This window comes from Pristiophorus japonicus, chromosome 11 (assembly GCF_044704955.1).
Source record: "Pristiophorus japonicus isolate sPriJap1 chromosome 11, sPriJap1.hap1, whole genome shotgun sequence".
NCBI lineage: Eukaryota > Metazoa > Chordata > Chondrichthyes > Pristiophoridae > Pristiophorus > Pristiophorus japonicus.
The window spans coordinates 40,590,258-40,662,346 of NC_091987.1; the positions used below are offsets into that span (position 1 = coordinate 40,590,258).

Here is a 72,089-nt window from a genome sequence, read left to right on the forward strand (position 1 = left end):
GCTCGTTCAAGCGGAATGCAACACTTGTGCCATGTGGGAATTCCTGAATGCTTCCCGCAACGGGGATGACCACATGTGCAGGAAGTGTCTCCAGCTCCTCCAACTCGAGCGCCGAGTCTCGGAGCTTGAGCGAGGACTGGAGGCACTGAGGAGCATCCGGGAGAACGAGAGGTATGTGGATAGCTCGATTCAGGCGTTGGTCACCCCACAGATTAAAAGGGTACAGGAGGATAGGGAATGGGTGACCGTCGCACACAAGAGTAAGGTGAGGCAGGTAGTGCAGGAGCCCCCTGAGGCTATCCCGATCTCTAACCGGTACTCTATTCAAACTACTGGCGAGGGCGGTGATGCCTCTGGGGAGTGCAGCCAGGGCCAAGTTCACAGCACCGTGGGTGGCTCAGCTGCACAGTGGGGGAGGAAGGCGGCGGGAAGGGCTATAGTGATAGGAGATTCAATAGTTAGGGGAGCAGATAGGCGCTTCTGCGGCAGCAAAAGTGACATCAGGATGGTGTGTTGCCTCCCTGGTGCAAGGGTCAATGATGTCACTGAGCGACTGCAGGGAATTCTGGGGAGGGAAGGGGAACAGCCAGTGGTTGTGGTCCATATTAGTACCAATGACATAGGTAGAAAGAGGGGTGAGGTCCTGAAAGCTGAGTTTAGGGAGCTAGGAGTAAGATTGAAAGCCAGGACCTCAAAGGTGGTAATCTCGGGTTTACTGCCAGTGCCACGTACTAGTGAGGGTAGAAATAGGAAGGCTAGTCAGATAAATACGTGGCTGGGGCATTGGTGTCGGAGGGAGGGCTTTTGTTTCCTGAACAATTGGGACCGCTTCTGGGGTAGGTGGGACCTGTACAAGTCGGACAGGTTACACCTCAACAGAGACGGGACCAATGTTCTCGTGGGTGGTTTTGATCGTGCAGTTGGGAGGGCTTTAAACTAGCTTGGCAGGGGGATGGGAATCCAGGAGGGGGCTCTGAGCTAGTTAGAGTGGGTGAGAGCTCAGATGAACAGAACCCCAAGAAAGGATGCAAAAGACAGGAGGCAACAGAGCAGAGTAGCACTGGGGTAAGTGTAAACCACAAGGTGATAGGAAGGGTCATTATGTATGAATATAAAAGGGCTGCAGGAGGGGGTCAAAACTAAAAATCATGGTTTAAAAACTAGTATTAAAAAACTTCACCTAAACGCACGCAGCTTTCGAAACAAAGTAAATGAGTTGACGGCACAAATCATTACAAATGGGTATGATTTGGTGGCCATTACAGAAACATGGTTGCAGGGTGGCCAAGACTGGGAATTAAACATATCTGACAATTCGGAAAGATAGACAAGAAGGGAAAGGAGGTGGGGTAGCTCTGTTAATAAAGGATGGTATCAGGGCAGTTGTGAGAGACGATATTGGCTCTAATGAACAATGTTGAATCATTGTGGGTGGAGATTAGAGATAGTAAGGGGAAAAAGTCACTGATGGGTGTAGTTTATAGGCCCCCAAATAATAACTTCACGGTGGGGCGGACAATAATCAAGGGAATAATGGAGGCATGTGAAAAAGGAACAGCAGTAATCATGGGGGATTTTAAACTACATAGCGATTGGTCAATTCAAATCGCACGGGGTAGCCTTGAGGAGGAATTCATAGAATGCATACGGGATTGTTTCTTAGAACAGGATGTTACAGAACCTACAAGGGAGCTAGCTATCTTAGATCTGGTCCTGTGTAATGAGACAGGAATAATAAACGATCTCCGAGTAAAAGATCCTCTCGGAATGAGTGATCGCAGTATGGTTGAATTTGTAATACAGATTGAGGGTGAGGAAGTAGTGTCTCAAACGAGCGTGCTATGCTTAAACAAAGGGGACTACAGTGGGATGAGGGCAGAGTTGGCTAAAGTAGAGTGGGAACACAGACTAAACGGTGGCACAATTGAAGAACAGTGGAGGACTTTTAAGGAGCTCTTTCATAGTGCTCAACAAAAATATATTCCAGTGAAAAAGAAGGGCGGTAAGAGAAGAGATGACCAGCCATGGATAACCAAGGAAATAAAGGAGAGTATCAAATTAAAAACCAATGCGTATAAGGTGGCCAAGGTTAGTGGGAAAATAGAAGATTGGGAAAATTTTAAACAACAGCAAAGAATGACTAAGAAAGCAATAAAGAAACAAAAGATAGATTACGAAAGTAAACTAGCGCAAAACATATAAACAGATAGTAAAAGCTTTTACAGATATATATATAATGGAAAAGAGTGACTAAAGTAAATGTTGGTCCCTTAGAAGATGAGAAGGGGGATTTAATAATGGGAAATGTGGAAATGGCTGAGACCTTAAACAATTATTTTGCTTCGGTCTTCACAGTGGAAGACACAAAAACCATGCCAAAAATTGCTGGTCACAGGAATGTGGGAAGGGAGGACCTTGAGACAATCACTATCACTAGCGGGGTAGTGCTGGACAGGTTAATGGGACTCAAGGTAGACAAGTCCCCTGGTCCTGATGAAATGCATCCCAGGGTATTAAAAGAGATGGCAGAAGTTATAGCAGATGCATTCGTTATAATGTATCAAAATTCTCTGGACTCTGGGGAGGTACCAGCGGATTGGAAAGAAGCGAATGTAACACCTCTGTTTAAAAAAGGGGGCAGACAAAAGGCAGGTAACTATAGGCCAGTTAGTTTAACATCTGTAGTGGGGAAAATGCTTGAAGCTATCATTAAGGAAGAAATAGTGGGACATCTAGATAGGAATAGTGCAATCAAGCAGACGCAACATGGATTCATGAAGGGGAAATCATGTTTAACTAATTTCCTGGAATTCTTTGAGGATATAACGAGCATGGTGGATAGAGGTGTACCGATGGATGTGGTGTATTTAGAGTTCCAAAAGGCATTCGATAAGGTGCCACACAAAAGGTTACTGCAGAAGATAAAGGTACGCGGAGTCAGAGGAATTGTATTAGCATGGATAGAGAATTGGCTGGCTAACAGAAAGCAGAGAGTCGGGATAAATGGGTCCTTTTCTGGTTGGAAATCGGTGGTTAGTGGTGTGCCACAGGGATCGGTGCTGGGACCACAACTGTTTACAATATACATAGATGACCTGGAAGAGGGGACAGAGTGTAGTGTAACAAAATTTGCAGATGACACAAAGATTAGTGGGAAAGCGGGTTGTGTAGAGGACACAGAGAGGCTGCAAAGAGATTTAGATAGGTTAAGCGAATGGGCTAAGGTTTGGCAGATGGAATACAATGTCGGAAAATGTGAGGTCATCCACCTTGGAAAAAAAAAACAGTAAAAGGGAATATTATTTGAATGGGGAGAAATTACAACATGCTGCGGTGCAGAGGGACCTGGGGGTCCTTGTGCATGAATCCCAAAAAGTTAGTTTGCAGGTGCAGCAGGTTATCAGGAAGGCGAATGAAATGTTGGCCTTCATTGCGAGAGGGATGGAGTACAAAAGCAGGGAGGTCCTACTGCAACTGTACAGGGTATTGGTGAGGCCGCACCTGGAGTACTGTGTACAGTTTTGGTCACCTTAATCAAGGAAGGATATACTAGCTTTGGAGGGGGTACAGAGACGATTCACTAGGCTGATTCCGGAGATGAGGGGGTTACCTTATGATGATAGATTGAGTAGACTGGGTCTTTACTTGTTGGAGTTCAGAAGGATGAGGGGTGATCTTATAGAAACATTTAAAATAATGAAAGGGATGGACAAGATAGAGGCAGAGAGGTTGTTTCCACTGGTCAGGGAGACTCGAACTAGGGGGCACAGCCTCAAAATACGGGGGAGTCAATTTAAAACCGAGTTGAGAAGGAATTTCTTCTCCCAGAGGGTTATGAATCTGTGGAATTCTCTGCCCAGGGAAGCAGTTGAGGCTAGCTCATTGAATGTATTCAAATCACAGATAGATAGATTTTTAACCAATAAGGGAATTAAGGGTTATGGGGAGTGGGCAGATAAGTGGAGCTGAGTCCACGGCCAGATCTTGTTGAGTGGCGGAGCAGGCTCGAGGGGCTAGATGGCCTACTCCTGTTCCTAATTCTCATATTACTTAAGTAAAAGGGTTGAAACAACCCGAGAAAAGATGACAGCTAAAAACAGCCCTAAATATACACCTTTATAACATGTAGAGACACAGGGTTTGCAGTAAAAGTGCGGTGGAGAATGGGCAGGTCATAACTTACGCTGTCGACATTCCCAACATTTGATCAAATACGTTGCAGTGGAAAAATTCTTAAACACTCAAAATCAGTTTGCAGCAATGAGGAATACAGAAATTACTAGAGGAGAATGTGAGGTTTGAAGGTGTGAGATTTATTTTCTCGGGGGAAATCGGAGGGCTTGCCTCCTTGAGAAGGCTTTAACTTATAGCACTTTATTTTGCACATCTTCTGCCATTTTGATGCCTACAATAATTCAAATTTTCAAGCAAAAATGAGCTTCTCCCACAAGGATTAGAGTTAGTTATTATAGGATGTAGATATGTAATCAACAGAATGGACTGTCCACCTGTACCTTAACTGGAACAGAAGATAATAAAACAAGCTCGTCAATTTTTGTGACACAGCTCCTAAGAAACCGGATGGGAATGAAGCAGTGCAACTTAGTGAGGTGGGAATATGGGGAGATTGACTAAACAGTTAGCATGGAGCCCAGAAAACCCAGAATAGAGTAATTTGGACGTATAATAAAGATGGGAGGCGAGAGGATAATGGAAACCATCCAGCAAACCAGCATGAGAAGTAAAAGATTGTGAAGACTGGCTGTAAACTAGATGGCACAAAATAATTCATTGAAAAGCTGGGAATGCAGGCAGAACCATTGAAAAGGCAATAGAGAGAGAAAAAGACCAGAATACACAGAGTGCTGTAAATAATGCTACATGCTACCACCCAGTGGCGAGAAAATAGGTCAAGTCCATCAGCATAAAAATTGCATCCTGGGATTTTGTACCACATTTATTATGCAGATATCTATATTCCCTGCAGTTACTCAGTGATTAATATTTTAGGAAAATGGGATGTAGAGGAAACACTGTCATACAGACATCAATTTTTTTACACTGCATATTCTTTTGCTGTTTTGTCTGAAATCTAAATTTCATTCATTGCTTGGCAGTAAATCATATGTTCAACTATGAACATTGTTGACAATTTGCATTTTCATGAGCTTTGGCTTTATTTTAAATGAACACAAATCTACAGCACAAAACTGTTCCATGTGAATTTACCGGTGCTAGTTCTGAACGGCCCATAGATTGGGACCACTGGATATAAAACTGGTGCTGGAAGAGAGCAGCAGGTATAACGTTCATCATTTGGAGCAGATTTCATCTCACTGCGTTCCCCATAGTCACACCTAATTAATTATTCAGGTGACCTCTCAAGCCATATTGGGCCATCACAATAAGCACTCGCTTGGAGGCATAGCACAAAATTGTGCAGATCAACAGCTTTTAAAGAGCTGGAGTCAAAGATAGTTTCCGTCTTTCTTAAAAGCTGCAAAGTATTGCTCAGCTATATTTGCAATGTAATGTATACTTCAGCCTTTCCAAAGGCTGTACGGAACCAAAAAACATGGCTAGCAAAATCCTAGGGGAGGCAAAATAAATGCAGTGGTCACGAAACAAAGTAAAATGTGGACAACTATTAGCAGGCAACTGACCACCCAGTTTGAAGGATAATGAAGTGGATGCATTGCTACACGAGGCAAGTGTGAGAAGGGTTTCCCTGTTTGGCACTCTCCCCAGAGGGCACCCATGCAGCATGTCAGACAGGAAGTGCTGACCAGGGTCAATACTGTTTAAAGTACCTGCAGGATCTGAGAACAGATATAGATAAAGTGGCACATTCTAAGGAAGCTGCCAAAATATAACTACCGAAGAGTATAATTTACCAGATAAATGGCTCAAATATGCATGCCACCAAGTGTTGCCTGTAAAGCTGCTGAACATTTACTGCTGACTGATGCCAAGCCTTCACATAATCTTACAGCTCTTTCATTAGCCATCATGCATGCCAATTGCATGATGCACATTCAAGTTACAACTGACTCCCTTGGCAGACTCGCATCTTAAAATTATAACATCACCTTGCTATATAATGAATAGTCACTGGTCCACCGCGTGGGATGAACGATGGCCATTTGGCTACCATTAATGAATATTCTGGGATATGTAGCACGGTGATGGGATTGAGGAGTTGTGTCACACTGTTTTATTATTCAGTGGAAAAGCTGGCCACTCTGACCTTTGCATCGGTGACCTGTGCAATGTGTGTGTGGGTGATACAATGGCTCCTACTCCAGGTGATCCCTCTGCTACAAAAGCAAAATACTGCGGATGCTGGGATCTGAAATAAAACAGAAAATGCTGGAAATCTCAGCGGGTCAGGCTGCATCTGTGGAGAGAAACACAATTAACCAGATAAATGGCTCAAAAATGCATGCCACCAAGTAGTGCATGTAACGCTGCTGAACATTTACTGCTGACTGATGCCAAGGTCTGTGACCCTTCATCAGAACTGGAACATTTTGAGATGTAACAGATTCTTAAGGAAGTGCAGGGACACTGAAAGGGGGGAGGGGGGAGGGGGAGGAAAGAACAAAAGGGAAGGTCTGTGATAGGGTGGAAGGCAGGAGTGATTTAAGAGACAAAAGGGATGATGGGCAAAAATTAGGTGGTAATAGCACGTTAGGAAACAGAGGGTCATGAATCTTTGGAATTCTCTATCCCAGAGAGCAGTGGAGGCAGGTTCATTGAATATATTTAAGGTGGAGATAGGCAGATTTTTGAAGGATAACGGAGTCAAGGGTTATGGGGAGCGGGAAGAGAAATGGAGTTGAGGCCAAGATCAGATCTGTCATGATCTTATTGAATCGCGGAGCAGGCTCGAGGGGCAAAATGGCCTACTCCTGTTCCTATTTCTTACGTTCTTATGTAAAAGATGAGTCTCGATGGGGTGTGAATGGCAGAATGATCATCAGCTGCCATGGGAAAAAGAAAAAAAATAGGAGGGGGAGGGGGGGCGGCTGTAAAAAAAACAAGGGAGGAAAGGGAACAAACTGTGGGCCGAGGTTATGGTCTGAAATTGTTGAACTTGATGTTGAGTCCAAAAGGCTGTCAAGTGCCTAAACAAAAGATGAGGTGCTGTTCCTCGAGCTTGCATTGAGCTTTATTGGAACAGTGTAGGAGGCTAAGGATGGAGAGGTCAGAGTGGGAGTAGAATGGAGCAGTAATGTGACAGGCGACCGGAAGCTCAGGGTTATGTTTACGGACTGAACGAAGGTGTTCTGCAAAGCAGTCACCTAATCTGCATTTGGTCTCCGCAATGTAGATGAGAGACCACATCGTGAGCAGCGAACACGGTATACTAAATTGAAAGAAATACAAGTAAATAGCTGTTTCACCTGGAAGGAGTGTTTGGGGCCCTGGATAGTGGGAAGGGAGGAGGTAAAAGGGCAGGTGTTGCATCTCCTGCGCTTGCACAGGAAGATGCCATGGGAAGAGGATGGGGTGCCGGGGGTGACTGTAGAATGGACCAGGGTGTTGGGGAGGGAGAGGTCCCTTCGGAACATTGAGGGGGGAGGGGAGGGGAAGATGTGATTGGTGGTGGGATCATGCTGGAGGTGGCGGAGGATGAGCCGTTGAACGTGGAGGCTGGTGGGATGAAAGATGAGGACAAAGGGAACCTGTCATGGTTCTGAGAGGAGGAGGAAGGGGTGAGAGCAGAAATGTGGGAAATGGAACGGACAGGGTCGAGGGCCATGTCAACCATGATCGAGGGGAATCCCTCTGCTAGCCTGGAAGGAGGGAGTTGAGGAAGAAGGCGACCTTGACTTCCATTGGCAGTACCATCCCTATGGCTGCGGGTGGCTTCGGAGCAGAAGACACAGATCTATAACTATGGTCATTGCCAGGTATGTGTGCCAGAGCCTACAGATAAGATGGGTAAGATAATAGCAGGTGCAGGCAGTTTGAGTTTGGTTGTTGCTGATTTCCCTGGTGTGCCTTCCTTCACTTTATTCTACTTCAACCGTGAAATTTATGAGAGTTCGACGCCAACCCCAATTATTAATTTTAACTTGACTTGCTGATTACCATGGGAATCTTTACTTAGATGCCATTGGTGGGTCCCTGAGCTCCTTTGAAAGCTTTTATTCTAACGGCCTTTTTTTAAATCAGCACTTCCTGTTCGGCTGGAATGTTGGAAACGCTGCAGTTACAGTTAACTTTCAGTAAATTAGCAGACTTTTGGCTATTTAAGGTTCAACATAATCCTTCTGTACAACTAGGAGAAAGAAAAAGTATGCAATATTCTTCTGAACAGTGATTTTATGTTCATAAAAATGCAAACAAAAATCAAAAAACGTGCTATAAAATTGGGAGAGAGAAAAAAAGAGGTTAAAACGAGTCTGCATACTTTTAAGAGATCCATTGCTTATGGACCTAACTGTAGGTCATTCCATACAGCCAAAGAAAGCACTTACGACATGAATGGCCAGTTAAATCCCATCCTAAGCAGTTGGAAATTCATGCATGCTAATATTTAAAAGACACCCACCAGAAAATCCCACTCATCACTAAAATAGTACAAATCCAACAACAGATTTTCTGGTGCCCTGGGACCTATTCTATTCCTGTGTTTCTGACCTTTTTGATAAGAAAATCTTCCCTCATGTTACGTTGTTGAAAATACTTTCACAGTGACTTTATTGGGGGAGCAATTCATTATGTAATTCAGTTCTGTAATTACATTTTTAGTGATTTCTTTATCTGATTACATTTTTATAACAGATGCAGGAAAAAAAACACTTGTTATTTATACAGTGTATCTTGGCAATAACATTTCATACATATTCCTCAACTTCAATGAAGCTATTGCAATGTTTTTCATTTGCTTTATTTGCATAATGTAAAATACATAATGTTGCAGCTGAGTGTAGTGATTTATTGCAAAACCATCAGGAATATAAATCTCATTCGTATCAGGTTTCAGGATTTTTTTGCACCAAAGCACATAATAGGAACATTATATTATATATAATGGGGCAAAAATTCCAGCCTCGCCGGGTCCGTACGGAACACTTATGGACCTGGGTGAGGCCTCACAAAAGCCGGTTTTCGGCGCGCAATGCGCATGCGCCAAAAAACGGTTTTCCAATATGTCAGGTTTTGGCTTGACAGATCGCACACATCCCCGCAGCCAGGACATTCACGCGAGCGAGATTGGGCTATTTGCCCAACTCTTGCCCAGCGAATGTCCTTAAATCTCTTGCGCCTGGTAAAAGCAGGCACATAGCCTACTTTTATCAGCATAAGAGTTTTAAAACACACAAAAATAAAAATTAAAAACATCGTTTTATGTTTAAAAACCCTGTCCACTAAGATAAGATTATTTTAAACCCTATTAAAATCCAAAATATATATTATTTCCTAAAACATTTAATGCATTTTAATTTTAATTATGTGAGGTGTGTTTTTTATTTTTTAATGTTGTGTTTGGTTTTTTCTCATTAGTAGCAAGAAGAACTCGTAGATACGAAGTTCTCATTGCTATTAATGAGAATGCTGTACCTGATTGCACAACCAATCACACGTGACTGCACCTTCTGCGTTCGAACCTCGAGGACGGGAGCTCGCTCCGAAGATCGAAAAGAGAAGAGCTCCCCACCGGAATTGCAGGCACCTCCGGGACAACCAGGTATAAGAACATAAGAACAGAAGAATTAGGAACAGGAGTAGGCCATCTAGCCCCTCGAGCCTGCTCCGCCATTCAACAAGATCATGGCTGATCTGGCCATGGACTCACCTTCACTTACTCGCCCGCTCCCCATAACCCTTAATTCCCTTATTGGTTAAAAATCTATCTATCTGTGACTTGAATACATTCAATGAGCTAGCCTCAACTGCTTCCTTGGGCAGAGAATTCCACAGATTCACAACCCTCTGGGAGAAGAAATTCCTTCTCAACTCGGTTTTAAATTGACTCCCCCGTATTTTGAGGCTGTGCCCCCTAGTTCTAGTCTCCCCGACCAGTGGAAACAACCTCTCTGCCTCTATCTTGTCTATCCCTTTCATTATTTTAAATGTTTCTAATAAGATCACCCCTCATCCTTCTGAACTCCAACGAGTAAAGACCCAGTCTACTCAATCTATCATCATAAGGTAACCCCCTCATCTCCGGAATCAGCCGAATGAATCGTCTCTGTACCCCCTCCAAACCTAATATATCCTTCCTTAAGTAAGGTGACCAAAACTGCACGCAGTACTCCAGGTGCGGCCTCACCAATACCCTGTACAGTTGCAGAAGGATCTCCCTGCTTTTGTACTTCATCCCTTTCGCAATGAAGGCCAACATTCCATTCGCCTTCCTGATTACCTACTGCACCTGCAAACTAACTTTTTGGGATTTATGCACAAGGACCCCCAGGTCCCTCTGCACCGCAGCATGTTGTAATTTCTCCCCATTCAAATAATATTCCCTTCTACTGTTTTTTCTTCCCAAAGTGGTGACCTCACACTTTCCGACATTGTATTTCATCTGCCAAACATTAGCCCATTCGCTTAACCTATCTAAATCTCTTTGCAGCCTCTCTGTGTCCTCTACACAACCCGCTTTCCCACTAATCTTTGTGTCATCTGCAAATTTTGTTACACTACACTCTGTCCCCTCTTCCAGGTCATCCATGTATATTGTAAACAGTTGTGGTCCCAGCACCGATCCCTGTGGCACACCACTAACCACCGATTTCCAACCCGAAAAGGACCCATTTATCCCGACTCTCTGCTTTCTGTTCGCCAGCCAATTCTCTATCCATGCTAATACATTTCCTCTGACTCCGCGTACCTTTATCTTCTGCAGTAACCTTTTGTGTGGCACCTTATCGAATGCCTTTTGGAAATCTAAATATACCACATCCATCGGTCTACCTCTATCCACCATGCTCGTTATATCCTCAAAGAATTCCAATAAATTAGTTAAACATGATTTCCCCTTCATGAATCCATGCTGCGTCTGCTTGATTGCACTATTCCTATCTAGATGTTCCGCTATTACTTCCTTAATGATAGTTTCAAGCATTTTCCCCACTACAGATGTTAAACTATCCGGCCTATAGTTACCTGCCTTTTATCTGCCCACTATTTTAAACAGAGGTGTTACATTAGCTGCTTTCCAATCTGCTGGTACCGCCCCAGAGTCCAGAGAATTTTGGTACATTATAACAAATGCATCTGCTATAACTTCCGCCATCTCTTTTAATACCCTGGGATGCATTTCATCAGGACCAGGGGACTTGTCTACCTTGAGTCCCATTAGCCTGTCCAGCACTACCCCCCTAGTGATAGTGATTGTCTCAAGGTCCTCCCTTCCCACATTCCTGTGACCAGAAATTTCTGGCATGGTTTTTGTGTCTTCCACTGTGAAGACCGAAGCAAAGTAATTGTTTAAGATCTCAGCCATTTCCACATTTCCCATTATTAAATCCCCCTTCTCATCTTCGAAGGGACCAACATTTACTTTAGTTACTCTTTTCCGTTTTATATATCTGTAAAAGCTTTTACTATCCGTTTTTATGTTTTGCGCAAGTTTACCTTCGTAATCTATCTTTCCTTTCTTTATTGCTTTCTTAGTCATTCTTTGCTGTCGTTTAAAATTTTCCCAATCTTCTATGTTCCCACTAACCGTGGCCACCTTATTCGCATTGGTTTTTAATTTGATACTCTCCTTTATTTCCTTGGTTATCCACGGCTGGTTATCCCTTCTCTTACCGCCCTTCTTTTTCACTGGAATATATTTTTGTTGAGCACTATGAAAGAGCTCCTTCAAAGTCCTCCACTGTTCCTCAATTGTGCCACCGTTTAGTCTGTGTTTCCAGTCTACTTTAGCCAACTCTGCCCTCATCCCACTGTAGTCCCCTTTGTTTAAGCATAGTACGCTCGTTTGAGACACTACTTCCTCACCCTCAATCTGTATTACAAATTCAACCATACTGTGATCACTCATTCCGAGAGGATCTTTTACTCGGAGATCGTTTATTATTCCTGTCTCATTACACAGGACCAGATCTAAGATAGCTTGCTCCCTTGTAGGTTCTGTAACATCCTGTTCTAAGAAACAATCCCGTATGCATTCTATGAATTCCTCCTCCAGGCTACCCCATGCTATTTGATTTGACCAATCGATATGTAGGTTAAAATCCCCCATGATTACTACTGTTCCTTTTTCACATGCCTTCATTATTCCCTTGATTATTGCCCGCCCCACCATGAGGTTATTATTTGGGAGCCTATAAACTACGCCCACCAGTGACTTTTTCCCCTTACTATCTCTAATCTCCACCCACAATGATTCAACATTTTGTTCATTAGAGCCAATATCGTCTCTCACAATTCGTTAAAAATTCTGGGGTCGGAGGCGTTCGTCCGAAGGAAGCCTCTGACCAGAATTTCAGATCCAATATGTAAAGCCACTTGATGGTTTTTCTAGTTTTTAAATTATTTTTTCAAGTGCAGGGGAATCAGGATATTGTCCCTTTATGTATGTTCGTCAAAAAGTAACCATAGCACTTTCACATTAAGAAAGAAATGTTTCTCCTCCAAGGCCATCCATATTCTTCTCAAATAAATTAAATAGAGAAGGGGATCTTCTGCTCTACCCCCAGGAAGAGCATGCATGCATGCACGCACCAGAGCAATTTATCAAAGACATGTTTGGCATGTTGAAGCAACACTTCAGATATCCTGGCATCATTCTGCACTACATCCTGGTGATGGTTTCAAGGATTGTTGATGACCAAGTGATGCATTATTGGAAGTGTTGCATTTTGGGTGAGACATTAAACTGAAGCCACATCTGCCTCCGGTGGAGGTTAAAGATCGTATTCAAAGAGGAATGGAGAGTTCTACCAGTGTCCTGGCCAACATTTCTACCTCAAACAAAAATAGATTTAATTGGTCATTCATCTCATTTGTTCGTTGTGGAATCTTGTTGTGTGCTGATTGCCTGCCTGCATAGCAACAGTGACTACACTTCAAAAAGTCATTCATTGTTTGTGAAACACTTCAAAATGTACTGAGAATGTGATATGGTTCAAGTTGCCTCTTCCTTTCACATTTACTATTTTGCATTATGGTGTACTGTGATGTTTATGCACCAGTTTAATATTTTAATCTGAGGGTACTAGATTCAAATTCCAGTTGGTATAATGCATTACTACAATGAAAAATGTAAAATTACAAATACTAGTAGAGATGGAGATGATTCAATACTATATATACATAGTATGAGAATTCCTGAATTGTTGGAAAGCTAGAAACGTCATGTTTAAAGGGCAATAGTCCTGGTTTGGCATCGCAAGATTTAAGATGAAATAAGTATTCTGGAGCTTTGTTTGATTTACTTTTGGACAGTAAGGAAAAACTTGGTTGAAACTTTTTCTGAAGAGATTCACTGAGTTGGGCAAAGTCCATTATGAAGCAGTTTCTGCCACACCTAGCTGCTAAAGTCCCCATTTTCATGAGTTGCAACAGGAGTAGTACATATCATTCTGGTAAATCATGCAGCCCTCTTTTTATTAGTCATGTTTTCAAATAAATGCTGGCATGAAGAGAATGAAAAAATGTGAGAAAATGGTACAAGTGTTCAATGTCAACAGCAAATGGTGAAATATTACTTTTAGTACTTGCAAGAAGAAAAGCAAAATCAGACCTTTGTGTAATATTGGTTCTCCGTTTGAAGTACGCTGCATTTTGGAAAAGGTTGTATTGAACAAGAAAAAACAGAAGGACAGCGTGTTATAAAACAACTAATATCATCAGGGATATCTTTAAAGAAGGACCCTGCCAAGTATCCATCTCACTTGCTCAGAAGAGAAGATTAAAATTGTAGCCTGCAGGATCGGTGTGGGACATCATCAGGTGAATCCCATGGATTATTTAAACTGCCCACCCAGTTTCTGCCAAGTGGGTAGAACTAAAATCGCCCCTTTTGTGGAGGAAAGCGGAGATACCTCTAATACTATGTAGATAGCATCGCACGTGTAAACTTTGAAGCTAATTGGATGACCAGCAAATTCAAAGCAGGGTTCTGGCTCAAGGATGGGCCGGGGGCGGGGGGTGGGTGGCAGATATTTTAAGCTTGCAGTGAAGATTTAAAGACATTGACCTGTGGATCAAGACTACCGAGGAGAAAACAAAAAGTGTGAATCTGAAGAGGCCTTATACGCAGCTTGCCTGTGCAAACAATATCCCATGATTTATTTGTGCAAGGGCCAGATATATTGGTACGTTAAGTATGAATAAATCAGGAAGAACTGAATGTATGACTGTGTACTTCACCCAATGATGTAGCTCTTTCCTTAAAATGTAATTTTCATTCCACGAAAATGTTACATTTTAGGGTTAGATTGCAGCAATTTCTCTGAAATATTTTGATATTATGCAGAATCAATTTAAAATATTTTTCAATTTTATTTTTATGGCCGTACTGATTACACGGAACCAAGAAGTGCAAGAACAAAATATCAAAGTTGTCATTCTACCATACTTGTGCATTTTATTTCTGGTAATAATGAAATGGTAAGCTACATATCCCATCAAAAGTGATTGGCTTGTATACTGTTAAGTTTATAAAGACATTGATAATCTTCAAAATTTGTATCAAAAGGCACCATATTATGTTTATATTTTAAACTTTGCTCAGCATAATTCAAAGGTTTTAGTATGACTTCTGCTGCAATAAAATAATTTTAATATTGTTGTGACAAATAATTCATCAATATTTCTTTTTATATTTAACCTTGGTATATGGGTGAAGCTTGCAAGGCTACATTTATTTCCCATCCATAGTTACCCTGAAGGCATTAAGAGTCAGCCATTTAGTGTGGGACTGGAGTCAAAGATAGGCCAGATTGGGTAGGGGTAGCAGGTTGCCCTTCCTGTCACATTAGTGAACCCATTGCATTTCTATGACAAAACAACATTTTTCATTTAATTTATCTGGTGCCAGCCCACAAATGACCAGATTTACTAGATTCCCCAACTTGCCATGTGGGATTTGAACACACATTCTCTGGATTGATCACCCTGAAACAAAACAAGGTAACTGCATTCATGTTTCCCTGGAGTAATAAAAAAAGATTAAGAAACAGATACTGGGCTACTGGCAAGTAAATAGGAAATAAGGTTTGTCCAACATTGAGATTTAACTGTTTACAAATCAATACTTACCAAATTATTACATAGGATTACATAGAATGTACAGCACAGAAACAGATCATTTGGTCCAACAGGTCTATGTCAGTGTTTATGCTCCATGCGAACCTCCTCCCACCTTACTTCATCTAACCCCATCAACATATCCTTTTATTCCTTTCTCCCTCTTGCAGCTGTCTAGCTTCCCCTTCAATGTATCTATGCCTCAACCACTCTTGTGGTAGTCAGTTCCACATTCTCATCACTATGAGTAAAGACATGTCTTATGAATTTTTGATTGGATTTATTGTTTACTTTTTTTTTATGGCCCCTAGTTTTGGACATTTAAGAATGTGGAACTGACTCAACAGCTGCAAGAGGGAGAAAGGAAGAGAAGGATATGTTGATGGGGTTAGATGAAGTAAGGTGGGAGGAGGTTCGCATGGAGCATAAACACAGACATAGACCTGTTGGACTAAATGATCTGTTTCCGTAGTGTACATTCTATGTAATCCTATGTAATAATTTGATAAGTATTGATTTGCAAACAGTTAAATCTCAATGTTGTACAGGCCTTATTTTCCTATTTACTTGCTAGTAGCCCAGTATCTGTTTCCTAATTTTTTTTATTACTCCACAAGTGGAAACATCTTCTCTATGTCTACTGTATTGAATCTTTTTTGCACATTCTCCGGTGCTTCTATATCCCCTTTTGTAATATGGAGACCAGAATTGTACACAGTACTCTGTGTGGTCAACCCAAGGTTCTATACAAGTTTAACATAACTTCTCTGCTTTTGAATTCTATTTCTTTAGAAGTAAACTCCAGAGCGGGTGTGCATTTTTATGGCTTTGTTCACCCGTGTTGCTACTTTTAATGATTTGTGAATCGTATCCCTGGATCCCTTTGCAATTCTACTCCATGTAAACTGCTAGTTTCCAAGGAGTAGGTGGCTGCCTTATTTCTCCTACTAAAATGCACCAGCTCACACTTATCTATATTGAAATTTATGTGTCATTTACATACCCATTTTGGAAGTTTTCTATTTTGGCGCAGTCTTCCTCAGGATTAAATACACCCTCAAATTTTGTATTATCCGCAAATTTTACTACTATACTTCCAATTCCCGAGTCCAAATAATTTATGTAAATGGTGAACAACAGTGATCGCAGCACTGATCCCTGGGAACACCAATTTCTACTTTCTGCCAGTCTAAGCAGCCACCTTTAACCCCTACTTCTGTTTTCTGTTTTGTAGCCAGCTTGCTATCCATTCTGCTACTTGTCCCCTGACTCCACAAGCTCTGACCTTAGTCATGAGTCTACTATGCAGTACCTTATAGAGTACCTTTTGAGAGTTCACGTAATTATAATTAAAAATAACTTGACATAAAACCATTGATCCAACTTTTAAAATTACAATAAAACCGAGAATGCCAATGTTATTTCAAAATGAACACTGTTTCCCCTATTTGTGCTTGCTCTTAGAATTCTGCTTCAGTTGAAGATTTAGCCACTTCTAACACTGAATAGTTGCAAAGAGTTATGACTAAGGCTAATGCTGTCTGGAGGGTTATTATTGGAATATTTTCTGTTTAAACAGTGAATGCTGATGATACTGTTGGATGAAAAGATGCTTGACAGAGTTGCTGAACCCAGCATGGAGCTGAATTGACAACAACAGAAATAGTCATTATTCCAATGTTCTTCGGCTTCAACTGTGTGTGAATTCAATTCCTTTGTACTGATCAGGTCAGTAAATCCTCTCACCAGTTCTCTTCACAATGTCATAGCACTCAAAAATATTTGCCACAAATAAAAAATGAAAAAAAAACCACACAATATTTCCAGAAACAGTAAAAGGGGTGGTGTTCGAGCCCAGTGGAGGGGTGAAGGACGAGTCCAGCGAGGGGTGGCGTAGCATATAGCAGCGGTGGGGCCGTGGCCCAGGAGCAGAGCAGCATTGAACAGCAGTGAGGTCCGGGCTCAGGGGAGGCGCAACAGAGCTTGGCCTCCAGTCGTCTTGGTTAGTTCTCGTCAATGGACCAAGACCTAGCTCTGTCAAGCCCGTGTGGTGGCTGATGTGCAATGGTCCCCACATGTTAAAAAAATCCAGGCATAAGCATCTTCCACCCTTTACGATGTAACTCATTGTAACACCTGTGAGCCCATCTTTTGTTGGTGTGAAGAGCATCATCCTCACAACAAGGGACTGCCTAGTAGTAGTAGGAAAAGGACAGTGGTCATCATTTTAACTCTATTTAGACCACACTCCACCGAGGTATTAAACAGTAAGGTCACAGATTTACAATCATTTAACATATAGGGCCCAAGTTTCGGGCCGCTGTTTTTCGCGCCACAAAGTGCGCCTAAAAAAAACTTACGTATTCTCCGGCTCTCTGCTGGTACTCTGGAGTCGGGCGCGGCGCAGCACGAGCTGTAGGGGGCGGAGCCAGGTCCCTGCGCTGAAAACAGTGCCGGGACCTCTGCACATGCGCGCTACAGTAGCTCCAGGCGCCCAAAACTGTGTGGGAGGGGCCCGAAGCACGCAGCCCCTAGCCCTGGCCGAATGGCCTCACTGGGGCTGCGTGCATAAGGCTGCCTCCCACGCCCAGCTCCTGCTTCCTCCCGACCCGACTTGACTCCTGCTTCCACACCCCCCCACCGCCCCCAGACCGGACCCGAACCAACCTGACCTCCCTCCCCCCGCCCCCGACACGACCCCCCTCTGTCCCCCCCCCCCCACCCCCCACCCAAACCAACCCGACCTCCCTCCTCCCTCCTCCCCCCCACGACCCGACCCGTGCTCCCGACCGCCCCCCCTCCCGGACCGGACCCGACCTGACCCACGCTCCCGACCCCGGACCCTGGACCCGACCCAACGCCACCTACCTGTACATCTGGTGCTGGGGACGGGCCCTGCCCGAAGTCTTGGGCCCGGCCGGGCCCGGCCCATTCAGCCTCCCTCCTCCTTCTCCTTTCCACCCTCTTCTCCTTTCCTTCCCCCCCCCCCGTCTCCTTTCCCTCCCCCCCCCCCGTCTCCTTTCCCTCCCCCCCGTCTCCTTTCCCCCCCCCGTCTCCTTTCCCCCCCCCGTCTCCTTTCCCCGCCCACTCCTTTCCCCCTTCTCCCCCCCCCTTTCCCCTTCTCCCCCCTTCCCCTTCTCCTCCTCCTCCCCCCTTCCCCTTCTCCTCCTACCCTTCTCTCCCCCATCCCTCCCTCCCCTCCTCCCCCCGCTGTCAGAAACACAGACAGAGAGTGAGAGACACACACAGACAGATAGACATAGAGATAGAGACACTGACAGAGACACATTGGAGGGAGGCTTCCCAGCACGCTGTTGGAGGGCTCCCAATGCTGCAGTCGGTAAGTAGAACATTTTTTATTTATTGATTTTTTTGATTGATTTATTGGTTGATTTATTGATGTTTTTATCATTTATTATTGATGATGGCTCTTTATTTGTAAAACTGAAGTGTTTAATGTTTGTCAACTTCCCTTTAAACCAACCCCCCCATTCCCTAAGCCTGATTTGTAACCTACGCCTGATTTTCGAAAGTGTAGACAAGGTTTTTTCGAGCATTCAAAAATCTTCACTTACTCCATTCTAAGTTAGTTTGGAGTAAGTTTTCACTGCCGAAACTTTGAAAACAGGCGTAAGTGGCCGGACACGCCCCCTTTTGAAAAAAAAATTATGTTCCAAAGTGAAACTGTTCTAACTGACTAGAACTGGAGCAAACTAAATGCCGAGAATTTGAATTTCTAAGATATTCCGTTCTACACCAGTTGCTCCAAAAAATCAGGAGCAACTGAGGCCGAAACTTGGGCCCATAGAAACATAGAAAATGGAGCCTGCACCACCATTCAATAAGATCATGGCTGATCATTCCCTCAGTACCCCTTTCCTGCTTTCTCTCCATACCCCTTGATCTCTTTAGCCGTAAGGGCCATATCTAACTCCCTCTTGAATATATCCAATGAACTGGCATCAACAATTCTCTGCGGTAGGGAATTCCACAGGTTAACAGCTCTCTGAGTGAAGAAGTTTTTCCTCATCTCAGTCCTAAATGGCTTACTCCTTATCCTTAGACTATGTCCCCTGGTTCTGGACTTCCCCAACATCGGGAACATTCTTCCTGCATCTAACCTGTCCAGTCCCGTCAGAATTTTATATGTTTCTATGAGATCCCCTGTCATCCTTCGAAACTCCAGTGAATACAGGCCCAGTCGATCCAGTCTCTCCTCATATGACAGTCCTGCCATCCCGGGAATCAGTCTGGTGAATCTTCCCTGCACTCCCTCAATAGCAAGAACGTCCTTCCTCAGATTAGGAGACCTAAACTGAACACAATATTCCAGATGAAGCCTCACTAAGGCCCTGTACAACTGCAGTAAGACCTCCCTGCTCCTATACTCAAATCCCCTAGCTATGAAGGCCAACATACCATTTGCCTTCTTCACCGCCTGTTGTACCTGCATGCCAACTTTCAATGACTGATGAACCATGACACCCAGGTCTCGCTGCACCTCCCCTTTTCCTAATCTGCCGCCATTCAGATAATATTCTGCCTTCGTGTTTTTGCCACCAAAGTGGATAACCTCACATTTATCTACATTACACCGCATCTGCCATGCGTTTGCTCACTCATCTAACCAAGTCATCCTGCAGCCTTTTAGCTTCCTCCTCACAGCTCACACTACCACCCAGCTTAGTGTCATCTGCAAACTTTGAGCTATTACACTCAATTCCCTCATCCAAATCATTAATGTTTTGTCACAGTTTTTTTTCAATTACACCAATGATGTAACAGTCATATAAACAAATGCTATAAAAAAATGTTGCTGTTGTTGCAAGCACTTTGTGGTAATGTGTGAAAAGTAATTACAACAGTTAAAGTGAACTCAGAACATTATATAATCTGTCAGAAATGTGAGTTATTCATGAAGAAAGAAAATACTTAAATTTATATAGTGCCTTTCACGACCACTAGATGTTCCAAAGCGCTTTACAGCCAATGAAGTACTTTTTGAAGTGTAATCACTGTTGTAATGTCGGAAATGCAGCAGCCAATTTGCACACAGCAAGTTCCCACAAATAGCAATGTGATAAAGACCAGACAATCAGCTTTTAGTTATGATTGAAGGATAAATATTGGCCAGGACACTGTGGATAACTTCACTGTTCTTCTTTGAAATAGTGCCATGGGATCCTTTAAGTACACCTGCGAGGAAGGACAGGGCCTTGGTTTAATGTCTCATCTGAAAGACGGTGCCTCCAACAGTGCAGCATTCCCTCGGTAAACATAGAAACATAGAAAATAGGTGCAGGAGTAGGCCATTCGGCCCTTCGAGCCTGCACCACCATTCAATATGATCATGGCTGATCATGCATTTCAGTACCCCATTCCTGCTTTCTCTCCATAACCCTTGATCCCTTTAGCCGTGAGGGCCACATCTAACTCCCTTTTGAATATATCTAACGAACTGGCCCCAACAACTTTCTGTGGTAGAGAATTCCACATGCCCACAACTCAGTGAAGAAGTTTCTCCTCATCTCGGTCCTAAATGGCTTACCCCTTATCCTTAGACTGTGACCCCTGGTTCTGGACTTCCCCAACATTGAGAACATTCTTCCTGCATCTAACCTGTCCAATCCCGTCAGAATTTTATATGTTTCGATGAGATCCCCTCTCATTCTTCTAAATTCCATTGAATACAAGCCTAGTCGATCCAGTCTTTCATATGTCAGTCCTGTCATCCCGGGAATCAGTCTGGTGAACCTTCGCTGCACTTGCTCAATAGCAAGAATGTCCTTCCTCAGATTAGGAGACCAAAACCATACACAATATTCAAGGTGTGGCCTTACCAAGGCCCTGTACAACTGCAGTAAGACTTCCCTGCTCCTATACTTGAATCCTCTCGCTATGAAGGCCAACATAACATTTGACTTCTTCACCGCCTGCTGCACCTGTATGCTAACCTTCAATGACTGATGTAGCATGACACCCAGGTCTCGTTGCACCTCCCCCTTTACCAATCTGTCACTATTCAGATAATAATCAGCCCTCCTGTTTTTACCAAAGTGGATAACCTCACATTTATCCACATTATACTGCATCTGCCATGTATTTGCCCACTCACCTAAACTGTCCAAGTCACCCTGCAGCCTCCTCACAGCTCACACTGTCACCCAGCTTAGTGTCATCTGCAAACTTGGAGATATTACACTCAATTCCTTCATCTAAATCATTAATGTATATTGTAAATAGCTGGGGTCCCAACACTGAACCTTGCGGTACCTCACTAGTCACTGCATGCCATTCTGAAAAGGACCCGTTTTCCTACTCTCTGCTTCCTGTCTGCCAACCAGTTCTCTATCCCCGTCAGTACATTACCCCCAATACCATGTGCTTTAATTTTGCACATTAATCTCTTATGTGGGACCTTGTCAAAGGCCTTTTGAAAGTCTAAATACACCACATGCACTAGCTCCCCCTTGTCCACTCTACGAGTTACATCCTCAAAATTTTTTAGAAGATTTGTCAAGCATGATTTCCCTTTCATAAATCCATGCTGACTTGAACCGATCCCGTCACTGCTTTCCAAATGCGCTGCTATTACATCTTTAATAATTGATTCCAACATTTTCCCCACCACCGATGTCAGGCTTACCGGTCTATAATTCCCTCTTTTCTCTCTCCCTCCTTTTTAAAAAGTGGGGTTACATTAGCTACCCTCCAATCCACAGGAACTGATCCAGAGTCTATACTGTAGTCAAGTACTGTACTGAGCATCAGCCTAGATTTTTGCCTTCAAGTCGTGGAGTGGGATTTGAACCCACAACCTTAGTATACTTTAAAACAATGCTGTGTGTAATAATAAAGGAGTCATTTATCCATTTAGAAAAAAGAACACATTTATATAGCATCTATTGTGTCTTTCAGAAACATCCCAAAACACTGCATGTACAAGAATTTGGAGTAGAGAACTTTAAGGAACTGTTAGGAGATTGATTCAGGAATTTAAGAATGACAAAGATTTTATTTCAAATGCAATGCATTTTGATGCAAGTTCATCGAATCATGGAAACACACAGCACAGGAGGCGGCATTCGGCCCATCATGTCTGTGCTGCCTCTTTGAAAGAGCTGACTTGCTTAGTCCCCATTTTTGTCCGCAATCCTGTAAGTTCTTCATCCTCAAATACTAAACCAACTCAAAATTATTATGGAATCAGTTTCCAACATCTTTTCAGTTGGAGCGTTCCAAATCCCAACAAGTTATCCAATAATAAAATACAATTTTGCACCTTTAAAAAGGTTTGCAGTCTGAGCTGCTTTTGTTGGATATGAATTTCCTTAAAATTTCCCTAATGTTAATGTAATGTTAACATTTCCTAAGGTCACTCTGCAGCTTGCCCGAAAACTGACCACTTTTGACAAGTTTTAAGGTATAGGATAGATCGTACAAGCGTGTACTTTTGGCGCAGAACTACACTCGTTGGAAGCAGTTATTCGGAACTTAGACAGGGATATCAGCAAATCCTGCAGGACATGAATTATCAATTCATTTTTCTTGATCAAAAGTCCTGCCGGGCCAATCTATCCCCAATTTCGCAGCAAACTCCAGATATGCACTTCTAAAATTCAAAGCTCCATACGAGGAATGCAAATTTGTAAAATCTACTCTGATAAATTTCAGTCGTGGAAGATAAAATTTAAGAAACTGAAGCCAAGTCATCAATATAAAATCACTGAAGCAATTCCAATGTTTATATTAATAATTCAACATTCCAGTACTCTGACTAAATTCAATGTTTTATGCCATTCTGATTCTTTTTTTGTTTTGCCAAGTGGTTTGAACTTAATAACTATTAATGCCATTGCATATACCAACAAAATCTCAGCGAACACTGCAGATTTTTGTTTGAGTTAATTTCAGAATACAAATATAAGGAAACCGTGTTCCAAAAGTGCACAGCACAAGCTACAATTCAGACTCACTGCACACATACATATCCAACAAGATAAAAATATGAACGTTTAATACTGAAAATAAGGTGCCCCACCACAAACAAGTTTTTGTTTAAGATGTCCAACACGTACAATGCCAACCTTTCTGCACACTCAAGACCCTTAGCGTCATCTGAAATGGAAGTGCAGCTAAAGCAAGTGTTTCCAATTGAAGAAGGCGGTCAAAATTGGCACTCCTTAGTAATAAAAAGATATAGGATGAATACATTATTTGCTGACCTGTGTTCAGAACTTTGTGTTACTAAACAACCAAAGATTAATCGGTAGTGCGTGGCACCACAAGCAGAGTCAGATAGTAGTGCAAATCAGCCCCAGCCTTTGAATAGTACATTTATTCCAAACCTTTCCTGTTGCCAGTAATGAATAATACATTTTGCATACTTGACAATTTTTACATACTTTACTCATTACAAATGACATGGGTATTGAAAACACATTTCTTCAAACAAGCAATGTGCAGATGATTGCGTTAGCACTGTGTTAAGAAATTAACTATTAGCTAACTGGGCTCAACAGACTGCTTTTTGTTTCTGTCTTTTATCACACATTTAGCATGTTTCTCAGCTTTGTGATACTCAGTCTTTTTGAAACAGTTTTATCCTTTGCACCTTCTTTGTCTCCCCAAACAGTACACAATGCAGCTGTGTAACCTGTTCTCCAAACTTCGCCAATCGCACTACACAACTGGCTTGTCAGAGATGACTCTCCTTCTGACTTCCGTTCTCTTTAAAGAAATGCCTGGCCTCTGTTCAATATCTCTTCACAGTCATAGAATGGAGATTGCACTTAGGGTGCTCACAAGCTCATGCATAATCTCTCTGTGACCCAGAACATTGCTGCTCTTTTTAAAAGTTTACTCTCTTTTTAAATTTGTTGTCTTCTCCTGTTTTTGCAGATCATGTTTAACTCTTCCTTTTTATCCTTTCTATCTTTCCTTCTTCAGTGCTCAAAATCAACACCAGGCTCCCACCATCTTCACCCCCACAAAACATTTGTGCTAATATCTGCATTTATGAGCTTTGCTGAATGAAATTTGCAGCAAAATTGTTGAATTTTATGCACATATGTTTACATTTTGAAAGTTACAAGAAGAATGCACAACCCAAAAGCTGGGAGATTCACCGGAGACTTTTTATGTTTGCCATACTTGGTAAAATTAGGCAGGATTCCTAAGAATGAGGAAGAGCTCAGCAGGAAATTGACATGGGGCAGGCAGAATGCAAATTTCCAGAATTCCCCAATGTCCCAATACTCGCTAAGTTAAAATAGTGACAATGTTTTGCTTTAAGATGAAAAGCAACTACTTTTCCTATCACAAATTTCATATCGCCAAAAGGTGACTGCAGCAAATATAAATTTAGACTGAAATTTGTCAAGGGGTCATGTTATCAGCACCTGGGGAATTTCATTCCAATTTTTGGTTAATCAGCATTCCTAAATTCCAGTGTACAGGTTGAACCTCCCTTATCCGGACCCTTGGGACCTGGCCTGTTCTGGATAAGGGATTTTTCCGGATGAGGGGTGCTCACGTTAAATTAGATGGTACAGGTACTGAGCAAGGGGACATCGGGGCTGACTGGCTTGGGGCTGGAGTGCGGCAGAGAGATCATGGTGGGGGGGGGGGGCTGGGGGGGAACGGTGGATCACAGGGTCAGGCTAGCGATTGCGGGAGTTGTCAGCGAGGAAGGATTTCAATTTGTTCATGTCAGAGTTCTGCGCATGTGTCACCCGGTGGCCAGGAATGGTTCTGGACAAGGGGTGGTTCCGGATAAGGGAGTTCTGGATAAGGGAGGTTCAACCTGTACCTTGGGCCAAGGCACAGAATCCTGATATAAACAAATTGTTACTCTTAAGAGTAACAAAAAAACAAAGTTCCTTTCTAAGTATTATGGTAGTATAATTATAAGACTTGTCTACTGAAACTATAATTTAGAGCAAAATGCACTGTGCCAACACTGTAATATGAAAACGAAAATCAATCTGGCAGAACGGAGATATTTTTGTGCAAAAACTCATCCCACCAGTCACCAGCCTGCTACACAACTGTGACGGGTAGGCAATTAAATTCAATGACCTTCATAGATTTGACGTTTTTCAGAATCCGTGCTTAATGAGACAATGTAATGTTTTCCTTAGAGGCCATAATCCCTTTGTGCACCTCTTGAACACTAAACTCAGCCCACTTTTAAAACACATTATGCACTCTACCCAAATTATATATTAGAGAACTGCAAAGTACGAACAAAAAATGTTCTTCATGTGGATACTTGGTCATTCCTCTCCAGGGTATGCAAATATTACAAGATCTGACTGAATAATATCCATTCTGCAACTTCTGCACCCCCAGAATTAGTTTCAAACTGCCCAAGATTGACTGAAATACAAAAGAACATTTTGTCATAGATTCATATTGAATCATCCACCACTAACAACTAAATGCAGCTTGACGTAGAATGTGTTGATATGCAGATTATAATATACATGAGGTCATGCTATTCACCTTGCACAGGACACAAGAAATGCATAGCCCACATGAGTTTACTGTTTAGTTGCCAAGAATGTGTATGTTAGGCGGAAAAAAAGTACTACTCTAAAAATTTTCAAGCAGGCAATGTATTCAGGATACAGTTATTTTACATGATCATGACGATTGTAAAAGTATTGGCAAATTATTTGATTGCTATAATAAATTCCTTTTGCATTCAATATTGGCTTGTGTGTGATGGAGTGCAGAACAATCTACAATGGAATTTTGATTGCCTTCTAAATTTAAATTTCCCATTTGTCTGTAATGTTTATATTTGCTGAGTACATCCTGTTCACTGCCAATGTGATTATGGTATGTACATTTGTTTTCTTTTATTCTTTTACAACAACAATAATCACTGGTTCCACCGACAAGGGCTTGCTGGTTGATTGTAATTTCAAGTGCAAATAATGTCATCACATCAAGTGATTAACAGTGTCTTTAACAGTCTTTTGCACTCTGAGTGTTAATATATTATATCCTGGGAAGCTGGGAATACCAATTTAATTTCAACTCAATAACTCCTTTAATGCTCAACAAATATTTTTGCTTTCTTAAGAGACTGTCAGCTATCAATGACACAAATTTATTTCGGATGTCATCAAGTTTCAGGAATGGCAGGTTAATGTACTAACCTTTGCAACAGTCACCTACACATTTTTATAATTCAATCTACAGCTGTCAATTGAGACACCAGAACTCAAAATTTGGCATGTCAGACAGAAACTAAATAATCAATCATAACTCATTAAGAATGAAAATCCAATAAGCATCAAATTAAGTTTTTTACGTTACATGAAGTAACATATTCAAATCACGACAAATAAACAAGTCTTGATGATCGAAAACTCGGCTGCCCATGTCCTAAATCACACCAAGTCCCACTCACCCATCACCCCTCTGCTCGCTGACCTACATTAGCTTCCGCTTAAGCAATGCCTCAATTTCAAAATTACCATCCTTATTTTCAAATCCCTCCATGGCCTCGCCCCTCACGAGATCTGTAATCTCCTCCAGCCCCACAACTCTCCAAGATGACTGTGCTCCTCTAATTCTGCACTCTTGAGCAACCCTGATTATAATCGCTCAACCATTGGTGACTATGCCTTCTGTTGCTTAGACTCCAAACTCTGGAACTCGCTGCCTAAACCTCTCCGCCTCTCTACCTCTCTTTCCTCTTTCAAAATGCTCCTTAAAACCCACTTCTTTGACCAAATTTTTGGTCACCTGCGCTAATTTCTACTTACGCGGCTCAGTGCCAAATTGTTTTATCTCATAATACTCCTGTGTAGCACCTTGGGACATTTCACTATGTTAAAGGCACTATATAAATACAAGTTGTTGTTGTTGTTGTCGCCATAGTGCAGAATGCGAGAACATCTCAGCAGGGTACCAAAACATACATTTCTAAGCATCTAATACTAGTCTGAGGAGACAACGATTTAAACATAGCATTCTTCGTATCAGTTTTATATATTTTGAACCCCTGATTTCTAACATTATAATATTCCTGTGAAGCATTTTGGGATGTTTTACTACGTTAAAGGCGCTATATAAATACAAGTTATTATTGTTGTTGTCTTCAGTGAGTCACTGAAAAACTGCAACATACTAAAGGTTGTGCTTTAACGAATGTGAAGAGATATTGAGGGATTTGATTAATTTGTTTCTTCTGGTTCCACATTCCTTGCCATCTAATTTTGATTTATTCACATTTAATCAATGAGATATTTGGTAATTTAACAGATAAGAATATATTTGTGCCAATCACAATATTTTTTTAACCCTACAGACATCTCTGGGAAAACCATTTCAGGTGTGATGTTAAGAAATCATGCTACATCTAATATGTTTAATTCTACAGGTTTAAAAGTAACATTATTTTATCCAATATTAAACTTTTTTATAATGAGGGTATCTGCACTTTTATTTTTAGGGTATTTTTTTCCTCCACATTTCAAACCTCCCAAGGAAGACACCTGCCCATCCCACGATTGACCAGCCACCCACCCAGAAAAGCTCAACTGTGGCTCAGTGATGACTCTTCTTTCAATATTTCCTCTCTCTGAGAAACAAGAGAACGTTCAGGGCCTCCACTCAGCAACACACTGGGATTATCATTATTGTGCAAATCCACAGACACAACTCCATAATCCCACAATTCCAGAGCACTGTGCTTTGGTAATCCATCATGTTGCATCATCCTATGCTATTAAAACTTTAATGGGGTGCATTTTTAATTCTTGAAAGGATCATACTGGGGTCCAGCAAAATTACATCAGGATGGAAAGATACCCGAAAGTAATAACATTTTAGTGATGTTTATTGCACTGTACATGCTTTACAAAAAAAGGCAGGCTTGCATTAATCTAGCACCTTTCACGACTTTAGGATGTCCCAGAGTGCTTTACACCCAAAGAAAGCCCACAAACAGCAATGTGATGATGACCAGAAAGCTTTTGTTTGATATTGGTTGAGGGATAAATATTGCCCAGGGCACTAGGAAAAACTCCCCTGCTGCTCTTTAAAATAGTGCCATGGGATCTTTTCCATCCACTTGAGAGGGAAAACGGGGCCTCAATTTAATGTCTAATTTGAAAGACAGCACCTCCGACAATGCAGCCTCCCTCAATACTGCACTAGAGCCTCAGCCTAGATTTTGTGCTCAAGGAGTGAGACTTGAATTCACAAACTTCTGACTCGAGATGAGAGCATTTCCCACTGAAGCATGACTGACACCAGCCTTGTCACAACATAATAATATAAAGGATTGTTTATAAATGATCAAATTCTTTTAGTTGAATGGTTTACACTAAATTAGTGACTAAAATATACAAACCTCAAAAAATTATCATATTACCAATAGCAACAAAAAAACTATGATTACAGCATCACAAAGCAACACATTTCAAAGACTTGTTTTGCTCATCCCCCAATCTCTCAAGCATGTAAAGTTTGTTGCTTCAAATATTGCATTTTTGACTGCTCAACAATCCTCTCACTGTTCTTAACCAATCAGGTTCAGATTCAGAAGGCACTTCACAATCATTCACCTCTATCCACCAAGCTATCTTTATTGGAGCATTTTATGTTTTACTATTTATAAAATACCCTGCTGAGAAGTTATTTCACTGATCACTGCTCTCAAATAGTTCCATTTGGATGTCTGGAGTCCCTCTTTTGCAATTTATACAATTATTGAAGTTATTATTCACCCACATGCCAAATAAAGTTGATACTACTGACCTAATTACTTTTAAAAGTGTTGTGTTATCGTGGTAAAATATCTTACAAGGCATAAATGTAGAAGAAAGGAGCAATGACACAATCAGCAACATATTTTGACCAAGTTTTAACAAACCTCCTGGTGCAGCAGATAAAACTGGTCTATCCTCAGTAGCCAGCAAGGAGCTGTGGTCACAGAATTTGCAATCTGACCTCCAACAAGTACTTTCAGTCACTTGTCAAAGCTGCCTCTTGTAAATTTTGGGAAGCTTCATTTCATAGAAACATAGAAAATAGGTGCAGGAGGAGGCCATTCGGCCCTTCGAGCCTGCACCACCATTTAATAAGATCATGACTGATCATTCAACTCAGTACCCCTTTCCTGCTTTCTCACCATACCACTTCATCCCTTGACCGTAAGGGCCATATCTAACGCCCACCTGAATATATCTAACGAACTGGCATCAACAACTCTCTGTGGTAGAGAACTCCACAGGTTAATAACTCTCTGAGTGAAGAAGTTTCTCCTCATTTAGGTCCTAAATGGCTTACCCCTTATCCTTAGACTGTGACCCCTGGTTCTCGACTTCCCTAACATCAGGAACATTCTTCCTGCATCTAACCTGTCCAGTCCCGTCAGAATTTTATATGTTTCTATGAGATCCCCTCTCATCCTTCTAAACTCCAGTGAATACAGGCCCAGTCAATCCAGTCTCTCCTCATATGTCAATCCTGTCATCCCGGGAATCAGTCTGGTGAACCTTCGCTGCACTCCCTCAATAGCAAGAACGTCCTTCCTCAGATTAGGAGACCAAAACTGAACACAATATTCCAGGTGAGGCCTCACCAAGACCCTGTACAACTGCAGTAAGACCTCCCTGCTCCTATACTCAAATCCCCTAGCTATAAAGGCCAACATACCATTTGCCTTCTTCATCGCCTGCTGCATCTGCATGCCAACCTTCAATGACTGATGTACCATGACACTCGGGTCTCGTTGCATCTCTCCTTTTCCTAATATGCCACCATTCAGATAATATTCTGCCTTCATGTTTTTGCCAACAAAGTGGATAACCTCACATTTATCCACATTATACTGCATCTGCCATCTCATCTAACCTGTCCAAGTCATCCTGTAGCCTCTTAAGCATCCTCCTCACAGCTCACACCGTCACCCAGCTTAGTGTCATCTGCAAACTTGGAGATATGACTCTCAATTCCTTGATCTAAATCAATGATGTAAATTGTAAATAGCTGGGGTTCCAGCACTGAGCCCTGCGGCACCCCACTAGTCACTGCCTGCCATTCTGAAAAGGACCCGATTATCCCGACTCTCTGCTTCCTGTCTGCCAACCAGTTCTCGATCCAAGTGAATACATTACCCCCAATATCATGTGCTTTAATTTTGCACACCAATCTCTTGTGTGGGACCTTGTAAAAAGCCTTTTGAAAGTCCAAATACACCACTAGTTCTCCCTTGTCCACTCTATGAGTTACATCCTCAAAACATTCTACATGATTTGTCAAGCATGATTTCCCTTTCATAAATCCATATTGACTTGGACCGATCCTGTCACTGCTTTCCAAATGCACTGCTATTTCATCTTTAATAATTGATTCCAATATTTTCCACATTACTGATGTCAGGCTAACCGGTCTATAATTCCCCGTTTTCTCTCTCCCTCCTTTTTTAAAAAGTGGGGTTACATTAGTTACCCTCCAGTCCACAGGAACTGATCCAGAGTCGATAGACTGTTGGAAAATGATCACCAATGCATCCAGTATTTCTAGGGCCACTTCCTTAAGTACTCTGGGATGCAGACTATCAGCTCCTGGGGATTTATCGGCCTTCAATCCCATCAATTTCCCGAACACAATTTCCTGACTAATAAGGATTTCCTTCAGTTCCACCTTCTCGCTAGACCCTCAGTCCCCCAGCATTTCCGGAAGGTTATATGTGTCTTCCTTCATGAAGACAGAACCAATGTATTTGTTCAATTGGTCTGCCATTTCTTTGTTCCCCATTATAAATTCACCTGATACTGACTGAAAGGGACCCACGTTTGTCTTCACTAATCTTTTTCTCTCCACATATCTATAGAAGCTTTTGCAGTCAGTTTTTATATTCCCAGCAAGCTTCCTCTCATACTCTATTTCCCCCCTCCGAATTAATCCCTTTGCCCTCCTCTGCTGAATTCTAAATTTCTCCCAGTCCTCAGGTTTGCTGCTTTTTCTGGCCAAATTATATGCCTCTTCCTTGGATTTAACACGATCCTTAATTTCCCTTGTTAGCCACGGTTGAGCCACCTTCCCCGTTTTATTTTTACTTCAGACAGGGATGTACAATTGTTGAAGTTCTTCCATGTGATCTTTAAATGTTTGCCATTGCCTAACCACCGTCAACCCTTTAAGTATCATTCGTCAGTCTATTCTAACCAATTCACATCTCATACCATCGAAGTTACCTTTCCTTAAATTCAGGACCCTAGTCTCTGAATTAACTGTGTCACTCTCCAGCTTAATAAAGAATTCTACCATATTATGGTCAATCTTCCTCAAGTGGCCTCGCACAACAAGATTGCTAATTAGTCCTTTCTCATTACACATCACCCAGTCGAGGATGGCCAGCCCTCTAGTTGGTTCCTCGACATATTGGTCGAGAAAACCATCCAGGAAATCCTCCTCCACCGTATTGCTACCTGTTTGGTTAGCCCAATCTATATGTAGATTAAAGTCTCCCATGATAACTGCTGTACCTTTATTGCATGCATCCCTAATTTCTTGTTTGATCCTGTCCCCAACCTCACTATTACTGTTTGGTGGTCTGTACACAACTCCCACTCGCGTTTTCTGCCCTTTGGTATTCCGCAACTCTACCCATACAGATTCCACATCATCCAAGCTGATGTCCTTCCTTACTATTGCGTTAATTTCCTCTTTAACCAGCAACGCTAACCCACCTCCTTTTCCTTTGTGTCTAACCTTCCTGAATGTTGAATATCCCTGGATCTTGAGTTCCCAGTCTTGGTCACCCTGGAGCCATATCTCCGTAATCCCAATTATATCATATTTGTTAATAGCTGCCTACGCAGTTAATTCGTCCACCTTATTACAAATACTCGTCGCATTGAGGCACAGAGCCTTCAGGCTTGTCTTTTTAACACACTTTGTCCCTTTAGAATTTTGCTGTAATGTGGCCCTTTTTGACATTTGCCTTGGCTTTCTCTGCTCTCCACTTTTACTTTTCTTCTTTCTATGTTTTGCTTCTGCCCCCATTCTACTTCCCTCTGTCTCTCTGCAGAGGTTCCCATCCCCCTGCCATATTAGTTTAACCCCTCCCCAACAGCACTAGCAAACACTCCCCCTCGGACATTGGTTTCGGTCCTGCCCAGATGCAGACCATCCGGTTTGTACTGGTCCCACCTCCCCCAGAACTGGTTCCAATGTCCCAGGAATTTGAATCCCTCCTTCCTGCACCACTCCTCAAGCCAAGATGGCACGAGTTGGACACGAGCAGACATCAAATAAAAGTTTCACCAAAAGAAAAGAAGAACCGCTGCAACCAACTTTCAGAAGATTACTGTGCAATGGTGACCACCCCGAGGTCCGGAGGCCAGTGCAAAAAATGGCAGAACCTTGGTAAAGTAGTTAGTGTAAGTAATAATTTCATTTTTCAATGGAATTGCAATTGTAAATGTGACCATGTATATGTCTAACCGGCAGAAACACACCCTCTCTAAAAAGTTATATTTTCATCTTTGCAGAGGAAGGTGGCCCACAAAACAGAAAGAACTCAAACAGGAGGCGGCCCAGCAAATCTGCACCCACTGACACCCGTGGAAGAGAGTGTCGCTGCTTTGATGGGACCTGCCTGGAGAAAAGCAACCACCACTGCACAAGCTGGGCCCACATTCGAGGGAGAGGGCAAGTCCTGCAAATTCCACAGTCTGGCTTTGCTAAATGTTAAGTACTGCGTGGGCTAGCCATGCTTCGGTTCATGGGGATGTCTCCGTCAGCTACGCTTCGGTTGATGCAATGTGCTATCATTCATCGTGGTCCTTCAAATCAGCCTGTTGGCTGCGCTGTGCGAGCCTACTATTGCCAACCTGCCCCCTCTTATGCTGCGAACCATTTGTCTGTTCTGTTATATTTTGCAGAACTTGAGGCTGAAGCCGATGCAGAAGATGATTCAGACACGGACGAGCCTGAAGAGGAGAACATCTTCAATTCCTACCTTCCAGACAAAAGCATGGGCGTCAAAGGGAGGGGGAGGATGAAGCCCCCACTGTTGTACTCACTCTGGAGGAGGTGCAGGTGCCATCCATTGAGGTGCCAGGCCCTTTCCTGAGCGGTACGAGTGTTGGGACATTTCATGGTTTCACACTGTCCGAGTCTGCGGGTCCCAGTGGTGTACAGCAAGCCTCAACCAGGGCCCCACCGTTCGAGGCTGTGGGTCGCAGTGAGGTGCAGGGAGCCACACCCAGGGTGAGGAGGGGAAAGAGAGCTCGACAGCGCTCTCCTGAGATGCAGGATCTAACAGATGTGGATCAGATGATGGCAATGAGTGGGAAGAGCACTGACCTTTCACGATCACTCCTGGACACCATTGGTCGGGTGGGTGATGAGGTATCGGGACTGTCGGGAGAAGTAACAACACTCTCGTGAGAAATGGGAACACTGTCCAAGCACATTCGGAATAAGAACATAAAAATTAGGAACAGGAGTAGGCCATCTAGCCCCTCGAGCCTGCTCCGCCATTCAATAAGATCATGGCTGATCTGGCCGTGGACTCAGCTCCACTTACCCACCCTCTCCTCGTAACCCTTAATTCCCTTATTGGTTAAAAATCTATCTATCTTTGACTTGAAAACATTCAATGAGCTAGCCTCAACTGCTTCCTTGGGCAGAGAATTCCACAGATTCACAACCCTCTGGGAGAAGAAATTCCTTCTCAACTCGGTTTTAAATTGGCTCCTCCGTATTTTGAGGCTGTGCCCCCTAGTTCGAGTCTCCCCTACCAGTGGAAACAACCTCTCTGCCTCTAACTTGTCTATCCCTTTCATGATTTTAAATTTTTCTATAAGATCACCTCTCATCCTTCTGAACTCCAACGAGTAAAGACCCAGTCTACTCAATCTATCATCATAAGGTAACCCCCTCATTTCTGGAATCAGCCTAGTGAATTGTCTCTGTACCCCTTCCAAAGCTAGTATATCCTTCCTTAAGTAAGGTGACCAAAACTGCACGCAGTACTCCAGGTGCGGCCTTATCAATACCTTATACAGTTGCAGCAGGACCTCCCTGCTTTTGTACTCCATCCCTCTCGCAATGAAGGCCAACATTCCATTCGCCTTCCTGATTACCTGCTGCACCTGCAAACTAACCTTTTGGGATTCATGCACAAGGACCCCCAGGTCCCTCTGCACCACAGCATGTTGTAATTTCTCCCCATTCAAATAATATTCCCTTCTACTGTTTTTTTTCCCAAGATGGATGACCTCACACTTTCCGACATTGTATTCCATCTGCCAAACCTTAGCCCATTCGCTTAACCTATCCAAATCACCTTGCAGCCTCTCTGAGTCCTCTACACAACCCGCTTTCCCACTAATCTTACTGTCATCTGCAAATTTTGTTGCACTACACTCTGTCCCCTCTTCCAGGTCATCTATGTATATTGTAAACAGTTGTGGTCCCAGCACCGATCCCTGTGGCACACCACTAACCACCGATTTCCAACCGGAAAAGGACCCATTTATCCCGACTCTCTGCTTTCTGTTCGCCAGCCAAGTCTCTGTCCATGCTAATACATTTCCTCTGACTCCGCGTACCTCTATCTTCTGCAGTAACCTTTTGTGTGGCACCTTATCGAATACCTTTTGGAAATCTAAATACACCACATCCATCGGTACACCTCTATCCACCATTCTCGTTATATCCTCAAAGAATTCCAGTAAATTAGTTAAACATGATTTTCCTTTCATGAATCCATGCTGCGTCTGCTTGATTGCACTATTCCTATCTAGATGTCCCGCTATTTCTTCCTTAATGATAGTTTTAAGCATTTTCCCCACTACAGATGTTAAACTAACCGGCCTATAGTTACCTGCCTTTTGCCTGCCCCCTTTTTTAAACAGAGGCGTTACATTAGCTGCTTTCCAATCCGCTGGTACCTCCCCAGAGTCCAGAGAATTTTGATAGATTATAACGAATGCATCTGCGATAACTTCCGCCATCTCTTTTAATACCCTGAGATGCATTTCATCAGGACCAGGGGACTTGTCTACCTTGAGTCCCATTAGCCTGTCCAGCACTACCCCACGAGTGGTAGTGATTGTCTCAAGGTCCTCCCTTCCCACATTCCTGTGGCCTGCAAATTTTGGCATGGTTTTTGTGTCTTCCACTGTGAAGACAGAAGCAAAATAATTATTTAAGGTCTCAGCCATTTCCACATTTCCCATTATTAAATCCCCCTTTTCATCTTCTAAGGGACCAACATTTACTTTAGTCACTCTTTTCCGTTTTATATATCTGTAAAAGCTTTGCGTATCTGTTTTTATGTTTTGCGCAAGTTTACCTTCGTAATCTATCTTCCCTTTCTTTATTGCTTTTTTAGTCATTCTTTGCTGTTGCTTAAAATTTTCCCAATCCTCTCGTTTCCCACTAATCTTGGCCACCTTATACGCATTGGTCTTTGATTTGATATTTTCCTTTATTTCCTTGGTTATCCATGGCTGGTTATCCCTTCTCTTGCCGCCCTTCTTTTTCACTGGAATATATTTTTGTTGCGCACTATGAAAGAGCTCCTTAAAAGTCCTCCACTGTTCCTCAATTGTGCCACCGTTTAGTCTGTGTTCCCAGTCTACTTTAGCCAACTCTGCCCTCATCCCACTGTAGTCCCCTTTGTTTAAGCATAGTACGCTCGTTTCTGACACAACTTCCTCACCCTCAATCTGTATTACAAATTCAACCATACTGTGATCACTCATTCCGAGAGGATCTTTTACTAGGAGATCATTTATTTTTCCTGTCTCATTACACAGGACCAGATCTAAGATGGCTTGCTCCCTTGTAGGTTCTGTTACATACTGTTCTAAGAAACAATCCCGTATGCATTCTATGAATTTCTCCTCCAGGCTACCCCGTGCGATTTGATTTGACCAATCGATATGTAAGTTAAAATCCTCCATGATTACTGCCATTCCTTTTTCACATGCCTCCATTATTCCCTTGATTATTGCCCGCCCCACCGTGAAGTTATTATTTGGGGGCCTATAAACTACGCCGACCAGTGACTTTTTCCCCTTACTATCTCTAATCTCCACCCACAATGATTCAACATTTTGTTCATTGGAGCCAATATTATCCCTCACAACTGCCCTGATATCATCTTTTATTAACAGAGCTACGCCACCTCCTTTCCCTTCTTGTCTATCTTTCTGAATCGTCAGATACCCCTGTATGTTTAATTCCCAGTCTTGGCCACCCTGCAACCATGTTTCTGTAATGGCCACCAAATCATACCGATTTGTAATGATTTGTGCCGTCAACTCATTTACTTTATTTCGAATGCTGCGTGCATTTAGATAGAGTGTTTTCATCCTAGTTTTTAAACCATGATTTTTAGTTTTGACCCCTCCTGCAGCCCCTTTATATTCAGTGGCCCTTTTTGTTTCTTGCCTTGGGTTTCTCTGCCCTCTACTTTTACTCATCTCCTTTCTGTCTTTTGTTTTTGTCTCCTTTTTGTTTCCCTCTGTCTCCCTGTATTGGTTCCCATCCCCCTGCCATGTTAGTTTAACTCCTCCCCAACAGCACTAGCAAACACTCCCCCTAGGACATTAAGTTCCGGTCCTGCCCAGGTGCAGACCGTCCGGTTTGTACTGGTCCCACCTCCCCCAGAACCTGTTCCAATGCCCCAAGAATTTGAATCCCTCCCTGCTGCACCACTGCTCAAGCCACGTATTCATCTGTGCTATCCTGCGATTCCTACTCTGACTAGCACATGGCACTGGTAGCAATCCCGAGATTACTACTTTTGAGGTCCTACTTTTTAATTTAGAATTAATTGATTAATTAATGGAATATCGCAAGCAGCTGATACACTGTCGGTGCACGAGGGAGGGAATTTCGCAGGTAGTTGAGACACTGGCGGAGGTAGCTGCTGCAATAAGGGAACATTGCAGACCCCGCAGCCATTGACGGAATCAACTGTCACTCCCACTCCAATCCCCAGACCAACCTCTGAAGAGGCCCAAGCTGGGCCTTCCACATTACCGCCTGCCCACGTCCCCGATCAAGAAGTGGGCGTTACCCGAGATGCTCAAAAGAATAAGCTTGGTACCAACCCAAGAAACACTGCGCCACCGCCTGTGGGCAGGGGTGAATTCACCAAGATCAAGCGCAGCGGGCGGTCTTAGAATAAGGCAGAGGAGAGATGGGTGCAGCCTTTGTTTGCTGCTGTTGTTGTTATTATTATTGTTGTTACTATTGTAACTGTTCTCAACTTAAAAGTTTTTTGTAAGTGATGTAAATTTACAAGTTTAAAAGTTTGTATGTGATCTGAAAGTTTGAAAGTGATCTTAACTGAATAGTTTAAAGTTTGATACAAGAATATTTTTATTAAAGTACAAACATGTTTTAAAATTTTGAATAAAATATATTTTAAATCATAACAGAATGATTTATATTATTTTGTTCCATTATTAACACAACATAACATTATGGAACAGGTCCAAACAGTAAACAGGCAACAAAGCATTCAAGAATGTGCTGCTGGCGCAAGGCTCGAGCAATCGTTCAAGGGGCACGATGGCCCGCCCTCCTCCGCCGTCGTGTTCCAGGTTCAAGTAGTTGCATGGCTTCCTTGTCCTCTTCCTACACATTATCAGCCACTCTCACCTCAGATGGGTATTCTACTACCAGCTGCTGCTGCCTCATGATGGCAAAGTTGTGCAGCATGTCGCAGACAACAGTGAACTGACCGACATCGCAGGGGAGTATTGCAAGTAGCCTCCGGAATGGTCCGGGCATCGGAAACACTGCTTCAAAATGCCAATGGTCCTCTCTATTTTGCTGCGCGTCACACTGTGTGACATGTTGTATTCCCGGTCAGCTTCCATCCGGGTTATGTGTAGGGGCACCATGAGCCAGGTGGCGAGGCCATACCCTTTGTCTCACAGCAGCCAGCTCTGCCCTTCTGGCTGCTGCTAAAACATGGCAGCTGTAACACTCTTGTGTCGGATGAAATCATCATTGGGTGCTCCAAGGGTATCTTGCATCAATTGACATGATGCAATGCATGTCGTCACAGACGAGCTGCACGTTAATCGAGTGAAAGCCTTTTCTGTTCCTGTACATCTCAGAATCGTCCAAAGGTGCTCGCAAGGCGATGTGGGTGCAATCAATGCAGCCCTGTACCGTGGGGAAACCAACAATCCTGGAGAAGCCCACAGCCCTGTCCGCATTGCCTGGGCGGTCATGGGGAATGTTATAGAAACATAGAAACATAGAAAATAGGTGCAGGAGTAGGCCATTTGGCCATTCGAGCCTGCACCACCATTCAATAAGATCATGGCTGATCATTCACCTTAGTACCCCTTTCCTGCTTTCTCTCCATACCCCTTGATCCCTTTAGCCATAAGGGCAATATCTAACTCCCTCTTGAATACATCCAATGAACTGGCATCAACAACTCTCTGCGGTAGGGAATTCCACAGGTTAACAACTTTCTGAGTGAAGAAGTTTCTCCTCATTTAGGTCCTAAATGGCTTACCCCTTATCCTTAGACTGTGTCCTCTGGTTCTGGACTCCTCCAACATTGGGAACATTCTTCCTGCATCTAATCGCCTGGTGTACTTGTATGCCAACTTTCAATGACTGATGTACCATGACACCCAGGTCTCATTGCACCTCCCCTTTTCCTAATCTGCCGCCATTCATATAATATTCTGCCTTTGTGTTTTTGCCCCCAAAGTGGATAACCTCACATTTATCCACGTTATACTGCATCTGCCATGCATTTGCCCACTCACTTAACCTATCCAAGTCACCCTGCAGCCTCTTAGCATCTTCCTCACAGCTCACACCGCCACCCAGCTTATGTAATCATTCCTCCGGGCATCAAGTGCAGCTGTTGCATGTTGAAAAATGGCGCACAGTTGTAGCTTGGAAGGATCCAGATGCATAAAATGAAAGTGCAGCTGTAATCTTTACTTCAACTGACAAAGCAGTCCTCCTGACGCTTCTAGGGTGCAGGTCTCGGTTACAACTCCTTTGCGGAAACGCAGCCTTCTCACACAGTCTGCCTCACTCAGGTACAGATATGAACACCTGTCTTGATATATCCGATGTGGGTAAGGCTTCCTGCCCATCATCCTACGTGCTCTGAGGTTCCTCAGGTGATGCTGCCGAATCAATCTTCTCCTCCACAGCACCATCATGCAGAAGGCTTGCACGAGGTCTGGCATTGTCAATATTGCCCCCATAATTAAATTGTAGCTGTGCAACAATCTCAAAACAGCAGGACAAAGGACTCTGACCTCCTCTCTCTCTCTCTCTCTCTCTCTCTCTCTCCTCAAGGTGCACACCCTAGTATGTACCACACCCTGGTCTGCGCATGCGCAATAGGTTTGCTTAGACCGGGAAGCTATGCATTCAATGAAGACATTTGGGGCAACAAAGTCTGATGCAATTCTTGAATTTTTGATTTTTTTCAAAGTACCACCCCACCACCGAACGTCTCCTCACCGGGCTCGAGGGTCAGAGCGTCAGCTGGCAGAATCGCTCCCTCGCCCGGACAAAGGGACTCGAGGCTCGGCTTCAAAAGAACCCCAGGGTGGGGAGGAACTCTCCTAAAGAGAAAGATGATCTTCAGTTCATGTGCCGCTTTAATCTTGGTGACCTTCTTCAATTACTTCCCTCTATTGTTTTATTCTGTTTGACCATTATCACTTATATCAAGTTTAATTCCAGCTAAACCTATTGAATGCTGCACTCTCTCTACTCCAATAGGACATCTGGTATTGCCAGCATCTCTCCCACATTCCTCAGGATGTGTTTCTGAAGCTATTTCAATCCCATGCAATCTGTTCAATTCCTCTTACTCCAGCCTTCCTTTCCTATGGTTATTTACCCTATTGCTAAGATAAGTAAGCCTTCTTATATTTACAACTAAAGGTCTATTTCTCAAGCATTGATACTTTCCAAAGCAGTGCATGTTGCTGTTAACTTCTAATATCTTGAAAGATTTGGCCTAATCCAGGATCAACAATATCATTTTCGGAATGACCCTGCTACTGGTGTTCTTGTTGCTTATTTTACCCACCTCTATAATTTCTGTCTCGCTCATGCCATAACTCTAGGTTGCCACCCTCACTGATTTTGGCCCCTTGCTCTTTGATACTTTGATTAATGTCTGTCATTTGTTTGGACATCTGCAAAATCGGTGTCAGAATTTAGAACATTGCACTTTTGTTTTTATTATATGGTCTCCTACCAAAGTTATATATATTGCTATCTAATTTCGCTGAAATCATCCTATCGGCTGTATTTGATAGCTCATCTCATATTCATCATCCATCAATTCAGGTTTTTTCTCAGAGCTCTGTCTTCTGACCAGGTCTTTTTTTTAAATCAATGAATACCTCCACTCACCACTGAACCAATGCAGATCATTCCACACAACATTCATCAACTTTCTTCCGATCACAAGCCATTAGTACTCACAATCTTCAGTCCTCTTGTAGTTTAATGGCTGAATCATTACATCTTGATTTCTTCCATAGCTTTCAATGGGCAATGACATTTTGTTTTTTTCAATTCCTTTACTTTTGATGGGCGCAGCTATAACCCTCCTTCAGCTACTGGCATTGTTGGCATCAGTATCTTCTGTGGTCTCAAATTAAATTTCTGCATCTTCTCCATTTCTAAAGCTACCTCCAAGAAGCCCAGTTTCCTCTTTCTTTATCTTTCAACAACTATTAGCTTTCCATAAAGCACCAGTTTTCCCCGAGACTTAAATATTGGGTCTATATATGAGAAGGCTTTTCCACCGTCTCTTGCATTCGTGAACAAATTACAAGAAAAAGCTTAAAGAGATTTTCATCTCTCACCTTTAGATTTTATCTGATACTCAGTACTTCTTTGAAAGTTTCTCTCTTGTTCCTTCTGAGCTGAAAAGATTCTGACCTACATGTACTTCATAAAGACTCCAGGCCAGTAGTCTCGATAGAATTCTCAGGTATGACATTCCACTACTTTTTAAAATCTGCAGAAACTATTCTTTTGAAGTTTCCTATGTTCTTGCCTTTGGCTTTATTAAGGCTGTTAATTTTATTTACATATAAAACAGAAAAAATATCTTATCTTTATATAATGTCTTTAATAGCTTCAAGATGTCCCAAAGCACTTTACAGCTGATGAAGAACTTTTGAAGTATTGTCACTATTGCAAAGTAAGCCAACACAAAAGCAAATTTGCACAGAGAGGTTATAAAAACACCAATGAGATAAATGGCCAGATAATCTGTTTTAGTGATGCTAGTTGGAGAGATAAATGTTGGCTGGAAGACCAAGGAGAGCTCCTCTGATTATCTTCAAATAGTACTATGCGATTATTTACATCCAACTAAGAGGGCAGACAAGGCCTTAGATTAACATCTCATCTGAAAGACCACACTTCTCACAGGGCAGTACTCCCTCAGTACTGCACTGAAGTGTCAGCCTGGATTATGTGCTCTCCAGTAATCTTTTGACTCAGTGTTATGCACACATATAAAAATGACTGCTCCAAATAGGCCTGTGTGTGCTGAGACAGGCCATAAATTACATCCATGAACTGCACTTGAATGATCAACACCAATATACACATAACACATTCTGTTCAAGAGAGATAGATAAAATAGTGGTGAGAAAAGATACAGCAAATGTTTAATTTTACAATTATGAGAAAAGTGGGTAATGGCTGACAGTGAACTGGTAGAATATACGAATTGACTAGATTTATGGACTTGGAAATTGAAGAAAGATAATTGTAACAAGAAAATAGTGAGGTGAGGTCTGTAAAGAAAGTTAGGGTAAATGTTATTGACAGAATGCATGCAACTGAACTGGCGTCCACCATACAGATCCTAACATTACTTACTACTACTTCCTTATTTGGATCATCCAGGAATCAGTGAAGTGCAGGAAAAAACTGGACTAAATCTTAAAATTAGACTATAGTCACATGATAATCAATGATCACATCACCAAGGAAACATGAAGGAAATTACAAAACCAGATTGATGCAGTTCAAAAAACAGGGTCACTGAATGTATTTAAGTTGGGGATAGACAGATTTTTGAACGATACGGAAGTGAAAGGTTATGAGGAGCGGGCAGAGAAGTGGAGTTGAAGCCAAGATCTGATCAGCCAATATCTTATTAGCAGGCTCGAAGGGCCAAATGGCCTAATCCTGCTCCTATTTCTTATTTTTCTCAAGTAAGATTTTAATTCTGATTGATGAACCTACATCTTTGAGCATCAAAACTTCTTGGATGTGGAATTCTCAAAATGATCGGCCTTCATTACATGTTTGTGGACCAATTGGAAATTCCTGATCAGAAATGATCACAGAGAGCTTGCTTCAGTGTCTTGATAGATAACACCTGTCTGCAGAACAATTGAATTGCATTAACCAATGGCCCAGCTGCACCACCTGTAAAACTGGGTAAAGTGTGCTTGGTGCACGCTCCACCCAGCAGTCTCTCAAAATGGTGATCAGGGACCGACCTGAGAGAGACAGAAAAAAACACACACACAGATAGAGAAGATAAAGTAAAGGAATATTGGGTATATCTAAAGCTTAAATTCAGAGTTCATATCCCACTGCACATTGATTTAATTACCTGCATTTGCAAGCCATAGACTTATATTTTGTAGTTCTCCACAATTTTGGGGCTGCGTGGGTTTTCTTGAAGCCATTAGCCAACTGAAGATTGGCAGGTACTCATATATTAGGAACTAGGTAGTTTGTAAATTAATATCGGTTACTATAACTGCTTCATGCTCATTTCCTTAATACTTCAGAAGACAAGGGACAAAGGGGAGAAACAGCTACACACAATTGACAGTTGATAAGACTGCACTCTCCTAAATTTCCCCATGATTTATGAATTGTCTCTGCTTTCAGAGTGATTGCAGAAGTAAGTTACCACACTTACATCTATCTACAAGCAAGCTGTTGTCATGTACAATACAAATAATAATAAAGAGTCAGAGGGTATAGCCATGCACAAGGACACCAAAAGTGAAAGATGCCGTTTCGGAAAATCATCTTTAATAGACAGCATGTTAACTTCAACCAGCATCATTCAAACTTGGTAAGCCATGTAGGAGTATGATTATTTGCCATCACTGCTGCACAGAACGAGAACACCACAGAGAACCCCTGCAGAAATTCTACTCCTTGGTCTATTTCAGAAACAAAAATGCCATGGCCGGAAAATACTTACGTGAACAAAGGCCAACATATGTTTAATAAAAGGTCTAATAGTTTTTTTAAAAAAAGGAGTGGATAAAATATACAGGAATTGACCTAAGCAAAGGTTACAAGGCTGTAATTAATTAATAGGCTCAAGTAAATCTAATAAGGCCAGAAAGTGATATTTGATTACTTTACAGACTTGATCGGAGCCTAAGATGAGGATACATAATTCCTGGGTATGACACTTTTTAGAATATTGAAATTAAGTGTTTTTTTAAAATATTTTATTGAAACTTCCATTATAATTTCAGCTATTTTTAGGTGTATGGTAATTTGCCAGGCTCATAATGCACTGACATTCATATAGGGCTTTTATTCCTTTTGGCCTGGTTACTGTCGGGCTATCATAAAAAAATTGCAGTCAATTATAAAGGAAATTTTCATACATAGTATATATTCTGAGATTATAAAAGACAGTCTCCAAAATCATATTTTCTTTCACACATGTTCGTCAGATTTATTTTAATAGATGTCACACATTGATACCCAAGCATACAATTTGCATACAGATCTTACTTTCAAATTCTAGCAGCATACAGATTGTGAAAAACGTAAAATTAATATTTTCTCTGCAATACTAAAATAGTACTGCAAACATTTTGTCTCCTTAGTATTTCTAATTTTACAGCCTTTAAATTAGCATATTTAATAAAACCATGTGGAGACTACTCTTGAGACTACTGTTCACACACTTCAATAAAGAAATATGCTTAATCTTCACAGCCAACAGCTTCTTGCTCATCCTCTGTACAGTAACATGGCACCATCTACATGTTAGCCAAATTTGCCTGTATCACTACAATGTAACACATATTTAAATTACGATCTCAAGTTGCTCACATTGAAGTGGAAGGCCATTTGGCCCATCCCACTGCACTTCACCCGCAATAGCCGCATCTAATTGCTTCTTAAATGAATCTAAGGTTATCACCTTCATCACTCTGCCTGGAAGTCCATTAAGTGCTGGCTATTCTCTGCATAAAGAATAATCTGTTGCTATCAGTCCGAAAGTTACCTTTTACCTGTCTCGCCTTTTCCTATTCCCACTGTTTATTTTAAAGTAATATCCCAGATTAGCCAGAACTGTTACTGTCTTAATTACCTCGATAAATTCACCTCTCAAAGGCTTCCTTTGCAGACTGAAAATCCCAAGACTCTCCAACCTTTCCTCATAACTCAGACCTCTGACACCAGGGATCGGTTTCATGGCTCCCCTTTGCACTGCTTCATTGCTTCACTTGTCACTCAACAACCAGAACTGGACACAGTACTCGAGATGTGATCTTGAGTAGAGTACTGTACAGTCCAACTTCCTTTGACTTGTATTCTACTATTTTGGCTGTGTAGATCAACATTTTATTGTCTTTATTATGCTGCATTGGTTGGATATGTTAACTGTTCAATCCACTGGAATCCCTAGAACTCTCAACCTCATCCATGACTATTTCAGCATCATTCGTGGAAATGAAAATCAGGAGAGATGATCCGATATTGCCGTCTTACACTAGATATTTTACCAAGTAACTAGCAGTGCTAATTTTCTTTATTTTGTGTAAACATTAAATAGGATGCTTCAAATGCTAAAAGCAACCATGATATTGCACAGCATTTGCTTCACCACCGAAGGCATTTCCAAAATTAATCTCATTCTGTTGATATTGTTTCCCTTTTAAGAAAAGATTTTTGTAAATAAAACTATTGATTTTACATATAAACCGAAATAAAATTCAAACACCGTTCAATTCTATAAGCCTAATCATCATCATAGGCAGTCCCTCGGAATCTAGGAAGACTTGCTTCCACTCTTAACATGAGTCCTTAGGTGGCTGTATAGTCCAATATGAGAACCACAGTCCCTGTCACAGGTGCGACAGATAGTCGTTGAGGGAAAGGGTGGGTGGGACAGGTTTGCCGCATGCTCTTTCCACTGCCTGAGCTTGATTTCTGCATGCTCTCGGCGATGAGACTCGAGATGCTCAGCGCCCTCCCGGATGCACATCTTCCACTTTGGGCGGTCTTTGGCCAGGCACTCCCAGGTGTCAGTGGGGATGTTGCACTTTATCAGGGAGGCTTTGAGGGTATCCTTGTAACGTTTCCTCTGCCCACCTTTGGCTCGTTTGCCATGAAGGAGTTCCGAGTAGAGCACTTGCTTTGGGTGTCTCGTATCTGGCATACGGACAATGTAAGCTTCAATGCCACCAATTTCAAATTCATTGAATAGCAGTATGTTACTTTTAGTTTGTGAAAATATTTCAGCAAGCACTGCTTGAATAAATATTATTTATTAGTAATCACGGATTACACTGAGAATCTGTTGACTTCCAGTTTTATGCTGCCAATATGGGAATAAACTTTCTGCAAAATTATTATCCCATACACGGCCGGAATTTCCGTGGGGTACTCCGAATCATCTTCCTTAATTTGGCGGAAGATCAGGGAATCCCTGCAGAAACTCTATCCTCACTACGGGCCCAAATTTGGACCATCCGTTTTTTTTCGGCGCACTCACCGGAGATGCGCCGACTTCGTAGGGTGAAAACGACGCCATGAAGGTCTCTCCGGATTCTGACCGCTTTGTTGACTCTCCAGGGGCTTAGCACGGAGGGTACAGTGGAGTGGGGGGTGGAGTTAGGGCCCTGCACCTGAAAGAGTGCCGGCATGCGCATTAGAGCGTTCGCGCATGCGCAGTAGCTCCTGCTGATGATGCATGCTGCAGCGTGGGACCTGATGCGTCCCGCCCCTATCCCGGGCCAAGTGACCTGCTGCACAGGCTGGTCCACTGCCTTCCCGGGCTAAGGCTACAAACAGGTTGGTGCAAGTTTTGATCGGGGGGGGGGGGGGGGGCGGGGGGGGGGGGGAGGAGTTTTGATCAGCAGGGGGGGGAGAAGGAGGAGAGTTTTGTTCGGCGGGGATTTTGATCGGGGGGGGGGGTAGGGGGAAGAGAGAGTTTTGATCCGGGGGTAAAGTTTTGATGAGGAGGGGCGGGGGGGCGAAGTGAGAGTTTTGATGGGGAGTACGGGGGAAAGAGAGTTTTGAACTGGGGAGGGGGTTGGGAAGTTTTGATCCCGGGGGGAGTTTTGATCCGGGTGGGGGTGACAACTGTGTAGCCAGTAATTTTAATGAGCTCACTCAAGACTTTCCTTAACCCTGTTGATGAAAATACTTACCTGCATAAGAATATAAGAATTATGAGCAGGAGGTACTTCTATTTTTTATTTGGATATTTTGAAAAAATTATGTAAATATGTTGTCTCTTTACTGCTTTTATTTTTGTAGTTTAAGCTTCCATCAATGCTTCTGTTGTATAATAAATTAACTTTGCGAAGTTTGTCATATGATGTCCTGTATAGCTGTTTGATCCTATTCACATTCTTTTGTCAAGTCATTAGTACCTACCTGATTTCTTAACTCTCCACAAGGGTTTTCTGTGCGGCCACAAGTGGCCCCATATGCTGGCCTAAGATAGTTTGGAGTAACTATTAGCTGTACAAACTGGCTTAAATGGCCAAAACAGGCGTAGGTGGCGGCTAACGCCCCCTTTTGAAAAAAAAACGAAACTAAAAAAATCCTAACTAACTCACTTACTCGAATTGAATGTGCAAAATGGGAATTTTTAAGATACTCCAGAAAAATCAAGTTGCTCCAAAAAAAAACAGCAGCTCCTGGGCAATTTTGAGCCCATAATTTATGCCATAAAATGAAGATAGTAAGGTCAAAGACCAAAACAGATCTGCTGAAAATATTCAGCCAAATAAGTGAGGTTTTTAACTAAAAAGTCTTAGAACTTGTAACACAGGTGAATATTCATGATAATACAGGGATAATATTGGGAGTCATGACTATCTTTAGAAAAAGAAAATATCAGAGATTACTCGCAAAAATTTTTAAAAAAAAGACAGTGTGTATTTTTGAGCAAAGAGCTTTTGTAGACAGCAGCGCAGGTGACATGATTGACCTCGAAGACTAGGAGTGGGAGGGAAGCCTCAACAATTATCCCAAATAAGTTATTATTTAGCTTTGGAATACTAAAGGAGATAAGTTTAATGAGAAATTCTCAAACTTAAACAGCATTAAGTTACATTCTGAAACTATTTTATGCATGAAGCAATCATGCAATAGCTGATCCTCATTCCATCATGTCTCCTATTCAGACAACTCACAGTGATCTTTTTTGATTCTTTACATTCCTATATATGTTCCGACAACCTGGATATGACTTCCTCTAGATGCTGCTGCAGCACATGGGACATATAAATGTATGACTGCGCTCAAAAACCCAATTGTTGCATTTATGTTTTCGCCCTAGTTAGTGTCATCAATTACCCTTAACAAGTGTATAGTAATGGATAAAGGATTGGGAAATCAGGTTTGGTTCTCTCCTCCCCTCAGTGCTGTACCATTGGAAGCACAGCTTACCTGCTTGGCTTTTTTTTGTAAATGTGTCCCGAATCTCAGGCAGGGAGTCAGTTGAATATTCGGGGTGGACTCCTATACCAACAGCTGTGTAAATGGGGTGTCTGCTCCACAAAACCAGTGAGATTTTGCATCAGTATCTAGCCATTCCATTGGGACTAGGGGAGAAGGGATATATGCTAATGTGATCTTAGTTGTTCAGCTGCCAAGAATGTATTCAAAGCTGTTTCGTTACTGTCTCTAGAAATAAGTTGATCAGTCTTGGAATGATTACTATTTGAAATCATTGTAGGCCCCACTTACAGTCCTGAACAGCAAGTGTGCCTGTTTCATGCAGCTGTACTTACCATTGGCCGTAGAACTGGCAAGAATTCCAGGGGAACCTGGTGTCCCACCAGTCATAGATGCTAAATTATGTCATTGTGGGAGGGGAGGGCAGGGAGTGGAGACAAGTGGGTGGAGTAAGCGCCGGCCCCCTCCTTTAACATTTGTGATTGCAGCCAGAAAGGGGGCGGAAATGGTTTCTGTTATGTATTTAACCCTTTGTAACCTGCATGACCACCAGAGGGCTCACCTGTTGGAGTCCCAAGGGATCCCAGCATCTCTTGGGAGCACAGTTTATAAGCAGGCCACCCACGAGGTACCTGCACTCTGGAATCTTATTAAAAGGAGCTAAGATCATAGTTGCTCATTACACACAATACTCAGTTTCACCCTTTATTATGAGTGTATCAGTTTCCACCCCAGATTCCTGCCCCTCCAACTCCAGTGGATTTCTAGGCTCAGGCCACAGTTCAAACTGCCAGAGTAAAAACCTAAATGGAGGTCTCTTGTGGATAACAACCTAGTGTGCCCAGTTTCCCTGGTAACCTTTACATATTTAATGATCAATTCAGTTTTTTTTACAATAATTGTATGTTCTCAAAATTATACTGATAATGTATCATGAACTAAACAATAAAAGTTCCCATTTTAATTGCACTGTAAACTAATTTATCTGGATTTTAGTTTTAAATTTTCACAAATTTGTGTTATATTTGTGAAATCAATGCTCTCTCTAAAATAAATGTTATTTTATTTACCTCAATTGTGCTATCGAGGAATTGGTAATTCGTTCTGCTACGTGGTACTAAACTGGATGATCAGTGATCAAATAAGAATGCTCTATTTTTTTTATACCCAGTTCAAAATCCCAGTTTTAGCGCCATCAAAAAGAGCACGGAAAATCATTAACACTAATTACCCATCCATGTGGTAAACACCCGACAAGATAAAAACACAAAAGCATTGCATGTCCAAATACTTTATGGATCCATCTTTTTCAGTAGTGGCCGTTTTGCCAACTCTGAATAGGAATGCTAGATTTTCCATCTCAGGTCAGGAGAAAAAACAGACCTCACCCCATTTAAATTGTACCTCCTTCAGGCCAATTATAAAATGAATTGATGGCATCAGCAAAGGAGGCTGCAGCACAACCTCTTCCATCCTCCCGGCTCACAAAAGATACATCGTGACAAGTGCATTCTGAAGGGAAAAATATAACATGTAATAAGGCAAAAAAGGCGGCAAAAGTAATTTAAAAATATATATTTTCTTCATTTCATTTCATTGTAACTCTGAAATATACAGGTCGAAGCATAAGGTCATATTGTAGATACAGTAACACAGGTAAATAAGTTGATAGATCAATGGGCTCTGCACAGTTCTCACTAATAATGCATTGCTCAAACTGAAATGTCAGGTCATTAAAATCTTCTGATCCCATAGATTTTAAACGCAACATTGCACTGTTCCTTTTTAAGTGTAAATACATGCTAGTTTCTTGCTGTTACATGGCACCGATGTTTGATAAATGTGGAGGACTAGGCTACTTTAGTCAAATGCCATTATGTCAATCCTATTTGGAACCTGGAACGTCAGGACCCTCATGGACAATCCCAACAGCAACAGGCCGGAACGCCGCACCACCATAGTTGCCCAGGAACTCAGACGTTTTGACATTGACATCGCCGCCCTAAGCGAGACCTGGCGGGCAGGGGAAGGCCAGTTGAAGGAACATAGTGGAGGTTACACCTTCTTCTGGAAAGGGAAACCAGAGGCAGAATGCCGCCTTCATGGAGCCAGCTTTGCCGTCAAGAATTAGCTCGTTAACCGCCTCAAAGACTCCCTCTGTGGGGTTAACGAACGCCTCATGACTCTTCATATTACCCTATCTCGGAATCAATGCGCCATAGTCATCAGTGTGTACGCCCCTACACGCGATGCAATGGATGAGGCTAAAGAGGGTTTTTATTCCAACCTCGAGACATCCTTGTCCCACGTCCCCACGGGCGACAAATTGATCCTCCTGGATGATTTTAATGCCAAGGTCGGCAAAGACAAAGCCCTCTGGGGAGGCGTGATTGGCAGAGAGGGGGTAGGGAAAGCCAACTCCAGCGGTACCCTACTCCTGACAAAATGTCTAGAACATAAACTCATCACCAACACTCTATTCCGCCAGAGGGACAAATACAAGGCATCGTGGCAATACTCTTGCTCCAAACACTGGCACCTGCTTGACTATGTCATCGTCCGAGCCAGGGATGTGCGCATCACCCGCGCCATGACAGGAGCTGACGACTGCTGGACAGGCCACCGCCTAATCCGATCCATCATCAACATTAACATTGCCCAAAGCAGAGGAGACAGCAGAAGCAGTTCCGCAAAAAAGTTCATGCCGGGGCACTTAAAGACCCAGCTAAGAGTGCCCTATACAGCCAGCGCCTCACAGCCAATCTGGCGTGTCTTGATGACGGGAGATGCTGAATGCCCATAGCGCTTGGTCTGCCCTCCAGGCCTCTATATCCAGTGCCTGTGAAGAGACACTTGGTCACTCAATCAGAAAACATCAGGACTGGTTGGATGAAAATGATCAGGAGATCGAAGAACTAATAGATCGCAAGCACAGAGCATTTCTGAGCCTCAAGCAACAACGCAACTCGGGAGCTGCAAAACAACATTACAGATGGCTCAAGGCTCAGGTCCAACAAAAAACCCGGGACTTAAAGAACAGGTGGTGGATAGGGAAAGCACAGGAGATACAACAACTGCCCGACAGCCACGGTATGCGAGGATTCTTCGCTGCAGTCAAGGCCACCTACGATCCAAACTCCCAAGGCCCCACCCCACTCCTGGCCAAAAATGGGGAAACACTCATCAAGGACACCGAGGCTGTCAGGGCCCAATGGAAGGAGCACTTTGAAGATCTCCTCAATCGAGACTCTGCCTTTGACTCGAGTATTTTTGACTCCATCCTGCAGCATGCGACCCGCCACCAACTCAGTGAAACTCCAACGTTGCACAAGGTAGGCTAAGCCATAAAACAGTTCAAGAATAGCAAGGCTACGGGTGCGGATGGAATCCCTGCTGAGGCGCTAAAGTATGGCGGAGAGGCGCTGTTGGCGCGGATACATGACCTCATCTCTCTCATCTGGAGGGAGGAGAGCATGCCGGGAGATCTGAGAGAAGAAGTGATTGTGACCATTTTTTTAAAAAGGGACAAGTCTGACTGCGGCAACTACAGGGGAATCTTCCTGCTATCAGCCACTGGGAAAGTTGTCGCTCAAGTTCTCCTCAATCGTCTTCTCCCTGTGGTCGAGGAGCTCCTCCCGGAATCACAATGCTGATTTCGTCCACTATGGGGTACAACGGACATGATCTTTGCAGCTCGACAGTTGCAGGAAAAATGCAGGGAGCAGCGTCAGCCCTTATACATGGCCTTTTTCGATCTTACAAAAGCCTTTGACACTGTCAACCGTCAAGGTCTATGGAGCGTCCTCCTCCGTTTCGGATGCCCCAACAGTTTGTCAACCTCCTTCGCGTGCATCACGATGACATGCAGGCCGTGATCCTTACCAATGGATCCATTAGAGACCCAATCCACGTCCGGACCGGGGTCAAACAGGGCTGAGTCATCACTCCAACCCTCTTCCTCGCTGCCATGCTCCACTCACAATCCCCGCTGCAGTGGAAATAAACTACAGAACCAGTGGGAAGCTGTTTAACCTACGCCGCCTCCAGGCCAGGTCCAAGATCACAACAATCTCTGTCATTGAGCTGCAGTATGCGGACAACACCTGCGGCTGTGCAAATTCTGAGGTTGAACTCCAGGATATAGTTAATGTATTCACTGAGGTATATGAAAGCACGGGCCTTATGCTTAACATCTGTAAGACAAAGGTCCTCCACCAGCCTATCACCGCCGCACAACTCTGCCCTCCAATCATCAAGATCCATGGCGCAGCCCTCGACAGCGTGGACCATTTCCCATATCTCGGGAGCCTTTTATCAACAAAGGCAGACGCTGATGCGGAGATTCAGCATCGCCTCCAGTGCGCCTGTGCAGCCTTCAGCCATCTGAGGAAAAGAGTGTTTGAAGACCAGGCCCTCAAATCTACCACCAAGCTCATGGTCTATAGGGCTGTAGTAATACCCGCCCTCCTGTATGGCTCAGAAGCATGGACGATGTATAAAAGGCACCTCAAGTCGCTGGAAATATATCATCAACGATGTCTCCGCAAGATCCTGCAAATCCCCTGGGAGGACAGGCGCACCAACATCAGAGTCCTCGACCAGGCTAACATCCCCAGTATTGAAGCACTGACCACACTCGATCAGCTTCGCTGGAGTGGCCACATAGTTCGCATGCCAGATACGAGACTCCCTAAGCAAATGCTCTATGTGGAGCTTCTTCATGGTAAATGAGTCAAAGGAGGACAGCGGAAACGTTATAAGGACACCCTCAAAGCCTCCCTGGTAAAGTGCAATATCACCACTGACACCTGGGAGACCCTGGCCGAAGACTGCCCGAGGTGGAGAAAGTACTTCCGGGAGAGCGTCGAGTTCTTCGAGTCTCAACGCAAAGAGCATGAAGAGGCCAAGCGCAGGCAGCGGAAGGAGCGAGCGGCCATGGTTACATGGTTACATCCTTCCCTCGACGAATGTCTGTCCCACCTGTAACAGGGTCTGTGGCTCTCATATCGGACTGTTCAGCCATCAAAGAACTCACTTTGGGAGTGGAAGCAAGTCCTCCTCGATTCCGAGGGACTGCCTATGATGTTGTGGCATCCCAGGAGGGGCAAGTGTTGGAGGCATGTGAATCAATGTGAGTAAGTGTCTTGAACTGGCTGACTAATCATGTAGTGTAATAATCCTGCAACAAGTCATCAGAATTGGCCTGTGGTCCACATCAGATTTGCATGTTCAGTCAGTAACTCATGTCTCCGACAGATCTGTCTAAAAAAGTATGTCTCTTTATCTCCACCAATTGCTCTATAGTAATTTCTCTTCTACTGCTGTCACTGCAGTTTGTCATAGTTTACAGCACCACAAATTGCAAGAATTGCCTCCAATGCGTTCCAGTTAAATGGATGCATGTCATGAGGTTACACAGCTCGAGTATAGTAATTCCACATTCATAAAACAAGACAAAATCTTAATAGTAAAGCAAATTTAACCAAGTTCAAGTTTGTAATGCTGTACTAGTACGGGGCATGTCTTCTATGTTGTCTGCTGCTACTGAATAGGCACAAGTGTATTGTTGGAAATAACAGCAATTAACATCAACTCTGCTATCTTTACAAAGGAGTGCAGCTGTCCATCGACAGATGAACGATTGCTCCATCTGTAAATATAGTTCCCATCAAGTCAAGTCTTCTGTTCACTGTTTTTGGAAAGATGTGTAGGTTTTAATAAATTAAATAAGGACATACTTGCATCATGTAGCATCTAATGTCATAAAAATGCATCAAAGCACTTCACACAATGAGTTTCTTTTGGAGTACAGTGACTGCTGTGTAAGCAAAAAAGGTGCAGAAAGTAAACACAGTAATGAGAAATACAGAAGAGAAGATATGGCAAATGTTTGTGACAACATCCATCTATATACCACTTGTAACATATTAATAACTGAGAAATTTGGGGCCTGTTTTACTTGGCTCATACCTTGCTGAGATATAAAAGGTTAAGTCATGGGCAAAAATGATACTAGCCCAGAATTTTCTCGGAGTTAATGTCGATCTGCTGTAAATTCGTCGGAAGTGTGGTGGAAAATTCATTTCCGTTTGTAAACGGGGTTTCTGCTCCACTTCCAACAAAGTTGTAGTGGAGGAGCAGGAACAACTCTGAGAATATTTCCAAGCCATCATGGTTATTACATTTTCCGTAAATTGTGCGATTAGCAGCATTTATACGAGTAGATAAAATTTGATAATTTGTGCATCAAAAGTATTCATACTTTAAGAAAATATTAGATATTATTCACCAATTGTGGTCAATTTTTATAGCCTTAAATTTGCAGTTATTCATGTTGAGATCAAATTCATCTGTCTGCTATTTTAATGGAACACAATCCTATTTATTTAAAAAAATTTATAATATCAAGCAGCATAATTTCCAGCCTCATAAATGTTGTTATCTATGTTTTTTCTCTTGCTTTAAGAAAGATGGACTGTTGATTCTCATACCATTTTAATTCTCAGCAGGTACTGATATTTTAGTCTTCTAAAATACTTTTCATGGAGTCAAGAAAATAAAGAGTGTTGAATGATTTCTGAAGAATCCACAGACCATTACCTTTTATGCATACTGTACAAGTACACAAGAGGCTAGAAATGACTGTTGGACATATAGTAGGTGAATGATTAATATGTTCACATAGCATTCCTTTCTCCACTATTTTATTGTAGTTGTTAAACTGCTTGAAATAAATAGGTTAATGCCTCAGTGAACATAGTTAACAAATGAATCTCAAACAGGTAGAATATTCATCCACTATTATCCCCAAGAGGCATCCTTTTTGATTCTAATTAAAATAGTTAACATGGGAAAGGAACTGTGATGTTCATGTTTCAGAACCATGGTAACATTTATCTGTAACCATGTTTCATTCTTGAGAGTGACCTCAACAATAACAACTTGTTGTTATCAAACAAAATTTGACATCGAGCCACATAAAGGAGATAGTAGGGCAGGTGAAAAAAACTTGGTCAAAGAGGTAGGTTTTAAGGAGCATTTTAAAGAAGTAAAGAGAGGTAGAGAGACAGAAAGGTTTAGGGAGGGAATGCCAGAACATAGAGCCTTTGCAGTTGAAGACACGGCCAACAGTGGTGGAGCGATTAAAATTGGGGATGCTCAAGATGCCAGAATTGGAGGAGCGCAGCTATCTTGGGTTGTAGGGCTGGAGGAGATTAAGGAGCTAGGAAGGGACAATGCCATGGAGGGATTTGAAAACATGGCATTTTTATTGCAAGGGGGTTTGAGTACCAGAGTAAGGAAGTCTTACTAGAATTGTACATGGCTTTGATGAGACCACACCTGGAATACTGTGCACAATGTTGGTCTCCTTATCTGAGGAAGGATATACTTGGCTTAGAGGTGAGGCAACGAAGGTTCACTAAATTGATTTCTGAGATGAGAGGGTTGAACTATGAGGAAAGATTGAGTAGATTGGGCCTATGCTCTCTGGAGTTCAGAACAATGAGAGGTGATCGCATTGAAACATGCAGCTTTCTGAGGGGGATTGACAGGGTAGATGCTGAAGGGATGTTTGCCTGGCTGGAGAGACTAGAATTAGGAGGTCACTTGCCTGGATGAGTGCAGCTCCAACACTCAAGAAGCTCGAGACCATCCAGGACAAAGCAACCTGCTTGATTGGCACTCCATCCACCATCTTAAACATTCACTCACTCCACCACCGGCATACCATCTCTGCAGTGTTTACCATCTACAGGATGCACTGCAGCAACTCACCACGGCTTTTTCAGCAGCACCTTCCAAACCTGTGACCTCTACCACCTCGAAGGATCAGGGCAGCAGGCGCATGGGAACACCACCACCTCCAAGTTCTCCTCCAAGTCACACATCATCCTGACTTGGAAATATATCGCCATCCCTTCATCGTCGCTGGGTCAAAATCCTGGAACTTTCTCCCTAACAGCACTGTGGAAGTTCCATCACCACAAGGACTGCAGCGGCTCAAGAAGGTGGCTCACCAGCACCTTCTCAAGGGCAATTAGGGATGGGCAATAAATGTTGGCATGGCATGGATGAGCGTTTCAGCAGCAGATGAGCTGATGCATGGGTGGAGTCGGGCGATATTACGATGGTGGAAATAGCGGTCTTAGTGATAGCATGAACATATCGTTGCAAGGTCATCTGGGAGTCAAATATGACACCAATATTGCGAACAGTCTGGTTCAGCCTCAGACACTTGCCGAGAAGGATGGAGTTGATGGCTAGCGACCGGAGTTTGTGGCGGGGACCGAGGACAATGGCTTTGGTCTTCCCCATATTTAGTTGGAGGAAATTTCTGCTCATCCAGCAGACACAGTGGAGAGGTCCAGAGAAGTGGAGGTGAGGTACAGCTGGATGTCATCAATGTACATGTGAAAATTGATGTTGTGTTTTCGGATTTCGCCGAGGGGCAGCAAGTAGATGAGAAATAGGAGGGGCTTAGGATAGATCCTTCGGGGATGCCAGAGGTAATGATGCGGGACTGGGAAGAGAAGCCATTGCAATTGCAGGTGATTCCCTGGCTATGATTGGATAGATAAGTATGGAATCAGGTGAGTGCAGTCCCACCCCGCTGGGCGACGGAGAGGCGTTGGAAGAAGATGGTGTTGTCAACCGTGTCAAAGTTTGCAGACAGGTCGCAAAGGATGACTAGGGATAATTTGGCTCTCAAACAAGAGAGCCAAAATAATCTAGGTTAAGGAGATGTAAAACTATCCAAAACAGATAATTGTAGGTTATAGTTTTTGTCAAGGATAAATTGATTGTTATAAACAAACGGCCAAATCCAATTCCATTATATAATGTATTTTTTGTCAGTTTGGTAGTTTCTTGAAGACTCCTCTTATAAAATCTGATATTGCTGATAACATATTTAAATAGCATTCACAGCAGATTTTGTATTTTCACTGTTTCAGTAGACAGGCATTGAAGCACTGTCATTAACTTTTACAGAGAGAACTTGTCAAGGAACATCTAAAATTCATATAGCGATGCAAAGCAGTTAATTGCATACATGGCAAAGGATATACGAGTTGGTGAACCAATGGAATAGAATATGAGCGATTGCTTTTTGAAGCCAAAACCTTTTTCCTCACCAGCACATGGTGTGTGTGGGTGTGCATATAGATAGATAGATAATAGATAGATAGATAGATAGATAGATAGATAGATAGATAGATAGATAGATAGATAGAGTGTGCGGAGGCTGGGTGGGCACGCGCGAGGAGGCTGTGCGTGGAGGGGGTGTGCGTGCGTGCAAGAGTTATCAACATTTCCAGTGGATGGTTTTAGATACAAACCTATAGATTACGGTCGGCATTATCAAAAGAATTCTTAACTTTTTGTATCTAATTTCCACTCGCCATTATCTTAACAAAGGCACTCACCGATTTGTTTTAAATGGGTTAATACCTCCAGTAGAATAGTGGAGAGAGAAGTTTGACATAACATGTGCAATAACATAGTCAACAGTAAATTATAGTCTATCGTCCTCAGACACTGCCACAAACTCTGTACTCTCACCACTGTTTCCACCCCTCACCCTGGCCATTGCTTCAGATTGAACCAGACTCTTCACCAATCTCAGTATCCTATTCGATCCCGAGGTGAGATTTTGATTCCATTTGCTCTCCATCACAAAGACTGCCTGCATCCATCCCGGTAACATTCTTTTGATAATGCCGACCCAACTGCCACCTTAACTCTCATCCATGCCATTATCACCTCCAGACTCGACTATTGCAATGCTCTCCTGGCCAGCCTCCCATTCTTGATCCTCTGTAAACTTCAGCTCATCCAAAACTCTGCTGCCCCTTTCCTTTCCCACATCCTGTTCACCCATCACTCCTGTACTTTAAGGCCTACATTGGGTCCCACTCCCCCAATGCCTTAAATTTAAAATTCTCATCTTTGTGTTTAAATCCCTTCATGGCTTCATTCCAATCCCTAACTCTATAACCTGCTTCAGCCCTACAGCCCCACCCAAAATCTGCGCTCCTCTAACTCGGTTTTATGCATCCCCCCTCCCTTTTCGTCACCATAGGCATCATGCTTTCAGCCATCTAGTTTCCACATTCTGTAGCTTACTCTCGAAACTCTTTTGCCTCTTCACCTTCCTCTCTTCATTTAAGGCTTTCATTATAATATTGACTATGAATGTAATATGTCCTACACAACTTAGCTCGTTACACGAGAATACAAATACAAAAAAAATAATGGTTCAACTTGCAGTTGGAGTATGTTGCACAGTTTTAGGCATCCCATTATAGGAAGGATATAAAAGAAATGCCAAGAGTACAGCATAGATTAACTTGGGTTGAGGAATTACAGTAATGAAGAGAGAGACTTGAGAAATTAAGGTTTTTTTAAAACTAGAGTTGAGAACGTTAAGGGGCGAACTAAGAGAATTTCAAGATTATGATGGGTTATGTTAGGTTAAATAGTGATTGATTGTTTCCACTTCAATGCTGTAACCATGCAGTGCAAATGTAATGTAAAAACAAAAGAGTTAAACGGAAGGTTAGAACAAATTGTCAACAGAGAATAGTTAGAATGTGGAATTCTCTGCCACAAGTCATTTTTAAAGCAGAGGTCTCTAAGAGAATTAGATAGCTCCTTGAGAAAAGGAGTAATAAAATGTTTGGGAAGCGAGCAGAAGAGTGGGATTAGAATAAGTGGCTCCTGTGGAGAATCAACAGCACAGATGTGAGGAGATAAATGGCCTGTTTCTGCGCTATTACAAAAGCAAAATACTGCGGATGCTGGAATCTGGAATAAAAACAGAAAATGCTGGAAATCTCAGCGGGTGAGGCAGCATCTGTGGAGAGAAAGTAGAGTTAATGGGCCCAAATTTCCCCATGAGTTACACCATTTTTTTTGGTATAACTTGATTTTTCTGGTGTATCTTTTTAGTTGCAAATATGGCCATTTAATTTGCGCCAGTGTAAGTGAGTTAGTTAGCTTTTTTGATTGGGTCAGTTTTTTTCCCAAAAGGGGGCGTTCCCAGCCACTTACACCATTTATGCCAATTTGGTCAGAAAAAATTTGTACTCAACTAACTTAGAGCAGCGTATGTGTCCACGTTTGTCTCCACAGAAATACCTTACTTACAGTTAAGGAATCGGCGCAAGTAACTACATTTAAAGCACCACCAAGCATCAAACAAAGCACAAAAAGTAATAAACAATTAATTAACAAATAAAATAGAAGGAGCCCTGCACCTAAAGCACCAAGAACAAAGTAATAAGCAACCAATAAATAATAAAAAAAATAGAAGGAACCTTGCACCTAAAGCACCAAAATCAATCAGTAAATAACACACAAAAAATAGAACTCCTACCTTAGGGAACGCAGCGGGCCGCCAATGAGGGAGCCCACTTGGCCAGGACTAGGGACGGCGTACTTCGGCCACTCCCAAACGCCTTTGGCGTTTGCCGAAACGGCCTGCCAGGAGCTACTGCACATGCGTGCAGACTCTAGCGCGCATGTGCAAAGGTCCTGGCACTGTTTTCAGCGCCGCGACCTAGCTCCGCCCCCCCCTTTCTCCTGCGCCACGCCAGCTCCACAGACGGCCCGAGAATTGGCCATGACCGCACGGATTTTTTTTGGCGCTGCTTCTGATGTAAAATGTCGGCGTGGGGCTCGGAGGTGCACCGAAAAAACCGGAGGGCTAAATTTGGGCCCATTGTCCCAGAAATCGCGGCCTCCCCGGGTCGGTACGGAGTGTGTGCGGACCCGGGAATGCATCACAAAAGCCGGTTTTCAGCGCACAATGTGCATGCGCTGAAAACCGGCTTTTCTCATCTGTCAAGCTCCAGCTTGACAGATCCTTCACATCTTGGGAGCGAGGACATTTGCATGGGGAAGATTGCGGTATTTACCTATATCTTGCCCAGCAAATGTCGTGAAAACTCTTGAGCCTGATAAAAGCAGGCGCATAGCCTACTTTTACAGTCGTAAGAGTTTTAAAACACACAAAAACATAATAAAATTAAAAGAACACATTGTGTTAAAAACCCTGCCCACTATTTTAAACCATAATTAAAAAAATGTTTTTGTTATAAATCGGAATTTTTTTTTCTAAGACATTTATTCACTTTAATTTCAATTAATTTTATTTATGTGAGCTGTGTTTTTTATTTTTTATTATGATGTTTAGTATGTTTGTTTTTTTTCTCATTAATAGCAATGAGAATTCATAGATACGGAGTTCTCATTGCTATTGATGAGAATGTTGTGGAATACTGTACCCGATTGGTTGTGCAGCCACACGTGACTGAACCTTCTGTGTCCGAACCTCGAGGACGGGAGCGTGCTTCGCAGCACGGGAAGTGAAGGCCTCCCCAACGGAATCGCAGGCTCGTCCGGGACCACCAGGTACTTTCGGAAAAATTCTCCGGTCGGAGGCATTCGTCCGAAAGAAACCTCCCACCGGAATTTCAGGGTCAACATTTCGGGTCGATTGCCCTTCAGAACTGGAGAGTGTTCGGAAAGAACGGATTCTTAACAAGCACTGAAAGGGGGAGGGGAAGAAAGAACAACAGGACAGGTCTGTTGGAAGACAGGAGAGATTGCAGAGATAAAAGACATGATGGCTCAAATTCAAATGGTAATGCCAGGAGTTAGAAAAACATTAGTCAAGACAGGGTGTGAATGGCGGGATGATGACCAGCTGCCATTAAAGACAAGGAGAAAAAAAGGAAAGAAACAGGCTCGGGGGTTGGGGCGGGGGGGGAGTTGCAGCGGCGGGTGGGTGGGCAGTGGCTACACTCTGAAATTGTTGAATAGGAGGCTGTAAAGTGCCTAAATGAAAGATGAGGTGCTGTTCCTTGAGCTTGTGTTGAGCTTCGTTGGAACAGGGTAGGAGACTGAGGACAGAGAGATCAGAGTGGGAGTGGAGTGGAGAATTAAAATGATAAGTGACAGGAAGCTCTGGGTCACACTTGCGGACTGAACGGAGGTGCTCCGCAAAGCGGTCACCCAATCTACGCTTGGTCTCTCCAGTGTAGAGGAGACCACATCGTGAGCAGCGAATACAGTATACTAAATTGAAAGAAGCACAACTAAATCGCTGTTTCACCTGGAAGGCGTATTTGGAGCCTGGATAGTGGGAAGGGAAGAGGTAAAATGGCAGGTGTTGTATCTCCTGCGCTTGCACGGAAAGGTGCCGTGGGAGGGGAATGGGGTGCTGGGGGTGACTACTGAATGGACCAGGGTGCCGCGGAGGGAGAGGTCCCTTCGGAATGCTGAGAGGTGAGGGGAGGGGAAGATGTGATTGGTGGTGGGATCACGCTGGAGGTGGCGGAAATGGCAGAGGATGATCCGTTGAACGTGGAGGCTGGTGGGGTGAAAGGTGAGAACAAGGGGAACCCTGTCATGGATCTGAGAGAGAGGGGAAGGGATGAGAGCAGAGGTGTGGGAAATAGCACGGACACGGTCGAGGGCCATGTTAACCACGGCAGAGGGGAATCCTCTGTTGAGGAAAAAGGAAGACATGTCAGAGGCATTAGTGTGAAAGGTGGCATCGTCAGAGCAAATGCAATGGAGACGGAGAAACTGGGAGAATGAAATGGAGTCCTTACAGGATGCGGGGTGGGAGGAAGTGTAGTCCAGGTAGCTGTGGGATTCAGTGGGTTTATAGTGGATACTGGTCGAAAGCCTATCCCCAGCGATGGAGACAGAGAAGTTGAGGAAGGGAAGGGGCGAGCCGGAGATGGATTATTTATGTTTCAGCAATATTCTCTGATTCTGATTTAAGAGGGAGAACAGAGTAGGGGTTTGCCAGTCCAAGAAGGAATTCTACCTTTTTCATGACTCCTGAGCCAATCTTCTGTTGGCATCTACAACTCTGTCGAGTGGATGCAGGGTGCAACAAGAGGCAACACAATGTCAGCATAAGCAAACAAGCTGTACACAGTATACTAAAGAAAGTAAGTCTTAGTCAATCAAATTTCTATAAAACCTATTAGCTGACTGGCAGGATCATAAGTATATGACAATTGTTTACCGAGGTATTTTATCAAAGTACAGAACGGAACAATCAACATTCAACGCAACTCATCACTTGACCCATAATAACCACTGAAAAATATAACTTGTTTCATGTCAGAGCTACATTTTTTAAAGCACTGTGAAAGTTTTATATTATAGCTCACTATAATACCAAAAGGTAATACAAATCTTTGCGTTTTTCTAACTTCAAAATCGTACTCAGAAAAGCCACAAAATAAACATATTTGTTGTGTCTACGTGAGTTTACTCAGCCAAAATGGCTCCTGCGCACTGAAATGATTAGAAGGTAAACTCGGCCTTCATTTAGCACGAGCAAGTCGTTTATTAAATAACAAGATTGCTAACCAAGCATTTTATTCACATCCACCAATTTATTTATTTTAAACCCTTGAATGTCCTTTTTAGCTTAGGGTTATCACAAACTATATAAAAAAAAAAATATATATATAAATATATATTATATATATATATATATATAGAAAAAAACTCTCCCACTCTCTCTCTCTGGTCACCTCTAAAGTGTATGCTGCTCTAAAGTAAACAGACCCAGGACTTTAAGCCTATCCAAATAGCTAAGGTCCTTTAAGGTAAGAATAACTCTCATAGCTCTCCTCTGGATCTTTTATAAGGTCACTATATCACCCACCATATGGAGGTCCAAAACTGGGCACATTATTCCAGATGTGGTCTGACCAACAACCTGGATAGTGACACAAAATGGTGTAGTTTGATTTATACTGAAACCAATACCTATTAGCTTTAGTTACAGCTTCTCTGTGCACAATAACACCTAGATCTTTTTCTGTCTCAGCCTATTTCAGTATTGTTCCCTACAAATGATGGGTCTATTCTGTGTTGGCCCAAGCAAAATGCCATTTGCCATTGTGTGGCCCACTCCTCAGCACATCCAAATCTCTTTGCATTTGATTTTATTCTTCGACTGTCTTAATCCTTGCACAGATTTTGGTCATTCCCAGCTGCAGTAATGGTTGCTCAGACTTGCCTCATATTCAAAAACGTTTCAATTCTGCCTGTGCCATCTGATCTTGAAACAAATGCACCTTATATTTCTCATTCTAACTGACTCCGAGTGCATTGCGAGCATCAATACAGGAAATTCGGGGCTGCAGGACCACTGTCCTCATTATAATATATGATAATTGCTGCGGGATGAAGTCGAGGACACTCGTGTCAAAGGCAGAGTCTCAATTAAGGAGATCTTCGAAGTGCTCCTTCCAGCGGGCCCTGACTGCCTTGCTGTCCTTAATGAGTGCTTCCCCGTTCTTGTCCAGCAGTGGGGTGGGGCCTTGGGAGCTTGGGTCATAGGTGGACTTAACTGCGATGAAGAATGCTAGCACGTCATTGCTGTCGTTCAGCTGCTGGATCTCCTGTGCTTTCTCCACCCAGCATCTATTCTTTACGAAAGCATGGGCCTTACACTAAACATCTATACGACAAAGGTTCTCCTCCAACCTGACCCCGTCTCACAGCACTGCTTCCCGGTCATCAAAATCCACGGCGCGCTTTGGACAACGTAGTCCACTTTCCATACTTAGGGAACCTACTATCAGCAAGGACAGACATCGACGACGAGGTCCAACACTGCCTCCAATGTGCCAGCGCAGCCTTCAGTCACCTGAGAAAGAGAATGTTTGAAGACCAGGGCCTCAAATCTGGCACCAAGCTTATGGTCTACAGGGCAGCAGTGATACCTGCCCTCCTATATAGCTCAGAGATGTGGACCATATACAGTAGACATCTCAAAGCGCTGGAGAAGTACCACCAGCGATGCCGCCACAAAATCCTGCAAATCCAGTGGGAGGAAAGATGCACCACGTCAGTGTTCTCGATCAGGCCAACATCCCCAACATTGAAGCACTGACCACACGCGACCAGCTCCATTGGGTGGACCACATTGTCCGCATGCCCGACACAAGACTCCCAAAGCAAGCACTCTACTCCGAACTCCTACACGGCAAACGAGCCCCAGGTGGGCAGAGGAAACGTTTCAAGGACACCCTCAAAGTCTCCTTGATAAAGTGCAACATTCCCACTGGCACCTGGGAATCCCTGGCCTAAGACCATCCGAAGTGGAGGAAGAGAATCCATGAGGGCGCTGAGCACCTCGAGTCTCGTCGCTGAGAGCATACAGAAACCAAATGCAAACAGCGAAAGGAGCCTGCTGAAAAACAGACTACCTATCCATCCTTTCCTTCAACGACTGTCTGTCCCACCTGTGACAGAGACTGTAATTCCCATATTGGACTGTACAGTCACCTGAGAACTCACTTTTAGAGTGGAAGCAAGTCTTCCTCGATTTTGAGGGACTGCCTATGATGATGATGATGATATAATAATTAGGCACATTGGCAATTGGCAGACCAAAAGCAGGATGGCCACCTGTTTGGAGATTCTCCAACCTGTTTGGAGATTCAGGCAATTCATCAGGGTTAACGGTTTCTGCCCAAATTTATGGCCGATCAGGTGAATTGCCCAATTTTAAGCCCCAGAAACAGTGTTGAAACTTGGAGCCTGGTACTTTAAAAAGGCAACTCAACATTTCCAATTCCAATAGTGGGGAATAGGAGAATGTTAGAAAAACGGGAGGCTGCTCCACAATGATTGTAATAGCTGGTCAGGTACATTACAGAAGAAAAGTTAAATGAATATAGTTTTACATGGGCAATTATAACATCATAAAGTAGCTATAAAATATGCAAGCCTCCAATTGCTGGCAAAATGGGCGGGGGGGGGGGGGGGGGAGGGGGGGAGGACGGACTTAATAAACGACCACTTGGTAGGTAGTGTTGCTGTCTTTTAAATCCACAGGGCACTAGCATAAACTGGAAAGCCTATCTTACTTTTACCTTTTCACACTCTCCCATACAATGAATCTAGACAGTCCCATTATAAATGTAGTTACAGAGGCTGGAAAATATTGTGCAGAAAAAGGGTACTTGAATGTAATGTGGAACTAGACGATTATAGTTCATTGATTTGAATAATATAAGTATCAGATGGACCTATCAGTAATAACCGTGGTATCGGATCAGGACAATCCTAGCTCAGTTGACACTGCAGAGTCGTATTCATATCTGGCGATTGGCAGAAGTGACCACTGGACAGTCCTTGTGAAGACACCATCTCGGCTTCATAGTGAGGTCACCATCCATTGTATAAAAGGTACTATCACCATGCTAAGTAGGACAGACCAGGACAGATCTAACAGACCAAAACTGGGCATCTATGAGGCCCTGCAGTCCATCAGCAGCAGAATTGTGCATCACCACATTCTGTGACCTCATGGTCAGACACATCCCTTGCTCCGAATCATCATCAAGTTACAAGATCAAACTAGGTTCAATGGGAAGTGCAGAAGGGTATGTCTGGGCCATCACCAAGCGCACCTTAGCATAAAATACCAACCTAGTGAAGCTACAACATAGGCTATCTCCAAATGCAGCAGGCTATAGAGAGAGCTAAATAGTCCCACAACCTAGTGATCCGGGCAAAAATCCAGCCGAGAATGATGGTGAACAATAAGACAACTAACAGCAGGAAGAATCGAAACAAACATCCCCATCCTTAATCATGGTGGAGCCGGACAAGAGCGTGAGAGAAGGCTGAAGTAGCAAGCGTCTTTAGCCAAAAGTGCTGAGTGAACAATCCCACTCGGTCTCCTCTTACCATCACAGACACCAGTGTACAGCTAATTCAGTTCACCCCACTTGACATTAAAAATCAACTTGTGGAATGGATACAGCAAAAGCAATTTGCCTAACAAAATTGCAGCTGTGGTGCTGAAAACCCGCATACCAGAACTAGTCGCCAAGCTATTCCAGCAACGACCACACTGGCATCTACGGCAGTAGCATCTACCCAATAGCGTGGAAGACTGCATAACTATGCCTTATTCATAAAGAGCAGGACACATCAAGTGATAGCTGCTTGCTGACTCTCAGTTTGGGTTTTACCAGAACTGCTCAACTCCTGACTACATCACAGCTTTGATCCACATATGGACACTCAAGTTGAATTTCAGAGGGAGGGTGAGTAACTGCTCTCAACATCAAGGTAGTATTCCATCAAGTATAGCACCAAAAAGCTCTTGCAAAACTGAGGCCGATGGGGATCAAGAGGAAACCTTTCCACTGGCTGTAATCATAACTGACACAAAGGAAGATGCTTGCAGTTGTTGGAGGCCAAACATCACAGCTCTAGGACATCACTGTAGGAGTTCTCAGGCCAGTGATCTTAGCCCAACTACCTTCAGCTGTTTCATCAATTATCTTCCCTCCATTATAGAGTCAAGAGTGGGGCTGTTTGTCGACAATTCTAGTGTTTATCTCCCTTTAAAACTCCTCCAATATTGAAGCAGACCTTAGATTTGGGCTGATAGGTAACATCTGTGTCATACAAGTAACAGACAATGACCATCACCAAGAAGAAAAGACTCAACCACCTTCCCCATAACCTTCAAAAGCACCACCATGGCATTCTCCTCTTTAAGTCTGTTTGTCATCCAGATGGCGCAAAGTCACCAAATAACTGGATGGGTGCAGCTGCAACATTCAAGAAATTTGACACCATCCAGGACCAAGCAGTCTGCTTCATCGCCTCTCTGTCATTGGATGTACTAGCCACCTCTGGTCACAATGGCTGCAGTATCTACTATCTGCAGAATACAGTGCAGCAACTCACCAAGCTTCGTTGACACCTACCACCAAACAGGAAAAGAGCAGCAGTGACATGGGAACACTATCACCTCCAAGCTGGATCAGTATCCTGGAATTTCCTATCTCACACAATTGTAGGAGCATCATCAGGACAAGGACAGTAATAGTTCAAGAAGGCGGCCAACTACCACCTTCATAGGGCAGTTAGGCTTGGGCAATAATCTTGCCAGGATAACCCACATCCATAAAGTAAATTAGGAGCAACCCATGTTGTGCCATTGCAGACAGAATTGAGCCAGTTGTAGTGTTGCTTTACCTGTTGCTTTGCTGTAATGAATTCCTTTTCTCTCACCATATAATGTCCAGCACTCCATGTGAACTTGTTACAGTTTAACTGGATAATATTTCATCCTGGATACCAGTTTTATTGGAACAGTTTTATTGATACAGAAGCTTTTAGCTGCAATGAGGTCAGAAGAACAAAAGTTATTGTAATTCAGAACATCATACAAAAATCTTTCGAGCAAGAAATATGTCCAGATCATTTTCCATCATGTGCAATGGATCTGTGTGCATTTATACATCTTGTGGAAGATTGGCTTTGACAATGATGGGAGCAAAGCATTTTTTACCCCGTGTTATCACTGTATAACACTGGGGCACAGTACTGGTGCATACAGGTCTGTCACTATATAACACTGGGGTACAGTACTGGTGCGTACAGGTCTGTCACTGTATAACATTGGGGTACAACCTCTTCTATTTGTAAATTGCAAACTGTCTCAGGTATTATGAACAAGCTAAAATAAAAACAGAAAATGCTGGAAACCTTAGCCTATGACTATTCATCACAACAGAAGAAGTTAAAGATTTTATAGCTTCGAAACAAATATAAAGGGACATTACATAGTGATACACATTTACATTGGTTTCTAATTTGATTTTTCTGATAACGTATTGAATCAAATAGATGACTTCAAAAAATTATATTTGTTCACATACAAAACAATGTTACTTGATTTTCAACATGAATTTATTCCAGCTTCTGTGAAATGCTCAGAAATGTCCTTAAAATATATATTTTATATATTTCACCATATGAGTTATCAATTAGATTGTACATATCTCCTTTTATTCGCCTTGTAATAAAATCAAAGAATTTGTGGCCAAATAGATATTTAATACGTAAGGCATCCTCAAGACAATTAGTTCATAAATCAACGACATTCCCGATACAAGTACACTCAGCTATCTCCACTTATCAGAATCACACACATCCTTTTTAAACCATCAATTCATGAGGAGTTCTTTTAAGCCATCCTATTATTTGTTTGATTGAGAAGTTCCTGATTTAGGTGTGCTGGTATGGTTGCAATTATGCTGTGAGCTTTTAAACTGGATAAAATAACGAGAAGTGCAGACACAGTGCAATTTTTAGCACCAATCTGTTAACCTCACCAGTTTCTTCGCAGCAAAGCTTTAAAGGTAATTGTATTACTCCTTCCTGAATAGTCATACAAATCTTCACGCATATGACTTGCTTCAACTAACAGAATTGGTCTGCTCTGTGACTGAGTGTAATGGACCATAAGGGCAACCTAAATCATTAAAATACAGTAAAGCTGAAATTGGTTTTGTTGTTGCATCATTGTACCTATATTTAAGATGGTCTAATAGTGGATACAAATTAAACATTAAAAATAAATAAATAATTTTTCTTCTAATATTATTCATTTTTAAATCCCAGATACATTTTCCTTCTCTCATTCATCTTACCATCCCCCCCGCCCCCTCCCCCCCTTTTCCCAGCGCCCCTGTTATCTTGATGATAAAATAATAAGGGTTCCCAAATTGATTGCTAATCGAGGTTCAATGCAAATTTAAATGAAGGCAATTTTTTTCCTTTCTTGGTGCTGGCAAAATTTGGGGGAATAACACAAACAATTTCATTAGAGTGCAAAAATGCCAGGATTCTGCCGGGATAAATGAAAATGCATAATTCCATTACCTCATTTCTGCACTCTGTCTATTTAATGGGTATGTGGCACTGGTGATGTTGACACTAATACTGCAGCACCACTAAAATATTCTCAGTATTTTGCACACTTTTAATTCTCCTGCAAGAAAAGTGGCTATATCGGATTCCTTTCTCACAGTGGAAAAGGAATGCAATTAATTTAAACTGTTGTACAGATATACTAAAAGAATGATCCAATGCATACATGACTGGCTTTTATCTGAGCTTATATATTTTATTTGCTACGCCTGTAAGTGTGCCAGGTTAGAAGATGAAGCAAAAGAAATGATCCACTTGATGAGGGGTCCCACAATCCCTTGGGAGCACCAGTATATTAGGAGGCCTCACAGGCTGGAGAGGCACTCAGATCTGTAATAAAGGACTACGGTCACACTTACTTTGAGCTTGCAGTATCTAATCTGACTCTTTATCCAAGACATAACAGGCATTTTATTATCCTTAATTTTGTATGTTTATGTTGGGAAGGTCATCTGGGTGTTGCAGCAGTAGGACAGCTGCTCGGGTATGATTATTTAGAAAGGGAAGTCCTTAGATGGCATGGTAGTGTGGGGAGTAAGGTTCTGGGTCTTGGAACTTGGAAATTGTGGAATGGGGTGCTGGGAGGGGGGATTTTGGAGCACCCACTTTTGGCCCTTCTGAACCCCCATGAGAATGGGCCTTTTATGTGGTTTACTTGGATGAAGAGAAAGAGGAAGAAAAGCAGTTTGCCATTCAAGGTACAGTATTGTTGTAGGAGGAATTCACCTACCCTTCTTACGTACACAGGTGGACATTCCGAGACATTTCAGAGCAGCAATGCATGTGGAGGCTAAGATTGATTAATGAGGCAGTGATAGAGTTCTGTCCCATGTTGCAAGATAACCTGCAACCAAGTTAGAGAGCAGCCACACCTTTGGTTGGTAAAGAAAAAGTCACGACACACCTGTTTTTCTGCCTCAAGTTCAGCACCGACAGATGCATGGGACATCAGCAATATCAGTTCATCTGCAGCCCACATGAATATAAAACAGGTGACTGATGTGTCTGCAGCTTTGTTTTAAGATGCCTTTGAAGTATCCATGTATACTTGCTCAACACGAGTATAAGGAGGCCCCTTTCAGATATAGATGTAGATCTGGAGAACTTCTTGCAACACAGGCCAACCAAAGTGCTGCCTATCGTAGTTTGCTATGCGATTTCCCTGTGGAGAAACAAACATAGAGCACATGCAGGAGAAGGGCCCTGAGTTCCAAGATAATGACATAGAGGAGGCTGAAAATATTGTTTGTGACCCACATTTGACATCTTAGAAGCTGTTCATCAGGCTTTGATAAAGCAATCCTTCTCATTGATACACTATTGGTGCCTTGCATGAAAAGTCCTGCCTATGACCTCACCATTCCCTCAACAAATGCACCATCACCTACATATTGGACAGCTCCCAAATTGTTAGGTGGATCATTTCTCTCACCTGATGATACAGTAATACCATAACAAGAACGGTTCCTGGATACAGTGCGATGGAAGTCTCACTAAAATTCACTTCCCAAATTGAGATCTATGAGGCTTGACACTTTCTGGCACATGCGCAATTATTGAATTGGGTGGCAGGAGGTGGAGATGCCTCAACACCCAGAGAGACAGCATCTATGGTTGTTTCACGCTTGCTCTGACCACTGAACTCAATACCCAATGATCTACAATACAGTGGAACTAATAAGGTCAACAACAAAACCTTGTATTTATTTGGTGCCTTTAATGTAATAAAACATCCCAAGGCGCTTCACATGAGTGTTATAAAACAAAATTTGACACCGACCCACACAAGGAGAAATTACGGCAGATGATCAAAAGGAGTGTCTTAAAGGAGGAAACAGTGGTAGAGAGGCAGAGGTGTTTAGGGAGGAAATTTCAGAGCTTAGGGCCAAAGCAGCTAAAAGCACAACCAACAATGGATGGATGAGTAATTAAAATCTTGGATGCTCAAGAGGCCAGAATTAGAAGAGTGCAGGTATCCCAAGGAGTTGTGGAGCTGAAGGCGATTACTGAGATAGGGAGGGGTGTGAGCCATTGAGGGATTTGAAAACAAGGATGAGAATTTTGAAATGGAAGCATTTATTAACCAGGAGCCAATGTAGGTCAATGAGCACAGGGGTGATGGGTGAACGGGACTTGGTGTGGCTTAGGACATGGGCAGCAGAGATTTGGATGGCCTCATGATTACGGAGGATAGAAAGTGGGACGCCAGCCAGGAACGCGTTGGAATAGTTAAGTCTAGAGGTAACAAAGGCATGAGTGAGGGTTTCAGCAGCAGATGAGTTGAGGCAGGGGCTGAGATAGGTGATGTTACAGATATGGAAATAGGCAGTCTTAGTTATGGTGCAGATGTGTGTTTGGTAGCTCATTTCAGGGTTAAATATGACACCAACTTTGCCAACAGTTTGGTTCAGCCTCAGAGAGATACTGGGGAGAAGGGTGGAGTTGATGGCTAGCGAAAGGAGTTTGTGGCAGGGACCAAAGACAATGGCTTCAGTCTTCCCAATATTTAATTGGAAGAAATTTCTGCTCATCCAGTTCTGGATGTCAGACGAGCAGTCTGACAATTTAGAGACAGTGGAGGGGTCGAGAAAAGTGCTGGTGAGGTAGAGCTGACGCTGTGTTTTCGGATGATGTTGCCCAGGGGCAGCATGTCAATGAAAAATAGGAGGGGGCCAAGGATAGATCCTATGGGGACACCAGAGGTAACGTTGTGGGACGAGAAGCCATTGAGATCATCAAGATAGCTGAAGCTCCTTTCAATGGCTGTCTCACCGCAATCTCCAAGCGTATTGAAGGAGGAGAGATGGTGGCACAAGACTATGGGTGGGAGGGCTCCTGCCATGCCATTCATATACAAAACATAAGAATTAGGAGTAGGAGTAGGCCATTCAGCCCCTTGAGCTTGCTGCACCATTCAATGAGATCATGGCTGATCTTCTATCACAACGCTACTTTCCTGCACTACTCCCATATCGGTCTCTGTCTCGAATATATCAAAGACTAAGCCTCCACAGCCCTCCGGGGTAGAGAATTCCAAAGATTCAGCACCCGCTGGGTGAAGAAGATTCTCCTCATCTCAGTCCTAAATGGCCAATCCCTGATTCCCCAGCCAGAAGAAACAACCTCACCTGCATCTACCCTGTCAAGTCCTGTAAAAATGTTGTATGCTTCAATGGGATCACCTCTCGTTCTTCTAGTCTACTCAATCTTTCCAAAAGGACAATCCCCCCACCCCCCCATTCCAGGAATCAGTCTGGTGAACCTTCGTTGCACTCCCTCAATGGCAAGTATATAAATCCTTCGGTAATGAGACCATAACTGTACATAATACTCCAGGTGCGGTCTCACCAGAGCCCTATATAATTTGTGCCCCCTCCGACCTGTGA

General features: G+C 42.8%; 1 long non-coding RNA gene across 1 annotated transcript; it reads left to right on the plus strand.

The window, feature by feature from the left end:
• Positions 1–16,822: 16,822 nt before the first annotated feature.
• Positions 16,823–45,021, plus strand: LOC139275717 (uncharacterized). The gene is made up of 3 exons (XR_011595739.1): positions 16,823–16,944; positions 43,144–43,333; positions 44,636–45,021. It is a non-coding gene; the product is annotated as an uncharacterized lncRNA (long non-coding RNA).
• Positions 45,022–72,089: the final 27,068 nt, after the last annotated feature.